Genomic DNA, 72,089 nt, shown 5'->3' with positions numbered 1-72,089 from the left:
GTGCTGGTAGTCCCGGCGCAGCAGCAGGCGAAGACCTTTGCAGAGAAACGTCCGCACTCAACGAGTACTCTCCACACACTCTTTTATTTACACGTCGCCTGGGTAAAACAGGAACGCCAGAGCGGCGCCCACAACCGGCAGCCTGAAGGCCGCCCACAACGCTGCTTTTTCATTTTTTAAATATTTTTTTTTCACCTTCTTGGCCTTCTCAAAACTAAAGTTTTTCAACACCAACCCATGGCATTCGTACAGTGCAATACAGAACCGAAACCGAAACACAACAATGAGCTCGTGCGAAGGGCACGGAGGAAGGCAAATTTCAGCGCAGTCGCATTTTCAGCATTGTTGAAACAGCGCTCACTAGACGACGACGAAGTAAAAGAAGGCACAGGACAGGCAGCGCCTGTCCTGTGCCTTCTTTTACTTCGTCGTCGTCTAGTGGGCGCTGTTTCAACAAAGATGAACGCATACCAACTCGCTCAAGCTTCCATTCTTATGCATTTTCAGCGCAGCTTAAGAAACTAGGGTCCTTAAAATTACGTATGTATGCATTTTCTATTAAAGGAACACGCCACCTAATACTTACCTAGTGATGTTGCACCTCACATATGCATGATATTTACTTTTTGATCGACAACGTTCACAAGTATGAACAGCCGTACCAGTTCAAGACGGCTGGCCCTTGGGCAAGTGGTTCAACTTTGGCCGAGTGGCTGAATCGAGGGACGTGCCGACAAACAGAAAGACAGACAGAAAGACAGACAGACCAAAATTTCTGCGTTTAAGTTCCCCAAGAAAGACTATCGTCTTTAAAAAAAAACTGTGAACATTGAAATGCGTTAGCTGAAGCCGAGTAGGTAAATTGTATGCTACTAAATTCAGCAAAATTTTCGTTACTTTGAAAGTAAACAGAAAATTAATACGAATTTGTAGCGTCACACTTGCTACAGAAGGTCAGGATATTAATCTTGTAGGTGATCGGAATAACAAACGAGAGAGAGAGTAAGTAGTCTAAGTAATGCATTATAGCATTACTTAGAGAGCAGAGCAGAGCAGAGCAGAGCAGAGCAGAGATTGTGTGACCTCAGCGCAGAAACGTATCAAGCACTGGTTTATAAGAAGGATACAAGCAGCGGTTAATAAGGGGATTTTCAGACGGTGTGTTGCTTGTGAGAGGTTCTCATGGACCTCTGTTCTCGCTGTGAAAGAACCAAGACAATCAAACAAGCACACACACACTCTCGAAATGGTGGCTGCGAGTCCCATGCACAGACAACTATATCAGATGCAAATATATTTAACTGCTGATTGCTATGCTAGCATTCCATGTTGGTGTCATGGTAGATAAATGACGCAAGCTGGCATAATTGTAGCACGGGTAGATGGCGAGTCACTTTCGGCATCTATCTTTACGACTCATTGTCGATTGCTTAAATTGCTAAAGTTTGAGCACTAAGCACCGTAGCTAGCAGTTGATAGACCGCAAAGCGATTATCACCGTCATTGTCCTTGATTGGACGAGGGGTCTCAAACTCACCTCAGCTGGCGGGCCGCAGTCACGAAATTTAATCCCGCAATCGCCGAGGCAGCGAAGGTTGGAGTGGAGAAGGGGGAGAGATTAGGGGGGGGGGGGGGGGGGGCAAATGCCAGCTAACGTTGCCATGTGAGAGGTCTTTCCCATAACCCATATATGGGTCATTTCTGAAGGGAATTTGACACCAGGATTAGAAATATAACGATACCGATCCCCAGAATGACTAAAATGAGGACGCAGATTCTGGAATATGGGAAACGTGCGGCACCTACAGGTGGCGCGACAATGCAGTGCGCCAGCGCGCCGTCAGCGCCGCGAGTGGCCATTCAGTTGTCAAGTGTCGTGCTACGAAATCTCGTCTCTCCTTCTGCTGCGCCCGCGTTTTGTGGACGTGCGTGCGCGCGACGGCGACTGGTGTTACAAAGCGCGCCGGCTTCAAGGGCGTAAATAGCGCAGGGTTTTTTAGAGCCTCCAACGAAGAGAAGGGACACAAATTATGCAGCAGCAGGCACGTTTTCGACGTGACGGAAGAGATCACGGTCAGATAGAGTAATCTGGAAGGGAGATGCGTGCGACAGGCCAACGTGAACCAGGAAGCATACGCCGTCATCATCGAAGTTTGTGCGCACGCTTTTTCATCATTTTACCTGCTCATTACTGAGTAAACGATTACATTAACGTCAAACATGTGCTGTAGCAAGATGTTGTCTTGAGGGTAACCGAGTGCGATCGGCGCAATTAGTACGCATGATCGCCTCCCGTGTTGCATTTAGTGATGCCGTAACAACTGTGCGAAGCTTTCTATGCTGCAGCTCCGTTTGTGGATGTTGCTCGGGCTGCATGAGTGCTTGGGTAAATCAGTTACCTGTCATCTTTGCAAGCGATATCTTAGCCGTCACGTAGCATAAAAACAGCGTGGCGCAGCACCTCTTGCATGCGCAGCGCTGTCAAGGGACAAATACAATACAGGTGTAATAAAGATTAAAATTCGCGCGGTCCCCGATGCATTGTGCCACGCATCAGGCTCTTGTTTCTCACTGTTCCCGTTTCCGAACTGCGCTATCTGCTTATACGTATGGGACGTACGAGTAACATTTTTCCCTGCAAATCAGTATGACTGAATGATGCTCGCCTTTATGTACCTATCAGATTGTCTGAACTACAACGCACGTATAGCTCGATGGCGTCAAGTAATTTGACAATATGGTCATCGCCGTGAACTGCGAGATAACTGTTGGCTGATGTACGTAACTTTAAGTGCTCGCGCTCTGTAGTATGCATGTGTACTTTTCAGCATTAATTACTTTAGACTATTAACACCAAAAAACGCGTCTTTTTCAATCGTACCGCCCGGAGGCCGGGTGTAACTTTTCAGCTTTATGCAACTAGGCTGATCACCAGAGCTCACTACAACTGTAGGGGAGGTGTGAAGACCACTGCAAGCATGCAGCAGCAGTTGTAACTTTTGTCAACAGTGAAGAGTCTGCTAAACTTCAGCTATCGCCGCAGTTTTGCGGTACGTCGGCGGAAAAACAGCAGGAGCGTACGAGGGAGAAGCTGTATCTGTCGATGACTTTCCGCACACAAAATGTACTCTGCAGACCCGAGACCACTTTGCCGGCTGCCGCTCGGTTCCGTTCGCACTGTAAAAATACCGGTTCACTTGCGTGAAGCGTGAATTCACAGCGAACTAGCTACAACATGTACTTCATAACCATGCGCAGGATCAATTACTTCACATGGCGTACGCTGCGAATCCACCGTTCCCGCTTGTCTAGGAGGCTTTCTCGCCCCGCAAAGCGAGAGAACTTTGTTCCAGGATGGCATTCCTTATATCTATTAGCGCAGTTGACGACCCAGCAACTCATGCGCGACATTGCAAAACTCCTCCAACGGCGTGACACGGCTCGGGCAGAGAACATCTGGCTCGGCTCGTGGAGCGGCTGCTGCAAGTAACACGCCAATTCGTTTCGTTCGCTCCCGCACAGCGGCGCCACCAGCTCAGTGCACGTTCCCTATAGAGTTTTTGTTCCATGGTTATGTTTCCACATATGGTGGCCGCACGCGGTGCCTCTCGAAAGAAATGATTGAGACCAGTCACGTCTGTGTAGCTTACTAGAACAAGGCGTTATTAATCGAAATAGGCGAGAAAATAATGCGAGTACCACCTAGCAAAGTTGAACGCTCATGAGCTTATTTATTTTAAAAAAGTTGAAACAACTATGGGACGAAGACAATCACGTGCAGGCCGCACCGCTAGCGAAAGGTCCGCGGGCCATGTGTTTGAGACCCCTGGCTTAGACGTTATACGACCTTGCTCATAGCCATGAAACCGTTTGTAGTCATAAGTTTAGGTGCATATGTGTACTCTTTGAGCTCTCCTTCTTACGTTTACTTAACAACTATTTTCTTGAATGTGAAGTAATGATCCTTTAAATTTAAATGTTAAGTAATGCACTTATCCTAGAACAATTCCTTACAGCTGAATTAGTTTTATTTCAATATACGCAAGGTGACAGAGAACGCACATAAAAGCGAATCCTCAGGGGAAAAAAAAACGCATATCATTCATGAGCAAGGGGAGTATTATGTTAGAGAACTAATACGCGGAGAATTAATAGTACAAAGTTTCCATTCCTAGGCCTAACAAGAGAATCGTTGCAAACAATTCTCTATAAATTCTAAACGATTCAAGATATAAATTTTCGCTTTTGGTGCGTGCCTGATATTTATTTATTTAGATTATTACTCAAAACTAGGAATATTGCTGCATGCGGGGATACGGACAAGCATTTTCAGTTTTTTTTCTCCTTTTTTTTTAACGCGTTCGTCCTCTGCTGGGGAACGACACCGTCACAAATTGGGCTACTGAACAATATCCCGCTATGCTGAAATGCGCTTTCCGCAACCAACTTTTGTGGTACGTCAACGCTATTTCCTTCCCTGCGCCATCAAGCTAACGCTAGGCTAAAACTGTCCACTAACTTAAAGGGACACTAAAGGCAAGTAACAATTTATGTCAGAGTGAAAGCCCAATGTATGACAACGTCTAAAACGGCAATATTATCAACAGCAGTGCCCTACTTACCGAGAAATTAAGCTAAATGTATCACACGATGAGCGCCACGAGCGGCACATTTTATAAATGATCCCAATGACGTGAGAGAGTTCGGCTACAATTAATCACTCGTAATCAAACTAGCTGCAATAAAAAAAGAACCTTCCGTGCATCAAGAGACGTAATAAAATGCTGCTTGTTCGTTTCTGTTTGATTCATGAAAAAAAAAAAAACCTCTTTGGCGTTGCCATGGGGAACGGCGCGCGTGGTTCAAAGGTTCCGTTTTCGCCGAACTGCGCTTCGCCCGGTGCTCTGCTTCGCTCACGCGGTCGCGTCTCAGTGGCAGTTTCGGTATCGCGTACTGCCGCGTGTGTTTTGCGCGCTCGTGAAAGTCGCTCTGACAGAAAGTTCGACAAAGTGCCGCATGCATGTGATATTGCCGGATGCCCGAATGGCGCACAACGCCAGTGCACGCCGCCACGCAGTAAAGGCGGGCTACGTTGGGCACGGCAGCAGTGACGTGAGAAACACCGCTTTCAGGAGGGTGATTTGAAGTGCGCTAACGTGATGCGGACCACTAAAACTTTATTTTATTTCAAAATAAGCACTTCCTTGGCACAAAAGTAGCACTACGAGGTTTCTGGACCATTATTTCAACAATCAACATCGACTTATTATTTGCCTTTAGTGTCCCTTTAAGCAGGTAAACAACGAAGCAGCTGAACGCGAAAGAACGCTCGGAATAAGTTAACGTGGGCGTGCACTGATGCATTCAGTTAGCGTACTGACGAGAACTGCAGTCACATAACGTGCTGCATGTATAGAAGAAGCGGACATAAACGGAGATGGAATGAACAAATGGAAGGAAGGCATACGGCTTTCTTCCATTTGCAGATTTGTAGTAGCAGATCCCCTAGTTTGTTTGTTTTTTCCCCGCTATCGTTTTGTTATCTAGCGCTTTGCTAATAACGCTCTCTTCGAGTAACATCATTCTTAACTCGTATCATAGGAAGCGTAAATCTTGTTGCCCGCAAAACCAAAATCGTCCATGCCTCTAACACGCCACAGTTCATCTGAAAATTCTTGTCGTGTCACACCTAAAACGTGCAGTGTCCGTTTTATTTTTTTTTAGCACGTCCGGAATACCGTACCTTCAACGGAATCTTCAAGGCCGCACCACGATTCATCCAAATTCTTTGCATTTTCGGGGTCATGACGAGAGACCCTTTGGTATTAGAATCCGGTTCGTTCAACTCGGTCTCTCCAGTCACCACCTGACCACGCTCGCTCTTTTCTTTCTCCGTATCGTGGTCGCTCACCTCTCATTGCATACTCCGCACGTGTACCCCGCTGCGACCGTCATCCACTTCAAGCCTCTGGCATACGTGCATGAACTGCTTAATCTTCGAGAGCGCTTGTATCGCATCGAATGTTCAGAAGGGAATGCTCTTTTTCATAGCGAGTTGTTGACGGCGTTAACAATATGCATGTGTAGAAAATGTTACTCTCCAGTTTTTAATCTCGAAGCTTGATGAGCTCATTGTTCTTTATTTTTTGTACGTTCTTGTCTTCTTGCGGAATGGGGACTATATGTGCTGACAAAAGCTCTAGCTGTACTGAGGTAAGCGATAGGATCCGTATAGAAGGAAGCAATGTTCACTTGGAGTTTACCGCGAAGCTCAAGCGAACCCTTGACACGAAAACTTGTCCAGATTATCATTTCTTAAACGTAAATGACTGAAAGCGTCTCTTAATCGACGTGAGTGCTAGGTCTTCTTCCGTTTTATAAAATTAGCAGTGCACTTTATTATTTCTTTAGCTTAATAGCATTAATGTTGTGTTGTTGTTTTTTCTTACTTGTTCATCCTCAGCCTATACTAGCTCGCTTGCATACCGTGTATCCACTGCAGGACGAAGGCCTCTGCCACTTATCTTCAATTTATCCTGTCCTATATGCGAGCTGATCCCATTTCATGCTTGCGAACTTCTTATTTCATGATCCCACCCAACCCTCTGCCGTCCTCGGCTGCGTTTAGCATCCCATGATATTCATTCTGTCACTCTAACTGACCATGGGTTATCTGTCCTTGTCATGACGTGGCCTGCCCAGGTCCATTTTTTTTTCTTAATATCTACTACGACATCGGCTACTACCCATGTTTGTTCGCTGATCGACTCTTTTATATTCCTATCTTTTAATGCCACGTCTTTCATATCCAATTCCATCGCACATTACGTGATCCTTAACTTCTCCTCAAGTTTCCTCGTTATATCCTCCAAGTTTGTGCGCCATCTGTTATAGTACTGGAAAAGTGCAGTTGTCGTACACTTTCCGCTTTAGAGACAGCGGTAAACACCCGGTCATGATTTGGGAATGTTTTCGGTATGCGTTCCAGCCCATCCTTTGACTTCAGGGAATATCCGTTACATGAGTAGGCTCCCATGTTAGTAAGTGCCCTATGATATACTCGTGTACAGATTGTAATCTGGTTGCCGATCGTAAACTCGTTCTCTGCCACCGTACGGTATCTTTATCTTCTCCATAGTTATCTTCAATCTTACATTAATACTTTCTCCGTTGAGATTTTCAATATTTTTTTTTCTTTTTTGTTATTCGTCATCGTCATTACTGAAAAGCCCAATGTACGGTAATCGTCTACAGAAACTTTTTCTGTAGAAACGTTTTCTACTCTAAGATCCATAGAAATTGGGCCACTTTTCGCATCTTTGTTCTTACGCTTTGACTTGGCCCATATGCATACTTTTTCCTTTTCACTGCCAGTGGAGTAACGAGGCTCCCTTAAGCTAAACAGTTTGGCTTGAATTATGGCTAGAACGAAGCAGCACGCGCATTACGGGACAAGCACGTGTTGTGTTATGCATGCCTACAATTTCCGTCCTCGTTAAACTCGCGCGGTTTCATTTTTCTGTAGTACGACAAGACGAACTGTGCTCTCCTTCGTCGAGACGATACCGTCGCCCTCGTTTGTGACCTCTCCCCGTGTCTCTTTTCTCAGAAATAAAACCGTCTTCTTTCTCCATTATGAGCGGACCAAAGCTCTACACCGCCGCTGCACTAAAGTGTTCCCAGCTGCACGGTGCTCGCTTGCACACCGTATTATGGTGCGCGAAGCGAGAGCAGCCATTCGCGAGGAGCGCGTCGGTTTCGTCGCGGCTGCGCCGTGCGCTGCATCGCCAAGAGCGTCGGGCTGCAGAGTCGCGCCCCGTGCGCGCATGCATGCATACAAGAGTGCGATTCTCGCTCGGAACCCAAAGAGCCGCTGAAAGCAACCCGAGCGTCTCTCGCGGCGCGCTTGTCTCGACGGGGACGCGTCACAAGTCGGGCAACGGGGACAGTGTGTCAACGCAGTTACGCGCGACAGAGCACGTAATGGGGCGGGCACGCTTGGTCTTATACCCGCTAGGGGCGGTCGGGAGGGAGTGCCCCATCCACGCGCTTCTTCTGTTTGCGTCACTCATTCGACGCGCTAGTGAGGCGGCGAGTTAACAAGTGAGAAGTGAGCGCGACGCCAGCGCTCTAATAAATAAGGCCTTCGCATAGCGTCTGCGGCACCTTGTGCCTCGCGGCCTACTAGTTTTTGGGGTTATTAGTGCCTTAATTTCTTCGGCGGCGCACTTTAATCACAGTGTAGTGATTATATACGCTGTGCGCATACACGTTCTCGCTGAGATTGAATACGGATGCTCCGTCTTAAGCAAAGTTGGAAAAAGCCATATTCACGAGTGGGTACAGAAACTTTTTATTTGAGTCCAGGTACTTCGAAGTCCCCACTAAACTTCGTATGGCGCAGTAATATTTTCATGCAGAAAACAACTTGCAACGGCGTGTATTACGGGTTGAAAACCATGCACCGCACCAGTGATGACTCGCGGAGACAGGTCGGTGGCTGCACTGATTCCCCAATAAACAGAGCCGACGAGATGCGAGCGTTTGGGAAAGTATTGAGGAATTGGTTGGCATCTCACAGGTAGCAAAAAGTCCGAATACATTTCTCTACATTTCGTACGCCTGTGGCGTACCCTACGCAGTGCGCAGGGCTTTGCGTCCATCAGACGTTATGGCTGTATTTAAGTGCATGCATACACTGGCAAACACGTTTCAGAGGGTCGCACGTCTCCGAAACAACAAACCAGCATCGCTTACAAAATGGACTGCTCGGGTCGCGACGCCAGCTACGTTGGTGAGACTGCGGACGCTGCAATCCTCTCAACGCGCTCGTTAAGAACGTATAACGGAGGTATCTCATGGCACGCATGGGAAGACCAAACTGGTCAATCACTGCTTAAAAGAAAGAAAGAAAGAAAGAAAGGAAGAAAGAAAGAAAGAAAGGTTACACGTTTTGATTCTAATAACGTGACCATATATATGCAGTAGAAGCTATGGGGCGCCGGGAATTTCGTCGAATCATGATCTATCAGTCGTAAACGGTCGTGATTTTCATTAATACGCGCTATTTTAGGACCTGCGTCTTCTACTGTCATTTCAAGAAGCCATGTATTTTTGTTCAAACCAGCATTATATGTAACATGGTTAGTATATTATTGTTATCTACTTAGTGTAACCCCCTTTCTTGCTTTGATCTCACACGAGATTGCAGTATTTCTAAATAGCTGAATTAATTATTAACGAATTCAGAGCTGTTTGTCCTTGACGTTCTGGTCAACAATTTTGCAATAGCGTACCTCTAAAAGTTCGGGAGCACCTTAAGTGACGCGCCAATGAGTTTATTGGCAAAATTTGGAGACATATGTCTGGAAAGTGTTGCTCGTCTTAGGATTGTACAGACACTGTATACAGTAGACGCGTTCCATACACGCAATTTGATTGTGAGTGTTTAGAAAGTTGGTTTATGTTGATCTCTTGGTGTCTTCCGAAGCTAATGATTTTGCTGAATGATTTTTACTGCATGTCTGTGTCTGTCAGGGTCGCTTCAATGCATTTGTACCATGAAGGTATGTTCTTTTGTGGGTGAACGCGATTGCGTGAATTTAGTGAGAAATTGTGGTGTTTTTTTCTCGCTTATGAGCCTTGATCTCTCCTTTTTTTATTAATACTCCTCTAGAAGACAAACTTGGCCGAGCTGATGGTAATTCATAATCGTGTCATGAGCTTCTTTTTCCAATGTCCTCGTCTCTTTAGGGCTGTAGCCTGTCAGCAGTCAGTACTGATTTTTTTTTTTTTTCGCCTAACGATGGCGGCGGACGGCATGCAGCGTGCGCTGAAAAGTGAAGCTGTAACTATGCCGGTGACTTTTTCATTTTTTTCCCTTCCTATAAAATAATATAAACTACACTGCTACTTATGCGATAAAACAGTCGGTGGAGGCGCATACGGGGGTGTCTTTTTGCCGTTATACGTCATACGCTGTAGTGAGTTTCATGGGTGCCACAAGAACAAGCTCAAGAGTGCAATTCTTCGAGCTCCTTCACAAGACCCCCTTCCCATATTAAATCAGAGTTCGTGTAGGTCTCGTACAATGTTCGTGCAAACGAGATTGCGGGAAGCCTGTATTTTGGTCTGGGTTACACCATATAGGAGCGATGTAAAAGAGCCGCATGTCCTCGACATCTGCGCCCTCTGCGGGGCGCCGTGCAATGATACACCACTGCTCCTTGCAAGAACTTATGACTGTCAAAAACCGTTTCATTCAGTGTTCACGAAAATATTTCTTAATATGCAGCGTTTAAGGCGCGAAAGTTCTTTTTTTATGCGCACATAAAAAAAAAAGAAAGGATAAGTGAACCGTTTCCTCAAACTTCCGAGCATAAAACAAGTGCCGCGGAGTAATGATGAACACCATAAAGAACGTTTCGTGTTGATCACACACAAAAACATATATTTCTTTTTCGTTACGAACGATGTCAAAGTTCATTATCTAGTTTAAAATATACAAGTTGTTGCTGCGATTTCTTCAATAAAAGGACGAGTAAGGTTTATGCATCGTGACTGTATCCTTACAGCTGCAGTTTAAGAACGGTACATCCATCATATCATCTAAAACCGGTTGCATGAACTACCGCGTGTTTTATCTTTTTTTTTTCTTCTATGCGCAGACAAGAGATAATAATCTTAAAACCAACGTGCAGGGATGAGGCAGAAGATGCCCTTAGTCCCGAAAAAAAAATCCTCGCCATGTTTTGTTTAGTTTGACATGATGCATTCTGACAATGAGATCACGCAAGCATCTTAATCGAGTTCTGGCGCATGCTGCCCTGGTTTGCTCCGTCTCGCAGACGCGAGTCGTTGCGGCGCCGCTGCAACCTGACTAATAAGAAAAAAGAGAACTGAAGACTCCGCTTGCTCGAACGCAGGTTGAAGCCATTCGAGTTTCTCGCCGGTATGAGCAAAATCGAGCCGTGGCAAGAGAAAGAGAGCCGCTGTCAGGCGCCGGATGTTTTGACGGCCTCGCGCATACACGAGCGCCCGTCTGCCCGTGCCGCAGGTAGTGTATACCGCAGGAAGCCCCGCTGTGCTCAAGCCCTCGCCTGCGCTTCGCTCCCTTCCGCTTCCTCGGCAGGGCTGCAGCGTGAAAGAAAGTACCACCGGGGCTGCCGACCGCTGGGGGTAATTGTCCCCGTGACCTTGTGCGCCTGGGAGCCTTCCGAGAGGCACAGGGCACGTCACAGGATCACCTGTAGTGCCGAGATGAGAGTGCCATAAAAGATTGCCGAGAATCTCGTTGGCCCATTCGACCGTTTGTGAGCTGAACAAAACAGGCCGGGATTCCTCGAGACGGAAAAGTGGCACAAGGCGGGACTGAAGTGTTCTCGTTGTAGAGGATATCAGCTGCGTGTTGATAGTTAGTTCTGATGGGTTCAAGATATTGTAACGCTACGGCTGCGACGAGATGAAGAAAGAGGGACGATGGATCTTTTGGTACCCTGTGCGGAAAGAACCCATTGCACGACTGTTTTGCTGGAGGCTCATCTTTGAATCATGTGTAATAAACACGCCTCATCCGTAGCAGTTTTGTGGTGTAGGTGCGGGGTACACCATTAAGCAGTTCTGTTCTGCAACCATGGCGCTACATTATTTCAAAGAATGCATAATTAATCACACAATAATGCCAATGGGCGGAGACGGATAACACTGTTTTTCCATAGAGCGTGTGGCGCTCTGGTAATATAACCAAGAAAGCTGGTGTAATTGTTAAACCATTTTTATTTCTTTCTGCTTTTATTGTGCATTAGTGATGAGATGATCCCAACTATACAGATGGGTTTAGACTGATAATCTATAGGTAGACAGTTGATGCTCTTAAGGTATGACGCCAATTTGAAGAGCAATGTTATTTTTAAAAAATCCGAATTTTTTTTCTCTCTCTCTTTTATTTTTGCCACATCAGAAGTAATGCTTATTGGAGACTCGAAAGCAAAAATGATGTTCTTGCTCCGTCGAAACGACAGCGAAATTTGCAACCTTACAAAAGTAAAAAATTCTCTCATTTAATTTTGCTGTGCTTTTGATTTGTTCCTAGATCCGCACGTCTTAAATCGTAGTTTGTATCAAATATGGCGTGCTCCTTGATTATTTTTCTCTGCTTTTCACGGTTGAGTCGCTTATAACGCTGCACCATTTTGTGTGCTTTGCCGGACAGTATACTCGGTGAGCTCCAATAAAAGAATCAATATATAGTGTTCGCAGACTCGGCTGTTCACGCGACCCATGGTTGGCGCTGTTTCGCCACAAGGAACGTGTACCAACTAGTCAAGCTCGAAACCTTTATTCTGCATTTTTACTCTTCTAAACAAAATCCGACGACCAATGTTAAATTAGCTCGTAAAGTCACCGACAAACGTTTCTGTTAGAAAATCTCCGTTAGAACGATAAAGTCGCACTGGAGACTATCACACAATGAAGGAACACACACGCACACGTACAGCTCTATGTGTGTGCGTGTGTGTTCCTTCGTTGTGTGATCGTCTCCGGTGCGCTTTTATACCGTTCATAAAAATGGACTACCAACTTGCCCAGATTACCACCTTGTTGAACTTCTGTTAGTAGCCACAGTCATGTTCCGTACTGTATCATGGAAAATGACAAAGTAGATTGAGATGCGGACAAGTACAACGGTCCGCAACGCCATTTCAGTATTTAGTGGTGGCTCGCTGCCGTTTGCTCGGAGTCTTTTTTTGTTGAGGCAGTGAAACAGTCAAACCTTAACTTGGCGAGCTTAACGTTTTTGAGAAAGGCGAGTTATCAGAGGGAAAAAAAAGGCCATTCTACTCCTGTCTGCTGTGAAGGCTGCCGACAGCAAGCAGCCAACGCACACGGCTTATTGAAAAGGAACGAAGCCCTCTCGCGGAAGAGCATGCCTCGTTCGCGCGTTGACATCTTCCGGCAACCGGCGCTGACGGAGCCGCGTTTTTGCGCGACAGGACCAGTTTTCTGAAGGCGGGCATAGAGCAAATGCTCGTTAGAAAGAAGTAATTAAATAAAACGGCCTAGCGCAGGAGAAGGGCTTGCGCGTCGTACGGCGAGGATTCACGGAATGTTTAATTAAGCGACATAGACAGATGCGGATAAAGGGCTTGCTTACGTCGCCTGTTTCTTAAGGTCGTTGGTGTTACAACTCACTTTGGAGATTCCTATGGCGGGAGTAACCTGTGGGTCTCACTGCTTATTATATAGCGTGGTATGGACTAAAAGTATGTACAGATATATGCACGATTACGACAAACTGTTGAGCCGGCTGAATAAAATAAAATTACGCTGCATTCATCCTTTGCAGCTGATTGGCGACGATAATGCGATTAGCACTTCATCTTGTGGTGGCTGTGTAATTGGCGATGCTTTATTACGTATTTTATGACGAACGTTATAAACAGTGGTGCGTACCCAGTGGCAAATATCCACTTGGCCCACGTTAATAATATTATCTGGGGTTTAACGTCCCAAAACCACGATATGATTATGAGGGACACCGAATAGTGGAGGGCTCCGGAATTTTCGACCACCTGGGGTTCTCTAACGTGCACCCAAATCTAAGTACACGGGCCTCAAACATTTTCGCCTCCATCAAAAATGCAGCCGCCGCGGCCGCGATTCGATCCCGCGACCTTCGGGTCAGCAGTCGAGCGCCATAACCCCTAGACCACAATGGCGGGGCACGTGGCCCAAGTGGACGCGCGTGGAAGGAAGAAGGTCAGATCCAGACACATATAGCTACTGGAAAGTGCTGAAGTTTTTTAAGAATGTCAACTACATGAATATGGAAAAGTTAGTGTTTGTTGATTTGGCGTACCTTTATCGCCCCCCCCCTCCCCTTTCCATTTTTTTCAGCGGATTTAAACTACAACGGCTCTCTCATGTATGCGAGACATCGCCACCCTTTTTACAACGTGGCTTTCCATTTTCTTAAATGTAGGCGTCTATTTATACCTTTATTGTAACTCGACAATTCTGCACCTAGTATCAGGATCCATTACCAAAAAACATCTTTTACGTACGTAAGACCATTTGCTGTGCACTATAAAAAAAAAAAAGGAGTAACTGACTCTTTTTAAACAAGTTAGGGGGGATTCACCAAAAAGAGTAAAACAAGTATTTTTTTAAGAGTGTAGGCCAGCGTTTGTGTTCCCTTTGAAAAATGATACCGCGGCATCGTCGAACTACTAGTTTTTTTTTTTTTGTGAATACGGGTCAGAAATACCGTCGCTATTTCACATCGCAGATGATTTCCTGCGCAACATTCTGTTGTACTTACGAGTTACTTCATATTCCAGAGGCATAAGAGAGAGAGAGAGAAAACTTGAGTGAAAGTCAGGGAGGTTAACCAGAAGAAAAGTATCCGGTTTGCTACCCTGCACTGGGGAACCAGAGGCATAAAAGAATATCGAAAGCAGTTGGCAAGAAGACGTGCACGCGTTGTGTTGTTGCACATTAGATTTGGCTACTGTGATAGTTATCTCATGATGTTTAAGGCGAAAACTGGAGCAACGTAAAGTTATACACGCGAAATATGACAGCGATACCAAAACAGTCTGCGACCAATATAATTGATTCCTCTCCACCCGTTGATTCGAACATGCGAAAACGCATTAAGCAATTTTCCTGGTAAATACTGGTTCTTCGTCGTAAATTTGTTTTGTTTACCTATACGTATAAGGACAATTCCGCGTCCCGCGTAGAAAACTCTGGTTTTTCTTTGTCGTATGTATTTGACATCGCAGTGCTAAACGGCCCTAGCAATGTGAACTTCGTGCGTGCGTGCAGACTCGCTTATACCCAAGCAGAAATTATCCTCCCGGGCTCGATATTCTTCTTTTATCGGTATCTTCCCGCAGGTCTGTGCAGTTGCCGCCACCGGCGGAACGCGAATCTGCTGGAGGCGTATTCGCGGTCACTTCCCAGCGTCCCGTTTATTGCGTTTGTGCACACAGCCAAGGCACACGCAACGTATGCCGCCGTCCCTCGGCCATTCTTTTTTCCGTATTTATTTTTCTCTCCGCGTACGTTTTCTTATCTAAGTGTGCGGGACGCTCGTCCCTTCCGAATGGCACGGCGCTTTCGTCATGGCAGCAACCGCGCGCGCCGAAGTGCCTTATTTCTGCTTCCTCTGGTCTCCGTCTGCAGGGCTGGCTAATCTGGCGAGGGGGTCCCGTACGCGACTGCTGCCAGGGTCGTGTCGTTCCTCGGGCGGTTCCCGGCTCACAACCAATCGGCCTGCCTCGGTCGCCGCTTTGGAATTCCATCGCTTCAACGTCTGTCCTCGTGTTGACCTCCTCCTCCTCTCTCTCGATATCCCTCCTTCGCGTTGATTGCTTACTGCACGCGGATCTGAGCGTACAGGTGCAGGCGTAACGGGAAGGGCGGGGAATCGCCGAAAAGCAAGGAATGCCGAGTGCGCCGAGAGGATAATACGGGAAACACAATGCTGTCGGATAAGCATTCGCGAAAACACAGACACCTCGTTTATTTTAGGTACAACGTATCCGCGTTTGCGTCCGACTGGAGTCTGTAATTTGGCACCACTTCGAGAAATCGCTCGAGAGTGAAGTTTGAAATCACGCAGCTGCCAAAACAGACGGCTTCCTGTCGCGCCAAAGGAAGCTGACACTGTGTCGATCTTTTGGTGTTTTTTTTTTTTTTTTTCGCTTGGCCTATTCGTTAAGCCACTGGTGGGTGCACTGCAACCATCATGAAGAAACTAGGATAAGAGAGACGCTGGCTCCGTTAAGCAAGACGGTTCCTCATAAAAATCTAAGCGGCTATTTCACAGAAATTGTACACGCAGTCAGTCAGTTAGTCTACAGAAAACTTGTAGACAGCTTGCACATTTTCTGCCGACTTCCTGTCACTTCCCTGTTACCAACTGGAACACGTTTTTCTGCAGTAATTATACATAACCTTTACTGTTTCTTTATTTTAAAAAGCCACAATTAGAGCAATTTGATCTCACTCCACTGATTCCCCGGCTTGGAGTTCAGTGGACTCTCAATAGAGTTAGAGTATGTGAGCATGGCTACACAGCCATGTAACCAATTTTGAAACAACTACATACGACGGGACGCACAGCCAAAGTCGCAAATATATATATATATATATATATATATATATATATATATATATATATATATATATATATATATATATATATATATATATATATATATATATATATATATATATATGTGTGTGTGTGTGTGTGTGTGTGTGTGTGTGTGTGTGTGTGTGTGTGGGTCGTTGTGTATACATACAATTCTATGTGCTTCGAAACGGTCCAGTGAGCAGCTGTATATTCCAAGAATTATGACCCATATGCTGACTCAAATGAGATCAGTTACTCGGAAACCAGCGTACTATGTATACGCAGATCAAAACCCAGCTGTTAATTCTGGGTAGCAAGAAAACCAAGTCAGTTGCACATTGTTTCAAAACTAACATTTGGTAACTACAGACAGTGTGCAGAATTTTTGTATACTCAGACCGCAGAAAGTCTGCAGTCCATATAAGGCAATTGCATAAAGTGAGTAGAATATCTTTATATTGAGGCCTCTGAAAGTCTGCAGGGTCAACTCTACAGGAAAGCCACATGATGTATGCACAAAACCTACGGACGCAGTGTACAGAATGGTCGAGTCTGCAAATGGGTGACAGGTGTGACAGGAAGTATTGGAGTTGTCTGTAGAAAGGTCCAGCTCATTTTTGTAAAGGGTGTTCTTGCTGCCTGCGTACGGGCGCCAAAGAAGGATTCAGAACACGCTCGACTGTGGGAGCAGTATAGGCAGTTTTGGCATTTGTACGCTCTTACATTGGAGCAAAAAGGAAAAGGGGGGGGGGGGGAGGGGGTCAGGGGGCAGGTGTAGTTCGAACAAAGTAGAAGAGGAAAACCGGAATGTTTACGAGTGCTTGTAGGTTTAAACATTAGTTAGAGATGCGCGCCTACGTAACAAAATTGCGGTGAGTGCCGATCGATGAATTGGAGAGGATTTTACTGGATTACAATGAACGCGGTTTGTTATTTCGTAGACCTGAACCGATTTATTATAGTGACTCCATGCATATATGCTCAGCACTTACGCGGTTTCTTAAATAACCATGTGGACCACGCTTGCGCGACCCCTGACATACCTTACGAGCAGACACGAGTGCTCCCCTTTTACTCTCCTTAACTGTACCGGCTCGAACACGGCCTTGCCGGTTCGGGGATCACAAAGGTTAAGAGTACGCGCGGGCGCACTGCATATACAGTCACTGACAGCACCGCTGCCGCACGATGCAAATGAAGCGGCCGAAAAAAAAAGTTTGTCGGCCTCGACCGCCCCCGTGGTACGTACAACATGGCCAGACGACCTACGTATAGCGCAAGCGGTCAGCTTTACCGCGCGTGATTGCGTGCTCTATACAGTGGGCGATTGCGCGCACGTGGAGAAATAAGTGAGCGCGCTCTCTCGCTCGCTCTCAGTGCGTAGTCGCTGCGGCAGCCACGGAAGCCTACGACGAATCCGCAGCCTATACGCTCAGCTTCAAACGGAAGTGTAGGTGAACAAACGTACGCCTGCAGCACCTTCAACGGTTTGGTGTCGCCAAAGAACAATGAAACCTCGAAAATTAATGGAATAAATTTATAAGTATAAAGTTCCAGTAGCGCAAGGAGCATATATCTACATCCGTAATTTATTTTTTTAAAGCTTCGTATGACACAAATGACACATTCCAATGATCTTGTATGATCTATATGAGAACACACAGGTACTATTTGGGTTCTGTGGGCTGTTATACCGCATACAACACACAACAATTCGACAGATACGTGAAATGTTGATGCGCAGGAATTGAGGAAATTCAATATTTCAAGCGACTGCGCCTGATGTGGCGTCAATGACGTTCACATGCGGCATTCACATTGCTCAGATGTGTCATTCCGTACCTATAAAAACGATAGCCCAATCACTGGTTACTGAAATGGACGTCATGAAATGCGTGAAGCGTGGTGAATGTTTCGCATTCTGAAAGTCCTCGTTGTCACTTTTAATGAAAAACGAAGAGGGGATACGCTGCCCGGAACGGCATAGTTTTGTAGGACAGGACACAGATGCTATACTTCGTAACATAGAACAAATGTAAAAGGTGCCGTTCATGTCATTCGAACCTGTGCAGCGCAGATTATCCCATCAGCTGTCCCAATTTGAAAGAGAAGCGCAGCACGTGTTGCATTCACAAAGGTAATTAATGGCTTACGTGCAAGAAAGGATATTCGAAGAAGCGAGCAATGACGTCACCAACAGTATTACCCGCAGTAACACTGCCATACACGATTTTCAAATACGACTGTGGTTGACAGTTGAGTCCTTTCGCTTAGAACAACATGTCGGAAAAACGGAACACTTTCTTCTAGCCCTCCTATTTGAATTTAAACGGATCTACACTGTATGCATCGACAGCATGACCACGTGCTAATCCTATACGTCAGTCGCATCTCTGAATTAAGACTGAATGTAATGCATTGACCAACCGCTTCTGTGCCATTTCGCCAATTATCGATTTCGTCGCCTGGCCAAGTGCCATGAGACCCCGTAAAATTTCGTTGCCGCAACGAAAGCTAAGGAACGATACCCTCACGATTCGCTTATCGCGTTATATTTACAAACAGCGGTTGATCTCGCGCAATATCCAACGTCCGTCAGATGCAACGAGACTATTGCGGCATACGTATAGAAGTGCCCGGAGCGACCCCTGGGTGGCGGCGGCAGCAGCAGTCGGTGGCGGCAGCGCCCCGCCAGCGAGGATCGGCTCCGTGAACCCGGAAGCTGCTGCGATCGACCTCCCGCCGAGGACACGGCCCGAGAAATGTTGATTTCTGGGCGAGCGATGAACTAGAGCCACGGATTACGCAAAGGGCATACGCGCTCCCGTGCGCGCGGTAAGGGGAGCTGCGGGTGAGAGAGGCGGCCCTGCTGGCCGCCGCAGTGGGCCGATTCGGCCGCCCGTTCCGCCGCCGAAACTTCGGGGAAACCCCCCGTGTGCGTGTCGTCCGAGCCTCATCTGCTATCGAGAGGCGGCCGTTACGCAGTCTGTGCCGAAACAATCGATGTCCGCGAGAGGAACGATAACCCAGATATGATCACGACGCCAAGAGACGCCCGGCTCCGCCACCGGAATTGTCTTCGGTGCGACGGTCCGATTGTTTCAAATGGGCTCTTTGCTGCGCCGCTGAACGGAATGTTAGCGCCGATGTCTCTTGTCTCGGATCGAAATGATCTCGTATACGGTACGAAAGGCTCGGCGATAGTGTGCCGTTATGGTGATTCGCCGAAGCTGGTCGTGAGTGGTATGAGGAGCGTTGATGACCGCCAGTTGATCTGCATGAAGGTGCATTTTTATGCGGTTGTTGGCACGCGTGACGAACTATAATCTGTCTTGGTTAACTGCATCAAATGCTCTCGTGGGAAGCTGAGAACTCCCAACAGGTCTTTGGACTAACCATACGTATATATGTAGCATACTTGCGCATTGTATCATACGTTCGTTCCAATGTCGTGTCCAGGGTTGCCCTTGGTTGGATTTGAAAAGGAGCCAGAACTAAAGCTAGAAGTAGCCAAAGTAGCCATGCCATTCAATTTTACCGCCAAATGTGTAGCCATATAGAACATAAGCAGTATTATGAATACAGTTTTATTATTGAACAATAAATAATATGCTCTTGAATAAGCGAGACTATAGGTACAATTTTTTCCCTCTTATTTGGTCTTCAAAGCACAGATAAGTTGCAAATAAATGAATAAATTATTATAATTTCATGACGCCTGCATATAGTGTATGTAGAATAGAGTTTTTGCCAGATACAGAGTAATTTAGAACATTTCAGCCAATAAGTCAGTAGGAACATTGAACGTTGACGCACTTGTGCACCGCGGTGGTGTAGCGGTTACGGTGCTCGACTGCTGATCCGAAGGTTGCGGGTTCGATCCCGGCCGCGGCGGTCGCATTTGGATGGAGGCGAAATGTTAGAGGCCCGTGTACTATGCGATGTCAGTGCACGGTTAAAGAACCCCAGGTGGTCGAAATTTCCGGAGCCCTCCGTTAAGGCGTCTCTCATAATCATATCGTGGTTTTGGTACGTTAAACCCCAGATATTATTATTAACGTTGAGGTACTTTTTCCTTGAAGCCGCAGGCCGAATTTGATTAGTAAAGTTTACATAATGCCAGTCCAGCTTCAGATAGTGAAATCTGATTGAAGATGAGCAGCCCGGCTTCACTTTGTTGCGGTTCTCTGTTTTCATCATGTAAATAGTTTCTGGACGTTCAAGGTTTTACTTCGTCGCCGCCTTCCTCCTCCTCATCATCAACACCTTCTCTCTCTTTCCCTCCCCTTTCCTAACGCTGAGTAGCGGGCCAGAAGATTGATTCAGGCCGACCTCTCAGCTCTTGTGCAACAATAAACCTTTCTCTCTCTGTTTTCATCAAGTTCAAACGAGAACATGCGCTGTGCATAAGAATTAATGGCATTCGTCAAATCGGTGCGCACCGAGGCGCCCAGGCGACTGGACGAAGCGGAGCACCAGGGCGCACCGGTGCGATTTGTCGAAGATGCTATTATAAACTACCACGTAGTATCATCATAGATGGCGGGCAGCGTGAGCAGCGTGCTAGCTCCGTATATGCAGGCGCGCCGCGCGTTGCGTTTGAGTGCGTCAATGCGCACCAGCCTGCTGATACGACAAGAAAGCTTGGAACATGTGTTTTTTTCTTAAAATAATAAGAAAAGTGGCTACTTAATGCGCCAAAATGGAAGTTCAAAAGTAGCCAAAAAGTAGCTATACGGAGCCAACCTGAAATTTTCGTCGCCAGATGGGGTCGTGTAGCCAATTTGGCGCAATGTAGCCACCAACGGCAAGCCTGGTTGTGTCTCTCAAACTCAGCTAACGTTGTTCCGCACTGAGGCTGTAGTATATATGCCGTACTCTAGAAGAACTGAGCGCTGGGCGAATTGATACGCCATTAAGACGAAACTGCGCGAAAAAACGGGGACAAATTCCGCCCGTTGCTGCGTCAAATCAAGGTGCTGGCATCAGGATAGGACAGCACGAGAAGTTTCAGAGGCGTTTTTTTATTATTAAGTATGGTGACATGTGCGTTGCTATAGGCCATCGGTTATGTTGCACGAACTTGAGATAGACTATCTAACCGCCAACCTGTAGTTCACGCGTTTCCTTGTACCACGTTGTTTGTATATGTGTTTCTGCCAATAAACTTTCAGTTGCCATTCTGCGTTCGTGCGTGTGCCTTCCTTGTCCCCGTCTTTTTTTTTTTTTTTTTTCGCGCGGTTTCGTCGTAAACCGTGCTGCAGTTCTGCCGCTCGTCTTTTACTATACCTCAAAACACCTGCGCTGATTCTCTTTTTTTCTTCTTCTTTTGGTCATCGTAATTAATTTCATTTGTGTTTACGCTCTTCCTCCGTGCTACACTGAGTCGCACATCGTTGGTGATGTCATGGCGGAGCGTATATATGGCTTATCTAGCGTACTTAATGTCGCCCTGCTCTTTTGACCCTTCTGCTACGAGTAATCGCATAAACTCAGCGCTGCACTAACGGTGCTTTCTGCATGCTGTCCCCCGGAAAGGCATTTTCCTCCCTCGGTGGTGCGTGTGCGGGCGTGATACTCCGCAGCAGATAGAGCATCTCGGCGACGTCAAGTGCCGCCCGCGCCGCTTGGTTGCCCCCGAAGGCCAGCCGTCGTGCATCGCTGGAAGGGAGAATGCAGCAAGGGAGAAATAAAGCCCGGCTCCGGTTCCCACGCAAAATAAGCGGGGCGCGCGTTCCTGATCTGCATCTCTCGGAAGACCGCGCGTCGCTCCAGCGTCCCACCACAGCAGCGCACTCTCGGCACAAGTCACTATTGTTTCCGCTGTCATGAAAAAAAAATTAAGATAAAATGGCGTGCTCTTCTTGGCAAATAGGCACACTATGCACAGCGTGTTTCGCTAAGCGCCCCTCACAAGCTATACCAGAAATCTACAGGAGGCGCCGAATGTTATTTATTTATTTATTTATTTATTTATTTATTTATTTATTTATTTATTTATTTATTTGGGGTACTTTGATACCATCATTGCAAAAGGTAATTTAATGCAAGGGGCTAAAATTCCCGTGACCTCTGCCGCGTGGAAGGAACGAAGGAAACAAACAGAGAGGCGGTTAAAGGCAAAAAAGCGCCTTGTTGGCTGCCCTATGTGATTGGGAAAGGTGAACAGAGAGATGAGAGAGACAGGAAGGAAGTAAATAATAATAACGGCGGACGTTTTACGTGCCAAGACTACGATATGATTATGAGACATGTCTGTAATAGAGCACTTGAGATTTCAAAAAGTGGCCACTAGTAAATACTGAGGAGTGGTGAAGTTCTACCGATTTCGCCGGCGAAATCGGTAGAATTAACCGAAACGCCGAAGAGCGCAATTGCTCTACACTCTTCCGTGACGTCCTAAATAAGCGAGAGCTGTTATAATCAGCCATCGGTGTACTTCGCTTCGTTAGTGTTCGGGCTGCGCTTGCCATGATAACACGCATGGCGAAGGTGTACAGGCTAACAAATGCGGTAGAACTGACACCACCGCAATCGTTGTCAGAAACAGTGACGTCATTCTGATAGTCTGCTAGGGTGGAAGTTGCGCTCTTGGGCTCGTCGGTTTAGGTTTCACCGGTGTCTTTTAGTTGAATTTCGTTATTCTGCAAAGATTATCAGTGGCCGCTATTTGGAAATTATGAAAGCGGCAATGGGCTCTTCGCAGGAAGGACTTTAACTCTCCCGTTTGACCCAAGCGCGTATCTCGATCGTCCAATTAAAAAGTTCATTATTTTAATTGCTATATAAGTATTACTGTGAATAATGTATCTTAAGATGTCTGTGGCTATCAAAAAAGTAGTTATAAAGGTTAGCGGTCAAATATCGCATTTCCGTTATTTTTAAGGATTTTCGGAAACACCCTGTGTATATAAAGGCAAAATAACAAAGTGCATCGTTGTACCAAGCCGATTGAAAAGAAATGTGCAAAGTGTGCAGCACCAAAGATACCAAAGACAATTACAAAAGCTGATAGCGTTTAGTGTTCATTTCGATACCTTGACTGTCCATATGTGCTAAGTGTGCTTGATAGTGTGTGTTTTCGCTTTTGTAGTCCGTAAATAGGACGTGATAGTAGAGCTTTTCAGGAGGGCAGGGGGGCGGGGGGTATATCGATGGAGGTAAATGCTACGAGTTTTTACAAGTTTAGCTGCAGTGTCCAAAATGTATCATGCTTCACGCGATTCACACTAATTTAGAGCCGCATAAACACGTAAGTGTTGCCGTAATAACCTTATGTCCCACAAACAAATAAATAAGAACAACAACTCAGCATATTCAGTGTCCAATGGGTGTTTTGCCATGGCTGCAAGGAGTATTCCTGCTCCCAAGGCTCATGTATTGTTAGTCGAGATTGAAAAATAGAGCGATGCTTGCTATTCGAACACGCCACGACTCTTCTCTACCGACATGCGCACATAACGCTGTCTGTCGTCGTGAGACCCTCCCCCTCCCTCGCCAGCTGCTGCCCCCGCTGCTGTTACACACGTGTCTGCATTGTTCCGCTCCGAGCTTCCTGGACTCTTTCCCTTCGCCAGGGCTATGCGCATATTTGGGCCAATTTCCTCCGTTCCGCCAGCAGCGACGCACTTCCTCGAGGCAGCGCTTATAGGAAAGGTCGCCTTCCTCACTCCTCCCCCTCACTTTGTACTCCACCCCGCTTCGTAACCAACGCGAGCAACGTTGCTTTGTTTCGCTTTGTGGGTCTCCGAGGATCCACCGGTACGCCGCCGTGGGATCGGCCGTGGTGGGTGGTACCTCCAGGGGATTTTTTTGATAAGGACTGCGTCACGCTGTTGCACATGAACTTCACCTCGAAGCAGACTCTATTTCTCGCGCTTTTTTTTTTTTTACTGCGGCGGCGACGTTGTCGGAAGCAGCCCGAGACCGTGACCTGGAGTACGAATAATTTCATGCGTCTCAATCTATGAAATGCTAATCGTACGTAGCGGTGAGGCGGGACCGAGTTTAGGCCACTTTGCTGCCGTCACACAATGTTACGTCGTCAGTGCCTGCGAGCCAGCTTTCCGAAACTGTTATTCGGAGTCATAGAGCGCAATTTTTGTTCAGCGCTGTTAATTATGTGCATAAAAAATAAAATAAAGTGATCAAAAGTGACTCCGCGGCTTTACCGATTGTGCAATCGCACTCGTATTTTTTTTTTCTGCCTGGTGCACAATCGCGCACTCGTTACGTACTGGATATTAGGCCTCGAAGTGCACAGCGCATTTACTAGAGGAATGCCAAGGAATTCAGGGCATATAATTCTAGGGTCGTGCATGCGAAGCGGCAGAATCACTCAGTGGAGAACGACATTCATGAAGGTCAGAGCGTCATGCGTTTAAACAATTTTATTGACGTATCTTGCTGGGCACATTACTTCAGAAACTTTTTCAGGTTCCGCAGCCACTTTTACGCAACCCCACTGAAACTTTTCAGCAGTGTGATTAAAAAGGTGGTACCAGACAAATGCACTTTAATCCACTGAAATAGTTTTTACTGGCGTAACTATCAGGTCTCACGGTCTCATTCTTGGTGCATTATGAGTTTATGACGACACGCGAAGTATGTAGCGATGCTTTCTAAACACGCCATTCCGGAGACGGTTAAGATAAGGCTGCCCATATCTTTGAGGCACCGCGGTGAAAATTTCTACTTTCAAGAAAAGGTTCAACCTAATAATAATATCTGGGGTTTTACGTCCCAAAACCACCATATGATTATGAGAGACGCCGGAGTGGAGGGCTCCGGAAATTTCGACCATGTGGTGTTCTTTAACGTGCACCTAAATCTAAGTACACGGGCCTCTACCATTTCGCCTCCATCGAAATGCGACCGCCGCGGCCGGGATCGAACCCGCGACTTTCGGGTCAGCAGCCGAGCACCGTAACCGCTATACCACCGCGGCGGACAAAAGGTTCAACCTAAAACGCCTGCGTCGAATATTGTGTTTGCACAGAAATCATTATATTCAAAGGTTCACGTGCTCTGTGCGATTAGTAGGATAGCGAAAAGTTGAAATAACCGAGACCTCGAAAAAAAATGCAATAAAGCACACTGAAGGCCTTTTCGCGGTTGAAGAAGAAAAAGTGCAGTTGCATTTATCCATAGTTGCAAAATTAAATATATCTATAGCGAGAAGGACCAAAATCCCGGTCATTTAAAGATAAACAATGCTGTGGAAGCAACAACATGTAGGTGCGGAATTTCCTCTCCTTCCTTCCTTTTTCATCTTCCCCTACCACCATCACAAAATGGCAGCACAGGTAAGACACAAGGACGACACAGAATATGAGAATGTGCAAACATCAGCGCTTATGTTTGCATATTCCTATCTTCTGTGTCGTCCCTTTTTCTGATGTGCGCTGCCATAAGCCATCATGACTAAGCAACAAGCCCACCAGTACGTGTTTACCATCATGAATGCTTCCCATTTCTTTTTCCACCGTAAAACGCAAAGGTGTACCGAAATGGCGCCTTTTTGATGAAGAGCCACTGGTCGTCATTAGCACTCATGGAAGAGGAGCTGTATGCAGTAATGCCTTCAGTATCTTACATTGTAACCGTGTAGAAACTTGGGCGTTAAAGGCGAACTTTGAAAAATTCCCCCGAGATCGTGCGTAAGCACAAACTTGTGTTGCGCCGCATTGTGTCAAGGTTTAGAAATAGTTGTAAATTGCAGTCCCTTCAGCATAATCTCCATTCCATAGTAAACAAGCACGAAAGCATCAGTAACTAAACTTATAAAAATGTGAAAAATGGCCTAACACGTATGCAGTAATTATTTATTTTTTGCTCGATTTACGTTCTGAGTGATTACCCTTTCTGCTGTTACGTAAAGTTACTCTAAATTAGCTCTACCTAAATTCATGCTGATATTTGCGGTATAAGACGGAATTAAGCTATTTGTATAGCTACAGTTTAGATATACAAATGTTGTCCCGTGAACTGGTGTATTATTCGTGTTTTTTATTTCTCTTCAGTGTACTGTGTAAATGTTACGAATACTCCTATAGTACAAATATTATTTGTCTGTTATTCTGACCCGAAGGTCGCGGGATCGAATCCCGGCCGCGGTGGCTGCATTTTCGATGGAGGCGAAAATGTTTGAGGCCCGTGTACTTAGATTTAGGTGCATGTTAAAGAACCCCAGGTGGGCGAAATTTCCGGAGCCCTCCACGACGGCGTCACTCACAATCATATCGCGGTTTTGGGACGTTAAACCCCAGATATTATTATTATTTGTCTGTTATTACTGATTCACTTGCTGATCATAAAGCACTCAGTACAGTGTTTCTCAGTTTTTTGTGTACGTTGTTTTCAGTGCGCGCATTCATTTATGTTTGCGGGCAACTGGTCTGTGGTGGTTTATAGTTCTAATCACGCTGAAGAGGCAGTTTTTATTACGAATTCCTTTCCAGAATGTATTTTGGAAGAATAAATCTGAAAGTGACTTGTATTCGCTCAATGCAATAAAAAAAAAATTGGGGCAGCTACGCATTAGGGGTGCGAAGACTGAGGAAACAGCGGAGCTGGTGGCCTTCACCTCCTCCTTTACCTCCTCACCCTTACTTCCCTTCCCCACCCCTTGCTATGCTATACTATGCATAGTTATGCTTTGCTTTACCCTCTCCACTCCCCTTTCTCTTCTCGCCACCCTCACTTCTCTTTCCACCCCTTGCTATACTATACATGGCTATGCTGTCATCTACCTTCTCTCATCCACTTTTCCCTCCTTCTCACCCTCACTTCCCTTTCCCACCCCTTGCTTTAATGTACTATACATGGCTATGCTATGTCTTACCCTCTCCCCTCCTCATTTCCCTCCTTCTCACTTTCACATCACTCCTGCTCGCCCTCAATTACCTTTCCCATCTTTGTTATACCATACTGTACATGGCTATGCTATGTTTCCCCCTCTCCTATCTTTTTTTCCATCCTTCTCGCCCTCACTACCCTACCGTTTCTCACCCCTTGCTATACTATCTACACCTGGCTATGCTTCCACTTCGCTTTGCACACGGTTGCACCGAGTTTTGAGCGGTCGCCGGCCACGCACACCTCTGTTAGAAACTGGGGAGCCATATTCCACTTTGTGAAGGGAGGAGGACCAGCGAAGCTGTGCAGCGCACGGCGCAGAGGTGACACAGAAGTTTTCGACAAATGCACGAACTTGTTTATTGTCTGAAATATTGAGCGTACTACTTTTAATGTACCCACAGGTCGGCAAAAAAAAAAAAAGTGGAGCTCACTCAGACTCACTCAGATAATGTATTTTTCCGCTTAGGCCTCACTCGGACTCAGACTCACCAAAGTTTTCCTCAACCAGACTCACTCGGACTCAGGCTCGCCAAAACTTTTTCTCAGTCGGACGCACTCGGACTCCGATCCTCCAAAATATTACTCAGCCGGACTCACTCAGACTCAGACTCACGGCTCGATCTGAGTCTGAGTGAGTCTGAGTGAATCGACTCATGAGTGAGTTTGCCGACCTATGAATTATGTGCCTCACAAAACATCGAGCTCCCTTTTCGCTAAAGTCTGCAGTCTCTCGGACGGAAGGCCTCTGGAGCCTGTAAAGGCATTTTTCCCACTAGTATACAGTATACGTTGTTTTAGTGGCATAGCGCAATAATAATAATAATAATAGTAGTAATAATAATAATAATAATAATAATAATAATAATAATAATAATAATAATAATAATAATAATAATAATAATAATAATAATAATAACATCTAGCGATGCATCTAGCGGTGATGCATCTAGCGTAAGGAGTGTAAAAAAAACAAAAAAAAGCAGTGACCTCAAGTTAGCAAGCAAATGCTGCAGCGAGGGTTGTTGATCAATCTTGCTGGCCTGTAAACTTAAAGCTCTCGAGGCTGCCACTTGCAGACGCGGCCTCTTGACCACGTAGAGCGTAGTGGTGATGTGAGATGAGCGAGATGATGCCCTCAGTTTTACCGCCCAGACACCTGTTATTATAATCTTCCTTTTGTTCTTTTCCCTAGAGATACATTCGTGGTGGCGCCCCGTCGACTCTCGCTTAGTTTTCGCAGTCGTCAAGTTTTGGGACGGCCGGAAGCTCGTGAGGTGCGCTGGCCGTTTCCCTCCTCGAGAGATGGCCGCGCGTGCACTCCGTGCGCGGTGCGCGCTTTAGATCCGCGAGGGGGTCGCTCCCTGGCTGAGCTGCATGGGCCGTGTTGCTCTTTTCTCCCGCCCGCCGTGACGTGAAGGCGTGCCGCCTGGATTCTCCGGCTCGTGACAACCAGGAAGATGCGCTGCTGTGCTGGTTGGTGTTGCGCTCTCTCCATCTCGCTTGCCCCCCGCACACACACCTCCCGACGTATGACATGCTGACTGGCGTGGCATGGCAGAGTATTCGCTCGTTCGCGGAGGCTGCCGATTTCTGCGTGCACACCGAGGGATACGGTAAAGAGCCCCGGGAACATGCAGCACGGGTCGCGCATAGTATCGCGGTCTGAGTGCGCTCAGTTTGGCACGCACATGTACCGACGTCGTGCGTACAAGTACACTCTCTACCACCTTCACAAACACGTGCACGCACGCACTGGCCCACGTAAACGGATCACACCTCAATATATCCCTTCATGACTTGAATTACGATGGACTACTGATGAGAAATGCGTCGTATTTACGTGCGCATGTTACGAGGTGTTGCATCCTTCACCGTTGCAACAAGACCGAGGTGGTAGAATTTTGCATTGTGCCAGTTGTAGTGAGTCATGATAAAAGCGGAATAACTACATGCATATTTATGGCATTAGCCATGTTGCGTTTCTGCGTGAAAACGATTGAAATAATGATGCAATGTTTGAGCACAAGTTATTTATTGGCAGTAAGCATTACGAGAAAGAAAAAAATATGTACGCCGATTCTGTCGTTTACGGATTGCCGGACATCCTATCAGGCATTGTAGTGACTTCGGCAGTGCGATTGTCTGTAGCAGTGCGGAGCACGATGCAAGGGAAATATGTACTGCATGTCGAGTATTGGGGAGAAGGGGGGGGGATAGAGGGGGAGGGGCGGTCTATTCTTGAGAACCTCCCGGTACATTGCTTTTTATTTTGCCACAGTGCCCTCGCTTCGGGTGGACGTGCAATCTCGAGCGCATGCTCTGGCGGTGCCCCTCGTTACGTGGGGACAAGGACTTCACAGAAGAAAAATGGGGCTCGGCCCTCAAGAGCTCGGAGTACCAACATCAACTTTGGGCTGTCCAGAGGACTTGCGATGCGGCGGTTAGGCTAGGTCTAACTGTCCCCGCGTGGGAGCTTCCCGCGGTGTCGCCCTAAGGGGTGGCACTTCTCAGGATGGTTTAAATAAAGTTCTTCGTACCGTACCGTACTATACTGCACATAACTGGCAAAAACAGATCGTCTACACAAATGTGTACACGGCGCCTCCAGGGTCTATAAACTCGCCCGCTCCTCAGTTCCATATCCCCCTTGCTGTTGTTCAAAACATGGGGCCTGTCAAGACTCCACTTGAAACGATCGTGATCTGTTTCGCTTTGTGTGTGTAAGGAGCACTCCCGTTGAGGAAAAAATTCAAGCTTCCGCAATTCTATAGCAACAGGCAGTTTCTATACATAGACGAGGAATCATATCTCAGTAACCTTTCGGTACGGCCTATGGAAGCTATCGCTCATGTTCGAATCTATTTCGGACGTCTCTGATAATGCCTAGCGAACCCAAGTCCTCGCTCAATGCTTCAAGCAGGGCGGTCTGCTGCGAGCTACAAGTTAACTCGTTTCTGACGCCTTGGACAATGGAGAAGGCTGCGGCAGTGCATGGATATCACCAAAAACGAAAAAGAGCTAGCACGTATTATTATGGTTATGGTTTCTGGGTTCCAGTCGAAATAGCTGTTGTCTATTCTACGTGTGGCGGTAGCTTAATGACTTTATCGTTCTGCTCTTGAGCTCCAGCGGGATCCGACTCCAGCGACTCCAGCGGGATTCGAAAACGTGTGTGCACCGAGCTTTGCTTGCATAATAATTAACCACAAGTGGCCAAAGTTAACTTGAAGAAGCCTTATTTATTGCAAACTGGCTGGCTGGAATGTAGACACTTCATCTATATCCAGTGCGCTCACTTTATAAACGCTGAAAACCGCTTGAAATACAGGGGAAAAAATTAAGGCTGCTTTTCACTAGTGGTGCCAAGCCTGAAGGAAGTGCGGAGCTTGGCGGCTTTGTTTGTCCTTATTTTTCCCATTATTTCATCCTTTCTTTCTTTCTTTTTCTCTCATCTCTCTGTTTTTCTGTCTTTTTGTCGCTGTTTGTTTCTCTTTCTTTCTCTATTTATGTATTATTTTCTATTTCTCCCTCTCTCTGTCTTTCTTTCTCTTTATTCCCTTTCTTTCTCTCTCTCTATTTCTCACTTCCCTTTTCTCTCTCTCTCTTTGATTCTGTCTCTGTCTTTCTTCCCTTTCTTTCTCTCTATTGCTGTCTTTGTCTTTCTTTATATGCTACGCTTTACTCTCTCCCCTCCACCTGTTCCTTTCTCCTCACCTTCACATCTCTCATCCTCACCCTCACTTCGCTGGCTGACACCAGAGTACATGGGATGTGCTTCTTTATACTGACTTCTTTGTGATATTGTGTACTTTGTGTGGTCCGTTTAATTAGTGCTGCTCTGTCAAACTTTGTCGTTAATTTTAGTATTGACTATGCTGTAAGAACCTAGGTGTTCTCATGGACTGGCACCCTGTATGAAATTTAATTAGTATCTGTGGCTTCAGTGTCCTCAGTTTTCGTGTTTGTGGCATGATTTACAGTTCTCATGTACTACTTTTTTGCTAAATTATGCAGGAAGAAATCAGCTGAATCCTTGCGTCGTCAGTGAATCTGATGGATGGTCCGTCGTGGATGGTTTCTGGCGACTACGCTTCCTTCGTTTGTTGTGCACTCTTTTGCAGCATTCTGGGCTTCATTTCGACACGCTGTGCTTAAAACTTGAGCGCTGTTGATTTCACGTGATCTGACTTCTGCTTTGTTTTTTGGTGGCTTTTTGCATTCTTTGTTTCTCGTATTGCTTTCCCAAATGCTGGATCATGAACCGAAAACTGCAGCTTATTGCGAATAAATGAAGTAATAAGAACTCAAGTGTTCTCTTGAATTTCATCTGCTAGAGCTCTGTGGAAAAAAAGTACAGTGTCTCTGCAGTGTTTTGATGAGAATTTCTTCGTGTAACCAACGCGTGACACGATCAGCGTAAAGTAAAGAAACTAAGCGGAGCAAAGAGAAAAATACTGCGATGCATCTCACTGAAATTCCGTCCGGACGGACTAGGGAAATTCGTAAAACACTCGGAGGTGACACGAAAAAACTCCGGATAGCCGGAGTGAAAAAACAGCGAAGAATACTCCGGAGGTGCCACGCAGTCACTCCGGCCAGCCGGAGTGAAAGAACAGCAAAAAATACTCCGGAGGTGCCGCGCAAAAACTCCGGGCAGCCGGAGTAAAAGAACAGTGAAAAATACTCCGAAGATGCCAGGCAATAACTCCGGCCAGCCGGAGTGAAAGAGCAGCAAAACACTCCGGAGGCGCCACGCAATAACTCCGGCCAGCCGGAGTAAATGCTTTACTCCGGAAGTCCGGGGTATAAAAGCTCCCAATGGGGGGGTCGCTAGAGGACAAGCATTTTACCCCCACCTGGGAGTAATTTTTTTTTACAGTGTATAATGTACAAGGCTATGTTATGCTGTGCTAGCGTGCCCGGATAGCCGAGTGGTTACTAAGCTCGCCTTGACACGTGGGTTCGCGGCTTCTAATCCCGCCTCGTCCAGAAATTTCTTTCACCAAGATTTTCTCTCTTTCTTTCTTTCTCTCTGTACTCGTTCTCTCGCCCATCAGAGTTATAGCAGGCCATGCCGGGCAAATCGGCGCACGTGTTCTGGGAGCGAAGCAGGAGAAGAAGAGGACGAAGAGAGCGCGTGCCGGTTCGTGATGACGATCATTTCTGTTCACCCGTCACGGACAAATGCACGGCTTAAACAGCTCCGCTCTTAAAACCTCACCGGGTCCCTTGTGCACTCGTCTAAGGGGACTCGAAGGCGAAAGCCATCCAGTGCGGCTAGCTTACCGTACACTTTATATTACGCGAACGGCGCGTTTTAATTTCTGTAGTCACGCGAACGCCGCAAAGACGAAGTGAGCGCGCACTTTGCGTGCCTCGATCCACGGGGCGCGCGGATGGTCATGGGTCTTTTTGTACACACACTATTTATTAATAAAACCCAAAACCCGGCTATTCGCTCAAGGTGACGTTCGCATGAGACATGTAAGGCTTTCGCCTTAATAACATGCATGCAGTCCAGCCCTGTGTCGTGTCACATCGCCCCTGTGTTGCTCTCGGACGGCAAAGCCCATCGGTGAATAATGAATCGGATTGCACGATATTCTCTTTGACTGCGAACGTTTTATAAACGGCATCGTTTGTATAAGTGCCGCTTTGTGTGGACACTTCTATGTTTACGGGGCTATAGGACCTTACTTAACTTCATACGCGCAACACTTATCGTGCGCTTACGTCACCGCCGCTTCACTATTTATTTTCCAATCCCAGAAAATAAATTAAAAGAGAGAAGGGTATAGGGTCCAGCTGTCTACTGGTGAGAACGGTCTCGAACGTATTTCTACTGATGCTCATCACCTTATTATTACAGCAGACCTGTTGTGGTCGAGGATTGCCTTGTGTCGTAGATAGAAAACTATCATCATCGTGAACCAACACGCACTCTCTTCGTCCTCTTCTTTATCGCCTTCCTCTTCTGCTTCGTTCCCAGAACACGTGCTCCAATTTGCCCGGCGTGGGATGCAATAACTCTGATGGTCGAGACAACGAGTACAGAGAGAGAGAAATACAGAGAAGAAATAGAGAAAGACAGAAATCCCTGGCGAGGCGAGATTCGAACCCGCTCGGCTATCCAGGTACGCTAGCAGAGCAGAGCATAGCCTTGTATAGTATAGTATAGTATAGTATAGTATAGTATAGTATAGTATAGTATAGCATGGTATATAGTATAGTATACTATAGTAAATTGCGGGAAATGGATGCGAGGGTGAAAAGGAGGCAAAGAAGGAGGGGAGAACGAGTGCTGAGAGGGAGAAAGAAATGGAGTCATACAAAGGGAAGAAAGAGTGAAAAAGATAGAAGGCGAGAGAATGACTACAGAGAGAGAGAGAAACAAAGAAAGAGAATAAAAAAGTGAGAAATAATGGGAAGAAAGACAGAAAAAGATAGAAAGACAGAGAAACAAAGTGACGTAGAGGGAAAGAGATAGACACAGACTAAAAAAAAGATGATAAAAAGAGAGCAAGCATTGTTATGTATAGTACAGCGTTGCAAGGAGTGGGAAAGAGACAGGTGAGAGGGTAAAAAATTACACCATCTCCCGCTAAAGGGGACCATGAGGCGATGCGAAGCCGTAGCACTTGCACGATCGCGTTCCGTTAGCGTTCGTTGGGCATGCTACCGACCTCGCGTCGTGGAACGCGAAGAGGGACGCTACGCGCGTCGTATCTTCCATCTAACCTGGCCGTTAATTCTCACAGGGCGAGCGGGGAACGCGGTCGACAGGCGGGCGAGAGGGGGGCAGCGTGGGAGAGGAGAGAGAAGCGGAGGGGACGCGCATGCGCTCGAGCTCATCGCGGCGTTGCGCAGGAGATAATTTCGGCATGTCTAGCCCGCGTTTCAGACGAAGAGTGGAAAGGGGGAAGGGGGAGGGGAGAGGGGAAGGGGATAGATAAAGTGGAGAGGGGAAGTAGAGAGGGGAAGGGGAGAGGGTGAGTGGAGAGGAGGTGTGTGGAGAGGGTATGCGCATGCGCAGTAAGGGTGGTCACGCCGCACACCACTACCACCACCGGATTGAGCTCCGCCTTAAATACTTCGCATCTAAAACTTAGCCAAGCCAGGACCAGCTATAAGTGCCCGCGAGCTCTGCTGGGACCCAGCCTTGCGCGACTTAGTGCAAGCTACGCTAATTATTATTATTATTATTATTATTATTATTATTATTAGTAGTAGTAGTAGTAGTAGTAGTAGTAGTAGTAGTAGTAGTAGTAGTAGTAGTAGTAGTAGTAGTAGTATTTTGCGTCTCATCTCTGATCCGTGTAAACCGCTGTTTAGTACGTAATAGCCATATGATGAGTAAGTACAGCGCTGTGTGTGTACGCAGTCACGACCTGTTTTCATAATAATTTCCTCTTTTGCCTGAATGTTTATGTGCACGTCAAAGTATCCCAGGTGGTCAAAATGAAACCAGAGACCTCTAATGGCGTCTTTTACGCAGCCAGACTCTAACTCTTGGCCTAGCGCTTGAACAAATTATTAGGTGGAATAAAGGTTGCGCATTGCATGCCGAATCGAGTTAATAGGAACGCGCACGCGCGGCGCTGAAAAGCCAGCCTGTTGGTTTTCGTGCTCAACTATCGACAAGGTGACCAGCTGGAGCTCGCCTTCTTCTTTTTTTTTTAGATATATATTGCAGTCACCAAAACTAACCACACTTTATACCTGCGCGAAAAATAGGCATTTCGTGAGCAAGATGATTCCTTCCACGAGAACCTCTTCAACGTTTGCATTTCGGCGAGCCGCGCATAGCCATGCGGTGAAAATAACTCATTCCGATCACCTTGCTTTCTCTGAACGAGCGTGCGTATTTCCGTGTCAAACGAGTAGCGTATTTACTTATCCGTACCTCCATTTATGACGCAAAGAAAGCGGAACCTCGTGCCGAAACGCTCCACGTGCACGGGTCGTGGAAATAACCCGAGCGGGAAACGTCCCGGATCGTGGTCCGGCGGTGTACGCCGCCTCATGCCTCTCAACGCAGCATCTGTGTAGCCGGGACACTGCGTCGGTCACCGAGTGAGCTCCGTAATCGCCGGGTATATCGTCGTCGAAAGAGGAAAAGAAAAAACGCGGCGGGAGGTTCGTTCTGGTGCCCGCTGCATGCGCGCGGCTAGGGCCATTTTTCCGGTCCACGGATTCCGTTCACGCATTCATGTATGCGAACCCGCCTCGTCTCTTCCGCGCGGTTCGAGGAGCAGAGAGCGAGATGCGAAAAATAACGCACAAGCACCAGAATGCACGCGATCGAGCTCGACCGACCGGCAACGGGCGTTTATTGATCTGAGGAAAGGTCCCCAAGAGGAAGTTGTACACGCGGAGATCCGTTCCGTGTGCTTGCCGAAACGAGGCGGTGTGCGACCGAGTTGTCTAGACCGAGCGGGCCGAGACCGTGTACATCGCCCTTTTGGTGACGCCTCGCGTATACGAGGCCTGCCCTCAGCCCGTAAATGACAGATGCACGGTCGCGCGCGTCACGCCGACGCGTCCCATAAGGTGTCACACCTGTTCTTAAGCTGCGTTTGCTCTGATTTCGTATTCCTGCGCACTTTCCGCAAGTATAGAAGGCAGTGCTTCTTGGTATTTATTTATTTATTTATTTATTTATGTGCTACGGTACTTTCCTCGAGTTCTAAGCAGTGAAGGAAGACGTATAGATTAAAAATGAGCGGAAAAGACGCCGACATGAAGATTACTCAGCGATAAATTTTTGTACAGTTATAACAGGAATGCGACCTGTTGCTGAAGAAAGTATGTAGGGTCCACTTTCCAGAAAAAAACGAAGAAAAGAAGTTTATTCGGGTGCTTAAATTCTCACTGCACTATTCTTGGGTGCGCGAAAGCATGGCGCGCGTCTCGCTCTGAGGCGCCTCGCGCAGTGATGTCTGCATTGAGCTACTTACTGCTATAAGATAAAGTCCTGGCCCGGCACAAGTACCTCACCCCCCTCCCGTTCCGTAATAACAGTGCATTTCCATTCGCCGATGGTTCGAGAATGGGGAGAATATGTCCTAGGAGAATAGCATCACGATATGTATTATCTACAAAGCATATGAAGGAATGGCGCGTGCATGGTGTAACGTCAATAACTCTCTGGTGGTGTGAAAAATTAGATTACGACAGCATAAAAAATGAAAGCGCTTAGCACTTTTCAAATATTCATGAGCAATGTGAAATCTCAGGGGACTATAGAATGATGCTTATAAATATGCGCACGTTGGCCTTTCTGTCGAACTTTTCTCCCCCGTTTCCTTCCTTGTTCGTGGCATTTGATACGTTAACACTAAGTATTCGTTCCACACCTACGTTTAGAATAGAAACTATGGCGCCTTTAATGCGAGTGAAACTTGGGCTATGTAGGTTGTTTCCAAGATGAAAGGCTGTTGCTTGGATTGCTGAGCTTCAACTCACAGAAGTTATGAGTCACTACGCAAGTCGCTAAACTAAGTAGGTAAATCACATAGGCCAGCACACAGCAACGTTTATGTCGCGAACATTGCGCAGAGCCGCATTTAAGCAGAAAGTTCGTGCTCAGTGCAAGGACTGAAACGCCCAGAAATTGAGACCTATAGTTCAACGGCTTGTGCTTTCGCTGTAGTCGCCTGGCAGCAAAGCTTAACAATATGACCATTAATAAGTGAGGCTATATCTTCTGTTGACTTGGAGAGGAATTACCGGTGTATGGTATATACTGTACATATTAAGGTTTTTTAGCAGTGGTGGTTTACCGCACGGTATGTACGTAATTACCGTATCGTCGTGGTCGGCACGTCGCTTTTTGAGTCCGTAAGACCGGTATGAGCCACTATAATAATCTCGTCATGCTACCGTACGCATCGAGCGACTCGTGCAGCTAAAAGTTTCTTGGATTGTTGTATATTTTAAACGGAACGGTAATACCGTAGCGTAAACGGTACGGTATTATACCGTCACTGCCGCCTTGTGATGTTGCATAGTAGACAACATTCTTTATGTCCCTGTGTTTAATTGACCTCATCCCTCTCTATGCAACCCCATGAGGCATAGTGAGGTGGATGTAAATCTAATCAACCTCACCTCAGTTTTTCGTGTCTTTTTCTCCTTTTCACACAATTTGACAGATATGCGTGTACGCATGCGCATTTACGCAGACATATATGCAAGTTTGATCATTTCGTGATCAGCGTTACTATTTACAGAATACCTCTGGTTGCTGAGTTAAGCTTGAGTCACGCAGAACTAAAACTGTAATGAACGGCTATCTTGTTAATTTTATTCTTACCGGCTACTTAACAACCGCTGAATAGCTACCGGTGTAAAGCCTTCGGAAACAGCTTAAACAATGACGCACATCGGCTCATTTCTTTTCCTTTGGCGAGAGCACAATAAAACACAAACGTTTCGGCAGTTTCTTGGTTGAGCAAGCCACCACAGTACATATTGACCGACAAAAGATCATACTTGAAATCTCTCCTCGTGCGAACGCAAGAATTGGCTCATCGCAGGTAAGTAGCTATATTCGAGACACGCATAGAGACCTTTCGAAGCCTGAGCATTATATCATCGTCATGTTTTCGTGTGATAAGCAACGTTACTCGTCGCGGTAGCGCAGTTTCTGTGACGTTGCGCTGTTGAGCTTGCTCTCGCCTGTTTCGCTTGCTGATGGCACGCGTGTGGCGTCGCGCCAACTTGTACGCCGTCTCCGTGTATTTCTAAAACACCGCCCGAGGAGCTCGAGCATAATGCTAAACTTTACTATCGCTTTCTACGCTTCAGCTTCGGGAAAAATTGACTCTCTTTCTTTCTGCATGTTCAGACGTATCAAACGTGAGCTCTGTAAAATAGATTTAACTTGCGTAGTGTTGTGGCACACTTTGTGTACTGAGTATTTCGCCTCCGTGTATCATCATACCCCGCCATGCCCATCGGGAGTATCACGCTAGCCTTGCCGCCAGTCAATGTTCTCGATTATTCGTTAAAAAGAATCTCTCTTCCGCTTTCACGACAGGCTTACAAAGTTGGTCACCAACTGCTGCTGTTTTGCCGGATCAAGAGAGATTCTCTTGATTCTCTCCGACATTCCACATTCTCTCCGACATTCTCACGCGAAAGGTTACAAAGTGTTTCCCTGGTATCGCTTGTTCTCTAGTTAATTGGCAGAAATGGTTGACACTCAGCAGTGCAGTGTATTCCAATCAAATATAAACGTGACCTGAACTGAGCAGCAGCACCTTCATCTTGCATGTCACGAAAATACCCAATTTTAGAGCCGATTACATTGCTCGCAATACCTACACGCAAGGTCCTCAGAAGTGCCAAGTGCGACAGGCTCAGCGCGCAAAAAGAGTCATCTAAGCTCAACAGATTTCATTTCGATTGTTTTGTTTCTCTGCTTGGTATGCTAGCCCGAAAATTGTGCAAACATACCGCAGATCTGGGCAAAGAGTGGCAGCTTTTACTGCTGCGGTATTGATTACAATTTTCTAACTTGCAACTCACATTTTTAGTCTAACCTTCTCAATCTTCCTTCTGTCTTCACCCTTTTTCTTTGGAACTCAATTTCCAGGCTTGTACGACTGCTTGGAGACGAACTGGCGCAGCATTGTTAAAGGGACCGACAACTGATTTTTCTCGACCCAGTTTTTTACGGCGCGACAGGAAGCTCACCCTTCGTAGCGTTTGTAGCTGCAGTGGTTTATCCGAAAAGCACGTAGTTATTTTATAACCAGTATTTTTCGATTTGAAAGGCTCCAAACACGCATGGAGGCTTGCTCCAGCAACGCTGATAATTGATAGCGATGCCGCTAGCCCTTGTGAAAGCTGTCGTTGTTCTACTTTCGCAGGAGTTACTGTAACTATGCTTAACCACCTTTATTTTTGAGCTTTCTAACCATTTTTGAAAATAGCAAGCTGTTACAATGAGATGTGTGGCTTTATACACCTTCCCGGTATTTGTACGGCGTTCTGTGCGCCTGCGCCCAACGTTGCCTGCGCCTGCGTCATGGATGGCTTGTCCCGGCGTCGTTACTCTTTCTATACACGAGCCAAGCCAAGTAATCGAAAACGTAAGTGTGCATATGCACGGCCGCACCGAATAGCAGCGCGCGTCATTTCTGAGAGAAAGTATAGGTAGCAAAACTATGTCGATCCAAAATCTTAGCAACCTGGAAACTGCGTGCACGGTTGCATGAGCACGCTGAAAAGTTGCTCAAGACGCGCTGACGAGCATGGGATCATTACGTCACGCGAAGGCAGCGCCACTTTAATGCATACTACTAACGCAGGCATATGTGTACATTTTTATGGAGTAGTACATTTTAATATAAAGAAATGAACAATATTTCAGTACTAACAGAAAAGTCATCGAACGCATACAACACTCAATGGTCACGTGGCCGCCTTCGTCGGATCGTTCATGCTTTAGCCGCCAGAGGCGCCACAGGTCATTTTTCGCGACTTTCATTTAAGAAATAAAAATATAAATCCATCTCTCACGAAAAAAACAGGGTTGGTTTGAGTCAGTGCGACGGACAATCTTTACATCAGTGGAGTCAACTCATTTCATATTCTGGGCAGTTGTCGGTCCCTTTAAAACATAAGCTGTATCTGTGTTTCTTACTAAAAAACCGAAACATGTCCACACGAAGACGTGCGTAATTTTCTTACGTTGGATAACCCGACTAGGAGAAGAAAAAAAGAGAAGAGAGGAAATGGGGAAGGTCTCGAGAAACAGTATGGCTCGACAAGGCATGAAGTTGCCCTGCAGATTTCTGGACCCACTTCCTGATCGTCCGCTAAAATTAATATTTTTTCTTCGTTTTCCTTTTCTTTTTTTTTCAGAGATGCGGTCTCGGACAACGCAAGGAGAGCGCCTCGTTTGAGCCCCTTCTGTAGAACAATGTTTCGTCTATTTCATCCTTCCTCAGTGTTGCAGCAGCGTGTCTCGCCTAGACAGGAAGAAATAAAAGAAAGGAAATCAACAGCCCTGCGCGCTGACCGTGACGTTCAGCCCCGGAGAGACCACGCTCTTCCTACAATCCCGCCACCGACGGTCAACGAAGTTGGGCGCGTACAGGCCCAACGCGGTAGCAAAATTCATAAGGTGCTGATAGGAAATCTAGAGCTTTTGCTAAGCATTCTTTACTATACTGCCTGTTAGCAATTGAGACTCCACCCGAAGTATTCGCACTGCGATCTCCTTTGGTGCCGCTCAGGTCTGATGCTTCAATTGGTACGCGGCCTACGGTATGCTATAACAGAGAACAGTAGAGACGACACAGGCTTATCTTCCACGATAATTCAGAGCGTTTGTTCTATATTCATCTAGCCAGCGGAGGTAATTTGGAGTGTCAAAATTATCTTTCGGAACGGGTGCTGACAGCGACGATGAACGATGAGCTGCTAACTCACGAGGAGCGAGTTGCACTTCACGTCCCCTCAGTGCGTTAATGTTCTTTCACGCTCGTAAGTCACTTTGATTGTATTTAATGTATCATATCCTTAAGCGAGATCAAAATAAAGGCATAGTTCCTCTTGTGCACTGCATGTATCACAATTATTGCGGATATTATGGAGCGCCGCATGCCGCCAACACGCTCGAGCTCGACCAGCGAAGCGAAATGGTTAGAGCGATGGGACGTGCAGTCACGGCCACCATCCACGCCTCTCGGCTAACTTCTTCGACGTTGCGAAAAGCATACGTGTGCATTCTTTTCGATATTAATGTTTTGATCGTGCTGATCGAACCTGCAACATGCGAGTGAAGTGAATTGCACACGGCTAGAGTCTCAGCATGGCTGTGACACAAGCGCTACTGAATGGGATGTTAAATGCTTGTGTTCCGTTGACCGTTGAAGACGTAACTCCGCGTTCCCTACTGCGCAAGTAATGGCGACGGCGTATTGTTTGCAAACCATCACCACGTTAAACGTGCGGTCCTGTGCAGCAGCGATGGCGCTACTCGCTGGCGGCCTACTACTGCGGCAAATCCGTCAGGCAGACTCGGTACGTATACTACCTCGGAGTGCCGTTCAGCTCATACATCAATTCTAGTTCATGCAGTTTTATGTAGCACACACAGGATTTCGCAAAGCATCGTTATGCACGGTAACGGAGCTGAAATATAACCTTTCGCACCAAAGCAAATAATTAGGTGGCGAGTACTTAGCCCTTTCCATGGTTTGGGAAAAGTATTTTAGTCTCATATCCATTTCAGCACAGCTCATGACTTCATCCGGTGAAAGTGGCACGGGCCGTACGTCCGCACGTCCTATCTGTTCCTATGCTAACAAACGGGTTGACCCTCCTCCTGGCGCCATCTTGAAAAGCACGGCGCGCCACCTATAGTTCGTGGGCATTGCGAATACTCTGTAGGACAAATTTCACTGCATCCTAAATTTTCTCAGCGCTCGTTTTTTTTTTTTTTTTTTTTTCATGTGTTTAGTCAGACTTTACTCTTTTGCGTTCTCTGCATGGTGCTTCTCTTTTAATTGACTGATCTCGCGGCTGTGTTACCGTATTTTAGTAAATGGAATGTGTTTTTGGTGCTGGTGCCCGTAGGGGTATTCTTTGGTCGCTTTTCTTCGTGTGTGCATAGTGGTTTAATGATCTAGGGTATATCGTTCTAGGTTTCTCGTTTTGTTGTTGCTTCTGTAGTGATATTCAGATTTTTGGAACTAGAAGGCCCTGTTAGAAGTGCCAGCCTGTTTCAGATCAAAAGAAAACGGGGATTCACCCCCCCTCCCTCCATGCCATCTCACTGCCATTATTTTGTACTGTGTATACCTTTTACGCTCGTGCTTTTAGGCCAGTTTACAGCCGTATTACATCCTATCATTGTAAATAATTGGTCACCGTTAACACTATACTGTCTGTTAATTATAGCACTCCTTGGTCACACCTGGCCCTTGCGTCATTAAAAGCAACATATCATCATCATCATCACTCCGCCCTATTGTCGACAAACATGTTTTCTAACTAACAGGGAGAGTTGGGTGAGTTGGTAAACGTGCATTATGAAATAAAGTGCGAGAAAAAAAAAGAACGACAACGGGGAGGAACGCCTTATCTTAGTTCCTCCGTGTTATCGTTTTTTTTTTTTTTCACGCTTTATTTCACAATGCAATGTTTTCGCTTCACTAATGAAGGTCAACGTACTGTTTCTCTTGCTTCTGTTATAGAAAGAAATGAGGCAGTTCTACATTGCTGTGGTTCCTGAGCTACTTGAAATTTCAGCTCACTCCAGTGGCTCCTATAAAAGATGGTATGTGGGCGTTACCGATAGGGCGATTACGGCTGTACTTACTCAACAGCGCCTGCTGTCCTTATGTGCCTTCATTGCCTAATCTCTAATTCTAGGTGCAAGACTGCGACCATACCGGACATTTTCCTGAAAACCTGGTACTATATATATGTAAGTCTATTTTTACGCCAGTTGCGATGGGATCTATAGCAAGCGCAAACGCTATCGAATTCCAGTGAAATGCTATCTTTTGATTCTTTCGCCCTCCTTCAATACGAGCTCTTCAAGCAGAGAAGCAAAGCACGAGAGCGTTCACCCTGAGAGCGAGCGGCTTTGCCTCCGCCGGTGTCTGATCTTGGATCTAACCTCAGGAAACAAGATCGGTGAAGCGCGGCCATTCTCGACCCAGAAAGTCGCTGAGAAAGCGGTCTTTTTTGCCGATAGGGACGCCGCTTTACGCTCTGCGAGTGTGTGATACGTCCCCATGTCGCATCGCGGGGTTCATGGCATGATCAGCAGATCTCTTGCGGTTCTGCGCCTCTCGTCTCGCCGATTTCGCACGGGTTTCAAGAGCTGCTCCTTGTTTTCCTTGCTGGCACGCCGCCACCGCGCAACGAAAGCGGTGTTTTCATCATGGAACATTTTAAATCTCCGGGGCGAGCGCGTTGTTCCGCAAACCAGGTGGTCGATCAAGGACTGGGGCTTGCCGCATGGACACCCACTTTAAAACGAAACCCAAATCCGCCCGTTTGAAACCGTTTATGTCGTTATATTAAAGTATCTCTGCTGTTACGAGGCTTGATAGTTTTTAGTAAACTATTGTAGGGTCTAAAACAAAATATATCATAAAATTATCCCGTCATTACCTCCTCAATAAACAAACATCTTACTAGCTATTACAGTGGTGAGCTTCGTGCAACGCCTCTCATGCGGTTATTTTCAGAAACAAGTATGAGCGGGTGAGGAACAGTATAGAAAAAAAAAACTAACAGAAGGTTGGAAGAATAATGTAAGAGCATAGAAAACAGGGCGAGTTTGTATGAATTCATTATAAGAAATGTTCTCAGAGCTGAGCTCACATGACAGAGAAGGACGTGAGGAAAGAAGACAAACAAGCGCGAACTCGCAACTCGCAAAAAGGAAGCACACACAGACGCACACACATGCACATATATATATATATATATATGTGAAATAATACAAAAGTTCACAAACATCATGAGAAAATATTTTGTGAAGAAAAAATATCTACAAATTATGCTGCATGTTTGTACTGCATGTTATGCCGCGTGTTGCATGTTGCATATGTGTACTTCCTTTTCACCAATAAACTGAGTTGTGAGTTCTCGCTTGTTTGTCTTCTTTCCTCGAATCCATGTCTGTTGTGTGAACGCTGAGAACATTTCCCATAATGAAGGTTGGAAGACGGAATCCGACTAGCCGCGAGAAAACATGAAGAGAAAAGACTAGGTATATATATATGAGGTAAACACGCATCTGTGAATGGCACCGCTGCGCAATTGAGCCGGTCCTCCGCCATATTTTTCTTTTCTTTTGTGGTGATGAGGAGAACTTGAAGGGCTGATCTGCTAATTGTTCCTTTTAGGACTTCGAAGGACGCAAGTATCCTCTGGACACCGGGGCATGAATCTCTAGCGGGGAACCGAGCGGCGCATGCCGCAGCCCGAGAGCACACACACCGGGCTACCCCGCAGCGATATTCGGACTCCGGAAACGCAGAGGAGCGAATACCGAGGAAATATTCAGAAATATTCGCGCACTACAGGAAGCAACGACGCCACTATCCACCTGCTCACAAAACGCTAACTAGAGAGCAAGCAGTGACTTGGAGAAGGCTCCAGGCAGGCACCTATCCGCACGGTACACTACTCCACGCAATGTACCCCGGCAACTTCAGTAGGAACTGCAGATACTGCCCGGAGAGTGCTAACACCCTTTACCACATGGTATGGGGATGCCGAAACAACCCAAACATCCCGCCCATAGACGAACAGAGCATCCAAGAAAATCCGGAAGACCAGTGGGAGGCGTTGCTGACGTCACTAAACCCTGAGGACCAGCTCCGACTGGTGGACAGGGCTCTGGCATCAGCTGCAAGCTATGGCTACCTGGAATAAGGAAGTCACCCACCTCTGGGCGAAGAGAACGCGCCTGGTCACATAATAAAGTTTAATTCTCTCTCTTGTGGTGATGAAAAGTGGCCTGTGCGTCAGAAGGACCGCCACCGGCATGCGCTCGTGGCTGCTGTGCTTAGCCACGCGCTTCTGACAAGTGCCCGTTCAGCCGCGTCACCTGCTAATAAGCCTCTTGGCACTTTTATTGTAAATTCTCGCGATTAGTTTGATTCTTGCTATAATAACGATGCATGTTTCACTGTCGCACGCTTTTCCATGTGATACACCGTCCGATACGAAGCAGATTTTCAATATCCTTCTTGGCGGATAGCTTCGAGGCAGGCGTAACCTCACAATCACCTGATGGTGGCGAAATGCTTACATGTCTATGTATACGTATCTTGACACTTCAGTGTAAGGTTAAGAAACCACCCACACTGCTCCATCTTTAAGTAAATCAAATTTCGGAGTCGCTTCGCAGCTAGTGCGCTAGGAATGCTGGCGCGGTCGCGCGCACCGTGCGCGACCATTATCTTTGTAGACACAGCGAGCCGCCTACACGCCTGAGGGCCATCGTCAAGCGCGCGACGTGTCGCGTGTGCTACGGACCACCCAGCACAGACCTAATACAGACCCGTGTTTCCGCCCTCGACCTAGAGAACAGCACGTCTCTCATCATTGTCGATGCGGCGCAACGCACCAGGCGCGAATACCGCTACAACCAGGCGCGTACTCTTCAACGCACGCCGAGCTGGGACTCCCAGTTTGCTCTCGGGGTGCGGCATCGTCCTACAGCGCGCGCTGATGGTTCTTTTCTTGCGCGCAGGCATTATTTCCCCCTCCAAGCGCTGGCGCCCAATTTCTTTCTTTTCCGGCACCGGCTTTCTCCGGCCGACCCATTCAAGATGCCTACAGGCGTATCGGGTGTGTAGCGCAAAACTCTGGTGGCAGGGGCCGAGTTGAGTGACGAAGCCTCGATTGTAAGATAGGCGACGACGCCTCGCTTTTTGTCTGTCAGGGGGGAAAATGTGAACAGAGAAGGTTGTGCGGCGCCGCTGTTGTTCCCTACATTCACGGTGGTGCTGCGCTTTGTTGATACTCGTGCCTTTGACGCCCATGGGTCTGTATATATAGAACGAACTGCGCTGGCAGGTGATCCACTTCGACCGTGGAGCTGTGTACATCAATCATAGGTGTATGCGAGGGGTTAGCGATTGTGTGCCATATTTCGTCGCAGATACCCGCGCACACACACAAAGAGAAAAGACGGGCCATTCTTTGTTCTACTCTAAAAAATAGAGAATGACAACTCTATCACTTTGCGAGGAATGATGCTCTCAGCCCTTATCGTTTGTCTACTACGGTCATTTATAAATCTAGCAAAATTTGCCGCATCACCATGAATGACACTTTTTCGTGTTCCGCCATATTCAACAGCAACTTCTAACAGATTTTAGAATTTCACTAGGAAACTTGCGTGATGTCCTACTTCAGGTTTTCTAAGATTTCTTGAATTTTCGCTTGATATAGATATCTTTTTGTTTGTCCAGTAATGACTTCTTGAACTCCTTCATGTTGTTAGAGAGCCTAGTCACGTCGGGTGCCATCACACATGACCTTTGAGACATGGAAAACTCTGTAAGAGAAAAAGAAAAAGAGAAATCCGCGAGATAAAAAAAAAATGACGAGAAGCTATCATACAAGGCCTATGCACCCACACAATCTGAGAATCACTGCTATACGAATGATTTTGCAGCTATAGCTCGCTAGTAAGTCTCGTTCGGGATTCGGCAAATTATTGCTGAATGATGCGTCGTCTCCAGTTAAAGCGAGCAATAGCGTGCGTTACAACGGCACGACTACAGGGTGGTGATGGCTGACAACAACGGGGACGATGATATCAGGCGACAACGATGACATTAACATGTCCACAAATATGTGAATACTGATGGCTAAACGACGGATTGATCTGGTCATCAAAGAAAAAAAAAGCACAACAACAATAACAAAGAAACTGCACTACCTAGGTGTTCTGCCACAACAGCGCCAATCTTAAAGCATATATAGAGCAATGCATATACAGGGCCAGCCCCGAAAACGGTGCAGTGCCACATACCATTTCAAATGTCTAGCTTTAATTTCAGAAGGATAAGGGAAACTGGCGTGCTCTCGTTATTATAGGCAAGTCGTCTCAAATCGGGGTGGTGGCGACGAGGGCAGGGGAATAGTATAGGCTCCGCCGGTTCCATGCCTGCTTTCATTACATAATGGAAACAATTATTTCCGAATTCGGATTTTCAGTTCTTTCTTAATTGATCAGGTTTCTTGACTTCAGTCAAATGACTCTGCAGAGAGCTTTTTTATGATCGAACTTTAAACTGTACAGCTATTCTCTGTTGATGAGGCCTTTAAGTTTCACTGCCTTTTCTGTTTGTAGCTTTGAATGCCATGGCTGCATGAGAGGAAGAAGGGTTTGCATTATTAGTTTTCCGCTAAAGTGCTTGTAGGAGCGACAGTTCCTGTTTTGGCTATACTATACGTATATGACAGAACGAATGAGACCTGCATTTCAAGCAAGACGAATATTTCTACTGTATAGCCCTATACAACGACTTCATGAAACGTTTCCCGGTAAGATTACCTGATTTTCCGATGTTAGTTTTACGACAGTTATCACTGAAGCGACAAAGCCTTGTCTTTTTTCAAAGAGATAAAGCACATGTCGGGATGTTTCTCTAAAATGCAGAGGCGGGTGCTCGCTGCTAGGGGCGTATTTTCGTGCCATCAAACAGCCCTTTTAGGAGACGCATTCTTCCTCTCGGCCTGCTGAACCGTACATATACGCAGTTGACTCACCGCAAACATAAACCACTATCAGGTGGCTGAGCGGCATTTTCCGGACCAGAACGTTACGTGCAAGGAAACGTAATTGCTGCACGCACGGTGCAGTCGTGCAATTTGACTGCGTTTCTGAACGCGCTCAGCCAGCCTGTCCCGCTGCATCGGCGACTGCACTGCTGTAGAGGCGCTAATCCGGAAAAGACGCGTTTCGCAACCTTCCGCGCCGCGTTGCTTTCGGGCGCAACGGCACGAGCGAAGTAGCGTGCGCAATCCCTGCTTTTACAGCAGCTGCGAGGACTCCACGCACACAGCGCTCCTGCGAAATCACGTCGATCGGGTGGCAATCGGCCCGTGTCAGCCGCGCGTAAAGAAGTAATAGCATTAAAAAAAATTTAGAGAATAAAGAAAAAAAAAAACGACAGTCGTCGTCGTCAGGGAGGGCGGGAAGACGGCGCTACAGTTCGTGGCCGCCGCGCTGGTCCCCTGAGCGAGTTGCAGCTATCAATGAAAAATAAGGAAGCGCCGCTGCGGCGAAGCCGAAAAGACCCGCTCTGAAGAGGAGTGTGCGCCCGCTAGCCTTCCTCGTGCACCGAGACCTGACCCAGCGAAAGCGGCTGAAGCGGCTCTTGCAGCCGGGGTGAACCTGCCTGGCTGTACCACGAAGTTTCCTAAGAGGCTGTGTAGCGGTGGCCAACCGATATACTAGCGAGCAGGGCCTGCCACCTTCTCGCCCTTCTTCTGGCTTCTTCTTCTTCTTCCTTCTCTCTCGGGAGTCGTCGCTAACTCTCCACCCGAGGCTCCTCTCGAACGGGTCTTGTGGAGGAACCGTATCGACGGTTGCTGCAACAGCCCACTTGGCCGGCTTCGTCGTAACCGAGAAAGCCAGGCAGCTTAGTATGCGTGGCGGTGACGCCGTATAACTGTGCACGACAACGACGCCTCTCTCATAACTCTCGAACCCTTGCCCGAATCTTCTCGCCCCAGGGAGTCCGTCAGCAGGTGTACCCTTCGCGGAGCGAGATCATTTTCTTTCTTTCTTTCTTTCTTTCTTTCTTTCTTTCTTTCTTTCTTTCTTTCTTTCTTTCTTTCTTTCTTTCTTTCTTTCTTTCTTTCTTTCTTTCTTTCTTTGTCTTGACCTGGCAAGTAAGAGCTCTTTATGAGTTGATGCGGTCATCAGCCAGGCTCCATCACGTTGTTCCGATTGTGCTATCCGCAAGCTACGAGAACGGATCATTTGCGTCGTCATGGTGGAAAAGTGATTTTTGAACGAAGAAACAGCGCTATATAGAACGGGACGAAGACGAGAGGACACAAACACATCGCTGTCTAACAACCATATTTTATTGCGTTTGCACGTCAATATATACAGGGGAAAAATACAATCAGTATGCACATAGGGGAACAAGATATCGCTGTAACATTGCCAAATCAGCGTTTTGAAAGATACAACATTTCATTTTTGCGAAGCGATAGCGAAGCTGCGCTGACACAACAGTGTCCACTTATCTGGATGCAAAAAGCCTCAAAGATTTCACGTTGGCGTTTAACGTCACAATCTTTAAAAACTGGTTCGCACTCACATTTCCTACAGTGACCTACCAGATGACTGCTCACGGACCCTTTTAGCGAGTACGCATGTTCTCGTAACCTCTCATTGATGCATCGGCCGGTTTGGCCGATGTAGCACCATCCGCAAGTGAGGGGGATCTTATAAACTACGTTCCCTCGGCATCCAGCCTCTGCAAGAGGATTAATGGTGAACAAGTACAAACTCTTTGCAAAAAGAAGCACGCGCAACAATTTGCAATTTGTTGAATGCCTATCCTAGGGAACGTAGTTTATAAGATCCCCCTCACTTGCGGACGGTGCTACATCGCCAAACCGGCCGATGTATCAATGAGAGGTTACGAGAACATGCGTACTCGCTAAAAGGACCGCGGCAACAACAGCATCAAGCCACAAAGGCAATCCTACTGCGTTTCAAGGGAAAGACAACGAAAAGATAATGTGTAACTACGAATGTTGGACAAGAGGAAGGCAGAGGGGAGGGTACTGAGGGGCCTGGCTTATGTTAATCGCACTCTTATGATGAACGCAGAAAAGGAAGCGGAGAAAAGCATAGGGGTAATCATTTGTTGCTTAAATGCAGTGTAAAAATGATAAGCTACCGGGGACTGAAAGTGGATCCCCCCCCCCCCAAAAAAAAAAATAAATAAAAACATATTGCCACCGGTCGAAGCCGAACCAGCATCTTCCTCATTACGCGTGCTATATATGATCTGCCATTCGCCATGGCGGCAGCTGTTCCCCCCTTGTCCACAAACTTTGGGGAAGGGTAGGCGCGCGGGAGAGGGCGGGGAGGGGGGGGGGGGTGGCTCAGCTACGATAACACAGGTCAGTAAGTGTCCACGTAGGAACTAGCTTTGAGTCAGACGTGTTGCTTTCCAATGGGGTTGGGCGAAGGGGCATTTAGCATTTTGAGAGGGGAGGGCACTCCTGCATAAAAGAGTTTGATAGTCCATTTAACGTCCGTCATAGGCTATGGTGGAGGTGCTCATTTTCTCAATCTGCGCGACAGAAAACGTTTTTAACCCCGTTGTATGTGCGCAAAGTGTCACTAGATGTCGCCTCCAGTCTGCCCATATTAGAGTCACTGGAAAATCAGAGTACCGCAAAGGTAGGCTGCACGCGGGCAACATTGGGTGGCGGCGGCCATGTCCCTTCCAGACCGTCCGGCGCGTTGCTAGCGTGTGTTGAGAAGTGACCGATCTTTTAGCCTCAGTGCCGTGTTACGCTCGGCAGAACATCATTGTGTGTGTGTGTTTCTTCAAAAGGATATTAGAAGTGATTTCCAGTCATCGACAGGTCTCGATCGACTGCGCGGTTAGCGGTGTAACTACGTGTAACTAATGAAACGTACGGCGAATGTTGCCATGTGCTCGCGAACTCTCTTCATGGCTTCATCGGTCTCTTTTCGTGTCACGCCCGGGCGTGTTCGCTAGGTCCGGATCTGTAAACATAGTTGCATTAGCGCAGTGACATCGTGCGAGATGCCATTTACTTCGACATTTGGTGAATCTTGACTGTTTGCGCTAGCTTTGCAGTCGGTATTCAGGTGCACTGCACTTGAGAACGTTATCGAACAACATCGAGAACATTCGACATTGTGTCCTTCGACTGATTGCTGACGCATAGCTTGCTTGCGCACCGTGCTTGCTGTTCAACTGGTTGATATGTGTAATAGAAGTTGTGTGTGTACGGTAATTGGAAGTTGTGCGCGACGTCTTGATTCGGAACGCCAGCAGCCGAACGCACGGGCGAATCGGCGTGCGGTAGGTAAGGTGCATCTTATCTTACGATACGTAGAAAATAGGCCGTCAAAACTTATTGACATCGCGACTTAATTGTTTCATTTCATATTTCTTGTCTCCTTAATATTCCCAACGTTGCAATGAATTTGCAAATATTTTGCTGTTTTCCGACAAACAGTTCTTTTTTTGGCGTTGCCAGCGCGTAAACAGCTGGTGTTCGGTTTCTGCACTGCTGCACTTTTTTTTTTCATAATGCACTCTTATTAAAACTTCCTCGGCATGGTGCTTTATGTTCTTTTGATCCGAAATAGCACATCCCGGAATTTTTAAAGCGCATGCTACTGCAACACAGTATGTATATAGACCTAGGACGCGCATAAAATCTACTCCCTCAATGCGTGGGATCCGCTTTTTTTTTTTTTTTTTTTTTTTGCTGTGACCATCTCTCACCAACTATACAGTATTTTAAGGGTACGCTCGGTGCAATGCAGCATTAGCAGCATTTTTTTTGCAACAAATGTAAAATACGCTTCATAACATTGCCTTATACCAAGTTTATCAACAGAGTTCCACGCTTCTGTTTTGTGCAACGCCAAAGATCATGCCACAATTGCCTTCAAGGTATACCAGTAAACAGTTATTATTTTAATAAATCTTCGATTTTGCTCTCGTGCGTGGCACGCTTATAACTCGGATAGCATACGTAATCTGTTCAACAGATCGAAATATAAACAGCCGAGCAAATAGAAAGGTATGTAGTTTTCAATATCGCTGACCATAGCGAACCGAAAAGGTGAAGTATCCTGTCACATAAGATCTTTTCCAGCAAAGTTAGTGTAGTTCACTGCAGGAAGGAGTGTTATTCGAGGGGGGGCGAATTCTTTCAGGCCAACTATGCAGCCACGTAGAGCGGCGCTCTTTGACATTATTTTTCCCACACGGCAAACGAGATTCCCAGAGTAGCTCACCAGAAACGTTCGAGTGATGGTGAGCTACTCTCTTCTGCAACCTGCATGCAGTGGCACACCGGGCCCGTGCCCCCCCCCCCCCCCCCCCCCCCCCCCCCCCGAAAAAAATGTCTGCTTACAGCCCTGTCTGCATGACGCGTTTAAAAAAGCGACGAAGTACTCCTGGGACCGTGGTACTGCTAAATGTCTGGCCACGCTCTGCATTGAACGCGCCTGCAGCCAAAGCGCTTGGAAGGGATATGGCGGCGAGAGGTCACGTGATGCGAGTAACCCAATCGCGTCGGAGGCGGCGCGCGGAAAACAGATGCGATACTCTGAAAATTTTCCAGTGACTCTAGCCCATATATTCCGTGCTCGGCTTCCGCAACCCGACTTGTACTCCGTGCGTGATAATAAGCTTACGAACAACCACTTACAAAAAGCTTTAGTAAATCAAAATAATAAAAGAAATAGCGCGACAAAATCAAGATATATCTGTCAGAAGTGGGATTCGAACCCACGCCCGGAAGACCGGACTGCGACCTGAACGCAGCGCCTTGGACCGCTCGGCCATCCTGACACGCTCACCTTACGAGCTTAACTTCCATTACAGAGCGTTTGCAGAGCGTTTCCATTACAGACCTTCTCTTGGGAAACACCTAAATTTTTCACGTCAAAAGGAACAACAAAATCCCATGGCAACTTCCATATACAGTGTAACGCGCGCGCTTCGAAATTCGTGTCGCAAACAAAGAAACAAAAAAAAGAGAACCCAGTCAGTCGATTGAGCACTTTATTGATTAAGAGCAGTCGCAGGAAAGCAGCGGATGCAAAAAAAAAAGAAAAAAAAGTTCTCCGTCCGCGACAGGACTCGAACCTGCAATCTTCTGATCCGAAGTCAGACGCCTTATCCATTAGGCCACGCGGACGAGCACGCGTTAGGGTTGTTATTCTACAGTGACCTGATTTATATCTACAGTGTAAAACGCAGTGATTATGCAGAAATCTCTGGTGCATTTGATGTATTAGCAATGTAATAATGCGACAATTAATTCACTTATTAACACATAATATGAATGCATAAACACTAATTCATTTAATTATTTGACCCCCCTCTCTTGCCCCCTCCTCTCGTGCACCGCCACTAGCTGAAGAGCGCTAGGCGCAAGTATTGTAGGGTTTTTCAACATCGCCTGTGTTTCACCGAAAGCTTTAAGTAGCTCGCAAAAGCAGTTGCAGCAGCGACGAATTGGCTATTTTACTTTATTCTTTATGGGATGCATTCCATGGGAATTTCTGCTCAAGGTCGGGTCGAGGTCTCGAGTCGAGGTCATTCAAATTTTCTTAGCTTCTTTTCTTTCTTTTTTTCCTTTTTTCGATGTCTTTTAAGACGTGCTTTATGTTGCCCTTATTTCCCTTCTTTCCGCGAAGAATACGAAGAATAGCGCGCCGGTTAGGAAAAAGAAAAAAAAAACAGCCTTTCCGTTTTTAGTCAACTCCTGAAAATCTTCCGCGAAACACTATGATATAGCAAGCAGTGTTCAAAAATGGCCCATCAAAACTTGAAGGAAAAGAACATCGGTACTCTTATGCTGAACAAAAAGAAAAGCATCATATTTGCTTCTGAAGGGGCCTGATTGTAGAATGCGGACTCTGAATGGCTTGACATTTCACGTAGGAGGCGAACGAAAGGCCCCGAGTTCCCGGAATTCCCGCCCATGACGCGGGACGAGCAAACAAAGGCGGCGCGCATTCGGCGAGGCAGGTGAACGCTCGTTGCGCAACGCGATGCGCTGATTCCTCTCGACGACTCGCTCCCGCCGAGTTCGTTCATTTGGTGCGGCCGCCTTGTATTGTTGCGTAATTTACGCACGCGAATACGTTCGTCGCTTCTTTTTCCCCGTTGCTGGGCGTCGTTCCGACTCGTTTGCTTCGAGCGCGCACATACGGGCATACTACGGCCACGTGATAACGCCTGCATGTCTTCTGACTTTGCTTTGCCCGCTGCATACACGCGTTTGTTTCGCATTTGGTGACCCCCCCCCCTTTTTTTTTCATTCGTCAATTTAATATTGCATGGCTGTCGTTTCGAGCCTTTTCTCAGAACGCGTGCCTATTTTACCCGCGTGTTGCTCGAAAGGGCGGCACAAACTTTGGTAACGGCCGCTACGCCCGTATATGCTGCTAAGCCGAGGAGCTTAATTGACCGTGCTTGATTGTCAGTTTACAGGGGAGGCAGCAGTTGCGCGAGTGCGCTTCTTTCTTTCTTTCTTTCTTTCTTTCTTTCTTTCTTTCTTTCTTTCTTTCTTTCTTTCTTTCTTTCTTTCTTTCTTTCTTTCTTCCTTTCTTCTTTCTTTCTTTCTTTCTCTTTTCGGCCTGAATATGGTGCGAGCAGACCAAGGTCAGATTCGGGGAAGCACTATACGGTAATAGAGCAGACTTGTCCCTGCATTGGCATGGCTCTTCGACATCACGTTTGCGATGCATTCAGTGCTGTCGCTCCCACAGAAGCAACCCTGATTTTTGCTTTGCCTGAACAAGTATACTACGCTAAAAAAGAAAAAAAGAAAAAGAAAGAGTATTTAGTAACGGCTCTTCATATCGCTTTTATTTACACTTATACCTTTGTCCACTTGACAGAACTATTGAGGACTAATCCGCAAACCTGCGAGAAATTAAGAATTTCTGTGATCTTATATAGGCCATACACAGGGGCGTAGCCAGGGGAGGGATTGGGGGTTTGAAACACTCCCCCCCCCCTCCCCCCGAAATTTTTCGATTTTGCATGTGTATATATACAGGCACACATACAAACGCACGCACGAACATAAAAAAGGATGGTTGAACCCCCCCCCCCCCCTGAAAAAAACTTATGGCTACGCCACTGCATACGACGTGGAATATTGACTCGAGCCCGCGTCACTTCTCTTGAGTTGACGATTTGCATATTCGTGTGGGTGCACTTATAGCGCACTGCATCGTTTAGGACCTTTGGTACACTATGTTAATGTTCGAGTTTCCTGCTCGTAAAGTTGTCTTCAAGAAAATTACCTTGCACTCATGTAACTTGTCACACGTGAGAATAACGAAAACTGATCGAGCCTGAGGCTCATTTTTGTTTTACCCAACCGCGTTTATGAGGTAGCAGATAATGAAGCTGAGGACTATGTATATTTACTTATACAGTTTCGTTCGGCTCCTCCTTCGTGCTCCACTTTCGTTCATTGCATCGGGCAAACCGCCAATTTTTTACGTAAATTTAATGTGTTCGCAACAGGCGCATCAACTCGGAAAAGTCGTCCGTTGAGTCGATCTAAAGACGGCGGCGTGTGCTTCAACCACTATACGCCACACGCGTATATACATCATCAGGCGGTGCACCTAGAAGAATGTCCCACGCGCATATAAGTGCGTTCAGACCCTTAGCGCGTTTTCCACAATGCTGGTTTGCCGCCGTACCCCAAGAATTTCTCTATGTGCAAGCCAGCGTGCTTTCACAAAGCCGATTCTTCGCCGTCAGTATCTTGTGCATAGATAGTTTCCCGAGCCTGACGGTGCCCCATAGCTTGATGTAATGCTATGCTTCCATATTGCTGTCGCGTTTACTGCTAAATCGACACTGCCTGTTTATTTTAACATGAAACTTTCTCCGGTTTGGTCAGCATAGGGGATCGCTTGATATATGTGATATACAGGTGTTATTTTTTTAGACAATACAGATTTTTCATTAAAAAGCAATGACAGTAAGGTCCTTGTCGTCTTCGCAAACGAACTGTACGTCGAGGCGGAAAAACTGCCGCAGATAAAGAGACCTTCAAATGAGTAATTAACAAAAACTCTTTAATTAATTTTTAAGCTATTAACTTTAGGGCCGTTGTTTATATGTTGTAAGGTGTGACAATTTATGACACGCCCATTTTTAAAAAAAATAGCGAGAAACGCACGTAATTTGAGATAATAATTACCGAACTTCAAGGCCCCGACCTAGGCGAAACCGAAATTGAACGCACCGGGAGCGCAGGAAATCCGTCATTTTTGTTGTGAAACATCTGAAGCTCACGTGACAATTTTTGAACGAAAAGCTCGTCGCAGCAGAACATGGTCAGGAAAAATGGCAAGCCGTCTCAAATACTCAAGTGCACCGCTTATTCTTTGCGTTTGGTGTGTAGTGCCTATCCGTTTCTTCGGTAAACTTGAAATAAGTGCAAAGAACTCGTTCGTTTGTCTGCGAGAAGCAGCGCCGCAGTGGCTGCCGCCTAGATTTAAAATGTACAGTGAAAGACAAAGTGGAAATTGCGGTTTTCTTGGGTGCAGCGGGAAAGAAGCAGATTTTAGTTTAGCTAAAATACTCAGTGGCTTCCTTTCCTTGTGTTCCACGTCCAGTGAACTTCTCCTTGACATATTTTTCTGGTCTCTGTCAGGACAACGAGGGTTGTTTATTATTGATGGTGAATAATAGAGGATGTGCGCAGGAAACATGAGGTTTAGAAGAAAACTTTAAAATAAATCAAGGGCTTTGAATAGAAGTAAAATATGAAAGAGCAGTTTGCGAAAAGAAAAAGAGGAAGAAAAGGCGTGAGGGGCGGAAACACGAGGGGGGGGGGGGGGGAGGGGCGGCGGCCCTTCATCGTGTCCACGTGGGTGCCAGCCTGCAGAGGCCCCGCGGCGCCGTGCGTTTCCGTTTTATCTCCGACCGAGGAACGACGGGCAGCCGGCCGCGCAGCACACCGCGCTGCTCGGGGCAGGTGAGAGTTCAATGCTCGCCGACAGCGGAGGAGGCCGCTGCTGGCACCGAGAGCCCTTCGGGCGCCCGCGCGGGTTTCCTCAGCTGAGCGCCTCTTTCCCGCAAGGATGATAAAGAACACTCAGCGGGAAAGACATGTATACATTGGCATATACTTCATGACATTGCTTGCTTTCGCCGTTTTGCTCTCCTTTAATGCATCGTGTTGTTCACTAAAAAAGATAAGCAGACGATCATGACCTTTTCTTATCAGGACCTTAGAATTGCCCGTGAAGTGTTCCCCCCCACTTCACTGACGTCTTCATTCGTCAGCTTTGCGCGCCCCAACCTCCCAACTTCTTTATTCGGAGCGCTATATATTATCTGCCGTAAATGCAGGCGTGGATGCTTCAACACGCACTCGCCTTGCTTATCAGCGAGGCGATCACCATTGTACTACCCTTTTGGCCACAATCAACGTTGATTTGGTCGAAATTCTGCCACTGTTCAAAGGGTTCCGGCACCAGAAGTACTGCACTGTGTCTAGTCTCTTTTTCGCCTTTATTCGTGCATTTCGCTCAGCCTCGGCACCTTTTTCCTTCGCTTCCTGTACGTCAACTGTAAATTGCCTACCTATTTATGTATTCGCTTCAAGCCACTTCTTTAAGGCACATTACTGCATCAATCATTACTATACCACAGCTGCTCTGGAGCACCCGCCTCGAAATCGCGGTTGTATAGTTGTGACCGACTGCTGACGAGTATTCGAAGCGGTTCTCTTGTGAAAGCTTACGCATCTTCTTGGCACGGCTCCGGAAATTTTGACCACCTGGGGTTCTTTTAACGTGCGCCTAAATCTAAGTACACTTCACACGTATGGGTAATGGCATGCCAATCTTAATCCAACGCTCTTGTCGTGAAGTTTCACGGCCATTTAAACGCTTCACTCATAACCTCCGCATCCTGGGAGCAATAGGCCACCAGTCTATACTAGTAATATTTCTGGGCTTGCGGTCTCGTATCATGGAAGACGTCGAATGTGCGCCTTATCGCGTTTGTTGCACATCTTTTCTTCTACCAGATTAAGTAGCCTTTGCAGATTTCACAGACTCGTCGAACTGCATTATCGATTCTACCTTAGCAGATGATGTCGCCAACATCTCCTTCGAGTCACCATTACCTGATCACGCCATTTTAAATAAACGTGAACGCACCGCGATTCATGTGGGCACTCACGCCCTTCTATGTGTATTTATTCTGCGTAGTTATCGTGCGCTTCACGCGCAAATAGTGCTTTGCCCTTGCTCATTTCACATGGTGCAAACTCCACGCGATGCATTGTGACGTGGTCATCACTGTTGTTTCCACCACGTGGCACCAGTCGCCAGCAAGAAAAAAACGCCGCCACATCACCATCGGGCGGGAGCACTGCAGCCGCCGCTCAGCTTTGCTATGACATGACGATGGCGACATACTACACGCATCAGTGCTCGTGACGCAGTCGTTATCGCCGACTGTCTGGATCTTGTGCTTTTGAGAGCTACCACGGAAAACATTTCGACTCCTTTACAAATTGCGATACGCCGTTATCGCACCGTGGTCTTTTAGTTCGCTATCAGGGTAGGCCCTTTTCATAAGCCATAACCTGCGCACACGAATGCCTGGAGTTTGAAAAACTGTGGGCCATTCGCAGGCGAGCTGAAAGGAAAGTATTGCGCACAAAGTGTCTTGAAGACCTTCGAGCTTGCCGACGGACACAGCGTCATATCTGACGTTACCTGGATAAACGTAGCTGGCAAAGATGGCGTAACTTTTGCTCCACGCTGGATGTTCGTCAACCGGTAGCCAAAATTTGGAGAGTCTTTAGAGGCATGCACACGCCACTCCAACAGCTTCACCCTTTCGCCGCACTCCTTTGCACGAACGAAAATCCCTCAAAGAACTCTCAGAAGGATACTGCGCACTGCTATCAGAAGCAACTTCAATGCCTTGGACCTCTTCCGCAGCCAATCAGCCTGATAACTCACGAGCGGCAGTGCCAGCATTGGACTTGCCTTTCACAATTGAAGAACTGAACACTGCTATCAGTAAATCGAACAGGCACACATCACCTGGCCATGACGAAATAAGCTACGAAGCCATCGCAAAACTACCCCACACCTCCCGCCTACGACTCCTGGAATATTAGAATTCTTCATGGCTGTCTGGCGAGGTCCCTGCAGAATGGAAACTCGCGAAAATAGTGCCCATTTTGAAACCTGGTAAACAGCCAACAAGCTACGTCTGTTTCCGGCCCGTCGCCCTGCTGAGTTGTGTTGGCAAGCTTATGGAGCGAATGATTCATAAACGACTGACATGGTTCCTAGAAAGTCACGACAACTTTCCTCAAGAAATGAACGGGTTCCGCCAAGGCAGGGCAGCTATCGACAATGTCATCACCCTCGTCTCTTCACTCGAAGAGGACCTCTTTGCTGGACGCATACCGATAGCTATCTCCCTTGACATCAAAGCAGCTTTTGACTCAGTCTTTCACCATGCCATTCTCGCAGCCATGGACAGTCTTGGCCTTGGAGGAAGGTTGTACAAATGGATTGAGAGCTACCTAAAAGAACGGAAGATATATATGAGCACTCCAAATGGTCCCACACAGTTCTACGCAGTAGAGAAGGGCGTACCCCAGGGTGCTGTGCTCAGTCCGCTACTTTTCAACCTCACCCTGATACATATAACAAGGACATTGCCGCGAGGAGTGCATATCACGATTTACGCCGATGATATCTGTATCTGGAGCGCTTCAACTTCGCTTTACATCACCAAACAACGCCTTCAAATAGCATTACAGAACCTCTCCACGTATTTGGCTCCCCGAGGTCTACACTTTTCTCCGGAAAAGAGCACAGCCATCGCTTTCACGAGAAATAAAATGAGCAAGTATCCGCACCTCCTCGGTAGACGGCCGCTCACCTATGTACGTTCTCAGCGATTTCTTGGAATCAGGGGCGTAGCCACGTTAGGGCACACCGGGCCCGTGCCCCCCCCCCCCCCCCGAAATTTTTTGCCATAGCATACAGAGCAGAAAATGACACTCGACCCCATCTGCCTGCTCGTCCCCACTACAGATCAAGGAGGTGCCCCCCCCCCCCCCCCCGAAAAAAATTTCTGCCTACGCCCCTGCTTGGAATACTCATCTATAGAGATCTTTCCTGGTCTCCTCAGGCGAAGAAACTTCGAGCGAGGATAGTTGCAGCATCGCAACTCTTCAAATTCATGGCGGGGACACTATGGGGATGCAAATGCCGCTCAATGGTACTACTTGAGAAAGCGTATATTGAAGGTACCTTGCGCTATTGCCTACCGGTGCTTCACCGATTATCACCAGCAAACAAGAGAACTTTAGAAGCCGCACAAAACAATTGCCTACGAATCTGTCTAGGCCTCCCGAAGAGCTCATCAACCTCGGGAACTGTAGCGGAAGCAGGATGTCTACCGCTAGAAGTTATCCCTACTCAAGAAACCATGCGCACTCATTTTCGACATCTCGTACAAGGGAAGAATAATTTTCTGTACCGCGCACATCTTACCCACAGCAACTCTGCATTCGGACAAGCCTGCAAATGCTGCAACTTACTGCTATTCGACAGCCACTGCAAACAATGCCTCCGAGATTTCCTCCTTGGACACTTTCGCCTCTTGATATAAAACCATTTGTACCAGGTATCAATGGAGCAAAGAGACGCATCTCACAGATCGCACTGCTGCAGACTGCTCTCCTGTACTTAGCCGAGCACTATACCCAGCACACTCATATTTACACTGACGCCTCCACCACTCAGGAGACTTCATCCTATGGCCTCTATGTCCCCTCCACAAGACAAATGCTATCTTATCGGCTACAGAGGAGGACATCCTTGACGACAGCAGAACTTCATGGCATCAAAGAAGCTGTCCTCTATATTCTACGTCAAACGCCAAACCGATGGGTGGTCCTCACCCACTCCAAGGCAGCTCTCCAGATACTGTTCAACCTCTTAAAGAAAACAAATCATCATCCGATTTCATTTGATATAGCGTACTTCCACCACTTGGCTGTTACCACAGGTAACTTTATCACATTTCAGTGGATACCAGCTCATTGCGGTATTCTGGCCAACGAAAAAGCGGATGAAGCGGCACGCAAAGGACTTCAAAACCGAAATTATAGACGAACCTATTTCACTAAATCTGATGCTTCCCAGCTGGCTAAGAGACTTGCTTCCGAAGAAAACAAGAGGCTCTGGAACCTTTCGACACATCATCATGCTTTCCTCTACTCTACCGACCCACATCTAAGAACAAAACTTCCATACAGAATTCCTCGACATCTCGAAACTCTGTATCATCGTCTTCGACCAAAAAAGTGCTTATGGAAACAGTTTACGGTACCGCTTCGGTCAAACCGAAAGTCCGTACTGTAATAACTGTGGCTCTATAGAAACTGTCGAGCATATTTTGTTTGAGTGCCGAGCGTATGCCGAAGAGCGTGCGCTCTATGAACATTGCATGCAAATGCTGACCAAAAGAACTTTATCAATTGACTGTGTCTTGGGCCCTTTACCCTGCGCCACGCAACAGAGGCAAGCGATGTAAGTACTATTCCGGTATTTAGAGAGCATCTGTCAGCTCGACAAACTTTAAAGGCACCTTGAGAGCACGTAATAAGTCACTGTCAGCACCTGTCCCCGCCCAAGATACAAAAAAACTCAGTTTGTGTTTTTACCTCTTTTTTATTCTATTTGAACTTTTTATATTTTTTTCTCTCTCTCTTTTTGTGTCTTTCAGTCCCCAGTCCCCTTCCCCACGCAGAGTAGCAAGTTAGCGAATTTACACACGCCGACCAAATTATCTGCCTTTCAATAAAGAGCTCTCTCTCTCTCCTGGCTATCAATGGCCACCAGTATTGTCTCGTGATAGAACCAAGGTGGGGCTCGAGGACTGTCAGCTGTGGTGACAGTACTGCAGTAACTCGTTGCGCACAGGTCCCAGGACACGTTAGCTGCCCCATCCGGCAAACCGTCTTATGGAAAACAAAAAGCGTGAGTTGGTTCTGTAACAGTAACGATCCTGGTGCGGAACACAAAACCCATGCCTATCGTTCACGTAGTTTTTTTAATCGACCATCCAAAGTGAAATGCTTGGAACGCGTGCGCGTAATCGCTGTTTGGCGCCTTCGAACATGCACCGTCGACGACTGCGCCCCGGCTTGCACAGAGTGGCTGCTCTCTCCCACTGTTTCTGGGGGCGTAGCACCAGCTCTCACGTGACCTCTAAATAGGCACGTACATTGTCGCGAGATAACCTGTGATTTTCGACTCGTAGCAATTACGCACCACATGTCGCCAGTTTGACGTGACCTGCTTCGTCAAATTTGTATTTTTCTGCGCGCAATTATTCTGTGCCGGTTTTTGCGTGATCGGCTACGCTAAGCGAAGCCGCCACGAGCTCTGCGTCTTTCTCGGCGACTCGTATAGTGGCGTCGACACCGCAGGAAGTAGTCACCCCGGCTACATATCGGGGAAGTCACGCGTGGATGCGGCGGCAAAAGAAAACATTAACAGAACGTTCAAACGCTCCGTGTTGATGTTCGTCTTTTCCTTTCCGGGGAGGGTTTCATCCAAAATCACTAAAGCGGTCGAAAGTGCCTCGAGGGACCGTTTCTCGCGCTCCGTTATTCATGTGCAGAATAGGCAGGGAGGGGAGAAACGTTATCCACCCTCTCGCTTCCTGGTGATCGCAAGTAAAAATTAGAGCCGCCACGATATATAGACGGGGGGCGCGCAGCCTGCGTTCCTGCGAGTGTTTGACGCGGGTGTTTTCCCGAGTCGGGCCGCGGCGCTGCCTTGCATGAGCGCGGCCACACTTGGCCGGATATTCTAGCACTGGAGAGACGCGTGGGCTCTGAGGCGTGAACGGCCGCGCACAGGACTGCGACGGGCACGCTACGCCCCTCGCGCAGGCACTCGCTGTATACTTGCGTCGCCTTGTACGGGCCGATTCTAAACAGCCTTGATTTGAGGCGAATTTCACCTGAACCGGAGTAAATGGTAACCGCGTACAGCAGGTGGTTACGGCAGGTCAGGAAACTGAGACTGCATTCGCAGAGCTGTTCGCGACGTACTCGAAAGAACATTTTTACGCTACATCTGTTCGTAAAAGTGATGTCAACACCAATCGTGGTGTTGGTCGTATTGTTAACGAAGATGACCACAAAATACCAATATTATTTTACAAGCAAGCGGCCATATTTACAAAGCCGTATTTACAAAGTTTACGAAGTACGTATAAGTAGTACGTTCGTATAAGTACGCCATTAGCCAACTGCTTTCGTTAATGATATGCGCAGCATTTTGATAGATAGATAGATAGATAGATAGATAGATAGATAGATAGATAGATAGATAGATAGATAGATAGATAGATAGATAGATAGATAGATAGATAGATAGATAGATAGATAGATAGATAGATAGATACTCAGTAGTGCGAAAATTGATGGTACAAACGAAAACTAACTACCACATTCGCAATAACAGCTTAAAAAAACATTTACCTGGAGTCAGAATGGGCGAGAACTAAAGAAGCACTCCCACCTCTCCTTCCTTTCTCCCCAAAGAAAAACTTGATATTAAAAAAAGAGAACTGTCGTCTTTCGACCTTATACTAAATAGAGCGAAATGTAAGCATCAGGGCGCCACCTCCTTATTTCTTTTTCTCCCTAAAGTTCTTACTCTAACTGGAATGCGGTCATCTCCATCGGCAATCGAAGCTCTTGCATTGAGGTCGCAACGGCCTGACCACGAGGAATTTGTTGGCGCACATTTTGGATCTGGCGAACGCCCGCGCTTCGCGTGATGCTCGCGGATGTGCACACGCGTCCGTCGCCTGCCTCTTTCTGCCAGAATAATCGTTCTCGACGGGACTAAAGTTTCGGGGCTGGTTTCGTAGTGCCCGTGCGCAATAGCGGCGTTACACGCCAATAACGTGCACCCTTCGCAACCGAAGGATTAAAGTGTGCCGAAGGGGTGTCTGCTCAATGAAACAAGTCCCGGAGCTGAAGAGACAAAAAAACAAAAACAACAATAGAGCACCAATACAAAACGAAGGAACGCGAGAAAAAAAGGAGGAACAAAATCACGAAGACGGGTCTGACCAGCTAATCCTTGACCGGCTTCTCACGTTACCCGCCGGCGCTTCGCTGCATGGAAACCCGGCGCGCAGTTCTTCACGCACGCGCGCTTACGTATAAATGAGAGAAGGCGGCCGCGCCGCAGGGTTCTACAGAAGCGCCGCGTTCCCCGCCAATCGCGCAATTTGGCGCGAAGCGAGGATTCGTTTGCGCTGCATACGTGAAGCGCTGTCGGGCAAAACGAAGCCTTCTTGCCGCCGTTATACAGCGGCGTTTTTACATCGCCAGCTCGGCCGGCGTTCTTTCGTAACGAGTCGCGTAACAGCCGCGGGCTACGCGTTTCGGGGCGCGCGCAAGCGTGAAACGGGCCTACTGAGTCCATCAGCGCTAACACTCGACGCTTTATTTGACTTCTCGCTTATGGGAGTCTTGGTAATACATAACGCGCGCACAAATGATCAGAGATGTCATCAGGCTCGGGTGAAAAACAAAAAAGAAAACGCGTTATTAAACAGCATTTTAAGGCTCCAATTTTGACATGTATTAGGGAAACGATTTGGTTTTCCATATTTCCTCAGCCTTTTTTACCACTGCGCATCAGTCAAAGGCACCAGGGGATGATCTCAGTCACTGGTCACGCCTCCCGTGTCGTGTGCTCGTTGAAGCAGTCTAAAATGTTGCTGCCCGTGTACATACAGGTGACCACAAAAGTGTTGGGGTCCCGAAATGCGCAGAAACTGTTCAATTTTTGTCCAACTGCCTGGAATGTCGATCAAGAAATCGTTAGAGGAAGTATGCATGTGAACCTTTCAATCGAGGGCGTATGCGATCGCATCCTTTCTATGGATCTCAAGCTCGAGAAAGCTTTTTGCTGTTTCGCCCTCACGAACCTCTATATATACCGCGCGACCTGCAGGTATACTTTGAGAACCAGGCGAATTATACTCTGTAAGAATTCTTTCCCGTGTCAACTTTTATCGGGTGTGGTCGCTCAATGACTATGTGATGTTCTTCTGCTGAACACGATATCCTTCTGCATTTAGGTTTAGGTGCATGCTACTGCCTCTCTCCCCCATACCCCTTCCTTTCCTGACAATCGAAGTTTTTCCGAAGACTCTACTTTTATGTCGTTCTCATATCCGCTCGCTTGATCTGGGACATTAAACCCCAACATTAGATTTGATCCATTTACTTTCATCCGTTCATACAAGTGGTCAACACCTGCAGCTACAGAGGGAGCCCTCAGTTCGTATGCGTATGAGTTCCTGACGAATGGCAAGGATGGAAGAATAAGCGTTATCCATCAACATATGGCCTCGGCCGGTCGATTAATAATTTGTGCGCTGTCATGGAACGAACCTACGAAGCGGGGGTGCCAGCAGTACTACAACAACAACAACAACAACAACAACAACAACAACATCTACTACTACTACTACTACTACTACTACTACTACTACTAATAATAATAATAATAATAATAATAATAATAATAATAATAATAATAATAATAATAATAATAGAAGAAGAAGAAGAAGAAGAAGAACTTGGAGGACGCTTGAGCATCGCCTTCTCAATTGCTATCCTCGCTTCGGTTCTCGGTGCATGTCTGAATCGTGCCGCAAGGAAACGAACGACTGTTCGCGTAACATTGGCCGTTTCTAACTATCCTAGAATGTCTGCTGCAAGTGCAGTTGCGAAGTGCCCACTACGCGTCCGTAAGGTAACACGCGAACCTACGCAGCTGCTCACTTTTTGATGTTTTGCTGCTGCTGATGATGATTAAACATGCCTCAGCGCTTTTTAATGGGTGGGTCTTTAAAACACCCCCTCGTTGCGCAGTTCACGTGTTTTGACGCCTGGCGCGATTTTACGTTTCTGCCACGCAATATTACATGCGTTAAGGATACTGCTCATACTGCATGACATTCATATAGCGTTTTTTTTTCCCCCGAACGCTTTCAAACAATGGCGTGGCTCTGTGGTAGAACACCTGCTTGCCCGGCCGCGCAGATGGTCTGAGTTCGATTCTCACTCCAACCGAAAATATTTATTGTTCATTTTATTTGCATTTTTCTCATTTTTTCGCTCGCGGACAGCGCTGATTTTTCGCTCACAATTAACGACGTCGACATCGGAATTTCTGCGAAACGAGCTCTTCAACGCCATCGCGTTATAATAATAATAATAATAATAATAATAATAATAATAATAATAATAATAATAATAATAATAATAATAATAATAATAATAATAATAATAATAATAATAGCTGAGGATAAGATGGTAAGCACTCAGACCTTGTCAGTAGCCTCGACGAAGGCACGCATGCATCACGCTGATTTAACTGTTGTCGGGAAGCACTGCGGATAAATCCGCTGCCAAGGTAACGAGAGCGCCGCGTAGTATTCAGCAGTCGCGTAATACGATATGGGCGGAGCCCCTCTGTAGCGGACTCGCGGGACAAACCGTCGTTTGACGTGGTAGAGTACAACACAATGGGCACTAGACTAACTTTGAGAAACTTGTCGCGTTTGGTCGGTGTAAATAAAGAAAAGAAAAGGTGTAGCGTAACAGTCGCACCAGTGCACGATAGCAGCCTGGTTACTCCGAAGGCCACGCAAACGCGGTGGTTACGCTCGGCGAATACAAAGAGGGCGTATATATACTCCGAGCTGTGTGTCGCACTCGGAGTGCGTTGGCAGCAGCGCGTGCACTTGTACTAGAAGGCGCGCGAGGTTTTGTTTCCTGATATTTTCCCTTCGCATACACGCGATATTCGTCGCCGACTGAAGGCAGAGCTGCGCACTGCCAGGTTACCATTGGGAAAGAGACTATTTTGCATGGGCTCAGTTCATATGCTAATGTCGCGATACGAGCGTCGCGCGAACGATGCCGCCGGCGATGCGCGGTCCGGCCGTCTCCGCAGATAGCGTACCGAGGAGACGCGGTCGGTGCTATTGAGAGCTGCTGGCTGCCTCGACGCCCGCAGCAGAAAACGTGCTCGCAAGCGTTCGCGTGTGCGCGCGCGCAGCCGTTTCGCACTGAGCCAACGCGACATACAAACGAGGTCACATTTTCGTCCCTGGTCGCAGACCTCGTGTAGCTGAAATGCGCGCTATGGGTGGTTTGCGCGTCTAGCTACGTGAGTAGGTTTGGGGCGTTCACTTCTCGCTAAGAGACGTTAGACTTTGTTTCTCTTCTTTGGTTCATTTTTTTTTCTTTTCCCTGGCAAGCCATCACCGCACACGGAGGATCGTCCAACTTTACAGTTGTTTACAATAAGTTGCAGAGTCTGTGGCGTCGCGAACGCTGTCACGAAAACTAACTCGCCGCGGGCTTTGTTTAGTGCATGTTAAAATCAAAGAATAAGAGGCAGACATTTCCATCGCGAAGTCAAAAACATTTATAGTCGGGTACAACTTAAGAAGTCTGCGGCACTTCCTTCTCACAGGCGGACGCACACAAGCCCGCATGCACCAGAGGGCGCACACTCCAGACTGACGTCATGAGCCATACGGCCGATGACCCCGCCTTCGGATGGCGAGTGCATGAGCGTGACTACTTCTTTAGTCGAGGAGGCGATCGACTGCCGCGCTGGGCGGGGCCTCAGTGACATTTTAAGTTGTACCCTACTGTAGGTTCGTAGGTCTACATAGAGTGCTTGTCACGATAGTTGAACAGTGATCGGACGTTGCTGTCGAGCCGACTGAAAACAAAAGTTTGCAGGTCATAACAGGGGGCGGATACAGGGTAGCATCATTGAAGAGAATGGGTTACAGAAAGCGAGGCATTATAGACGAGGGAAGTGACGAGGGGCGGGAAGTTCGAATGAGTGGCCATAGATACCGCACTTCTGTCTATGATCCTTCCTGTATTGGTCAGTCGGTGACAGTCTGTATGTCATTTCGCTATATTGCTGGTGCAACGCATCTTTGTGGCAGCTCATGAGTGAAACGGTGCCACGGCACCTATAGTACATCAACGACAGCTCTCACACGAGCAAGACAAAAGCGTCCGGTCCAGGACGCCTACAGACGTCCAGACATATATTTATATTCAACTTAGTCTACAATCTATTCACCTAATTGACGATGTATATATTACACTCTCTAAGAAAGTAAAAGGTGTCCTTTGACTCTTCTTTGCGACACATGTGACTCTCGTATGTATAACTCTTTTTAGAGAGGCATTTTGACTCTCTTTAAGAGAGTCGTGGGATGTATAACTCTCTTTAGAGAGTGACGTTCACTCTCTAAAGAGAGCTCTACATTGACTCTCTAAAGAGAGTTATACATGTAAGAGTCCCATGTCTGGTAAAGAAGAGTCAAAGGACACCTTTTTTTTCTTAAAGTGTACGTAGCCCGAAGTTTCTTCCACCGCTGAAAAGAGGGTCCCTGTTTAGTAGGAATTATTTTCATAAAATCCCATTAAATTGTTATCATTGATTCCGCTGCGACTGGGTAGCTAATCTCGGTGACAGCGGCGGCGGCGAAGCTGTGTGCGAGTCGCTACACAAGAAAGAAAACCAAGAGAATTGTTATAAAACGGGGCGACATTTATCGTTTGACACCTAAGAAGCCGCTTAAGTAGAAATACCATGTACTTTAAACTTCTGAGAGGGCAGATTGTCATCAGCTGCAAAGGAAATTCAAATTTTTGGAGTATACACAACTGATGAAACCGACAGACAATTAAGCCAAGGAAAGCATAGGGGACATTATTTGTGGTTTCTTTAATTCTATTGTAACGATTCTTACTTAAATTGAAAGAAAAAAAATGGACGAAAAATCACCCTTTCCGTCGGTGGGATCCAAACTCACAGCCTTCGAATTTTCTTCCACTTTAATTTCTTTCAATTTAAGTGAGAATCATTACAGTTAAGAAGCCACAAATTATGTCCCCTATGCTTCCCTCTGTCGGTTTCATTAGTTGTGTATAATACAGAACACGAGCCCCTCGGACAATTCCCCTGCTTTCGGAAATTTTTGGAGTGTGGTTTAGTCTGTTGTACGCAGATACGTCGCGTCTGCGTTATTGCAATCGTCTAAAAAAAAAAAAAAAACTATGAGCTTTCGTAAGTGCATGTATTTGTAGTTTTTTCAGTGCTTTGGCTTATTCAGAAAATCGCCGTGTCTTGATGCCGCATGAATAAGCATCTTTCTTCTGGTGAAGGAACGGACGTATGAGAACACGGTGTCCCAGCATGGCGCCGTTAACGTGGCGGGCATGCACATGGGCAGTATCGGTTTTCGCGTGATCTCTTTCTGGGACGCTTCAACTTTTTCGTGAGGCTCGCCGTCTGAAACAGCGCACTATAGTGGAACGACGAGCACTGCCTGATATAGCATGCGAGTCGATGAATACGTGCAGAAAATGGCAAACTTTAAAAGGGGGCGACCGAGCATATGCTGCGTCGCAACCACTTTCGCATGGTTCCTTGCGAATGTGAAAGGGAACACGCGGGGTTATAAAAATGTCATTAGATCGAAAGTGTGACGGAAAAACATAACGCTAGATTAAGAAAAGTAATGCTTTCTGCACGAAAAAATTTGCAGCATTTATAGGCGAACTGATTTCTTTGGCTCCGTCGTACTTTTAGCGGTCGAAGGTTGAACTATATGCGCCGATTCAAAGAGCGCCTGCACTCGCGCAATTAACTTGCAGGCGCGTCAGTTGCCGAATTTTCAACTGTTAAAACGGTTTGAGAAGCACGTACTCTCCATCTGTGTACCACCGTTATTCAGATGTGCTGGTGCATGGGCCGGTTCTCTATGGAATTACGCAAGTAAACAACAAAAGCTATGCCTAAATGTCCTCGCTAACAAATAAATACACGCCGTCAAGCGCACCTCCCTTTTAAATTATTTTCTAAGTCAACAGCTTTTTTGAACATTTGCTTATTCGCTTTCTTACTGACTGTCATTGTCGATGGTGTCTGTAAGCGTTTTTTTATGTCTATCAGATTAAACATTTTAGAAAACTGAAATCTATTCGCTTTCGTATCGATGCACTGTGGTTTTGCCGAGTCAGAGGTGACCTTGCTCTTTTGCTCAACAAGAGAGTTCGAACCCCATGTATGCGCGGCTGATCCCGCGTGCTGCAGTGTGTGCGTTACGGTAAAGGCGTTCCGTGTTTTGTGCTCTGTATTGCGTTAAAAGAAAAGAACGAAAAAAAAAAAAACAACCAGCTATAAATATGGCCCTGTGTTTTCTGGAACATTAAGCCCAAAATTTCACGTTAAACTTGATGTTTATTTGCCAAGTTATTTATGTACTTTCAACAAGTCACAGTGCCGTGCGGATGAAAATACAAGAGAAGAAAATCTAGCGAGGTAAACAAAAGTTTGTAACAGGCCCATTACAGTTTCGAAATAACGTGTATGGGACTCCCATGCATCGGTCCTAATCGCGGCGAACGTCGGCGCCATCATTCGTGAAATGCGCGGCAATCGAGATGCGCGTCACCGTCTTTGCTATACTCGGCAATGAAGAACTGAAGTTTCGATAGTTAAGCTGACTCACGTTGTTGAATGCGATTGTGGTCTCGTATTCACATAAGGCACGCACTCGCAATGGTCATTAAAGATGGGCGTATACGTTCCTTTTTTGTTATGAGCATCTCTAAACTCGCACATGTATAAGCACGCTTCGTAAGCGTCTCTTGTGATTATGTCGTTGTCCCCAACCTTTTCATTGTGGGTGGAGGGGGAGGGGGGGCTTTTTTTATTACTTCCAATCAAATTTATGAGAAAATTTGTCAAAGCTCTCTGCTAATCATTTGCATTAACAAAGTAACGCAGCTCTTTTTTTCCATGTTAATTTACTCTTGCTCGTATCCAAGCAAGTGCAGAGATTTCGTGAGCATTGAGCACTGACTTCTTTGCAGGGCGATCTCAATGTTAGTGAGCTTTCCACACTATCTGATCAATGGGGTTCTGCGCAGTTGTGAATGCCAAGATTCACGCCCAAGTAGATTATAAAAACAACTCCTGTAGTGGCAACCTCCGCATTCGACTTCAAGGACAGGTTAAGCTGCTGGGTCAACCGCATTTGTATGCAAGAGAGAAAGCCGCACTATATGCTGACGTCCGCACCCAGCGCGATTTCTTTTGCGCTTATCAAACACAACATGTAAAAGAAGAAAAATAAGGAATGACAATTGCAGATGGAGTCACTTGAAGTAAAGCCATAATTAAGTGCTATCCAGATTCCAGAGCGGTGATGTCTTGCGCGACAACGACGACGGCACGGTGGTTTGCATGTTGTGACCCTACTGAGCGTGTCGTGGTTGGCGAGTATGCTTTGCTTTATTTTAAGCCAGCGGTCTTTAGCGATGACGTTCAATATTGCACCCCGCGATTTCAAACAAAGATAGGCAAATATAACAGCTACCATTCTGAAGCTCGCTGTTCAAACATGCACTGCCTCTGGTTTTCTCGTCGTCAATAAAATTTCTTCAGATGCTAAAATTATCTCTAGAAACCTATGATAAAAAGGCGGATGTTTAGCGAGTTTTAAACGGCCTTGGCTGCAAATCAAAACTGACACATAGCGCTACGGAGAGAAGTTTCCGTCTGTCGCAATGTCATGTCGCATTTTTTTTTTTCTTTCTTTCATACTTCTGGAAAGATGATTTCAGGCCTTCTTTCCTTTAAGGACGTGCCTTCGACTCGAGTAAAAAAATGGCCCCGTATAATGTACGAGCCTTCGTATACTACTTGCACGGCCGCTGGATGAAAGTTTCATCCAGCGGCCGTGCTACTTGTATTGACGCCAGGGGCGTAGCCAAGGGGGGGGGGGGGTTCAAACCCCCCCCGAAATTTTTCAGTTTTGCTTGCGTATATAGGCACGCACACATACAAACGCACGCACGAACATACATAAAGTATGGTTGAAACCCCCCCCCCCCCGAAAAAAATTTCTGGCTACGCCCCTGATTGACGCCCCTCCAGTCTACGCCACTTCGTGAGGAGCAGCATGACACACGAAGATGCAGGTTTTTGCCGATAATGGGTGCCGAAGGCCCCTGTATTTGCGTTCCAAGAGATGTTTACATTTTTATTCCCGGAAAGCCAAGGACCAAAGGCAGGCCATTGTGAAAAAAAAAAAAAAAACGTCATCACTTCACTTGCATTTTTCATCCATTGTTAATCATCATGTTGTCTTTTGGGCTCGACCACCGGCGTGGGGGTGGGGGGGGGGGGGGGGGACGTTGTGAGGAGACGAAGCTTTTGCCTGCACACCCCCCCCCCCCCTCTTGCGGGGAAACCTGCGCACGCCTATGAGTGGTCTGGCGTGATTGAAACGATACACAGCGAATTCTCATTGCTACATAGCACGCGTAGCGTACTATATGTAGATTTAAAGGCTAACTGGCCGATAACCGTTCTGCTATTTTCACTAGGACAACTAGCGCCGTCTTCTGACGGCGGGTGAATACCACAACCAGCTCTAGTGTGGCGGCAGTCTTTGAATGAAGAGCCACGTGATCTCGATCATGAAAATCCACTAACACATCATCGTTTGCCTATGTAAAGACACTAGCTGGATACAGCGCGGGTAAATTTCGTAGGACAAGCTGTCAACGTTGCCATGGCGCTGTTTCTTACGTAATGCCATGAAGTCGAATTAGATAAACAGCAAATGGCAAAGTTGAGCATGCTGCTGGGATTGTTCGATGCTTGCGACAA

General features: G+C 46.8%; 2 non-coding genes across 2 annotated transcripts; both read right to left on the bottom strand.

Annotated features, from left to right (window-relative positions):
• Window positions 1–52,008: 52,008 nt before the first annotated feature.
• On the bottom strand, window positions 52,009–52,092 carry Trnal-cag (transfer RNA leucine (anticodon CAG)). Its single transcript has one exon. It is a non-coding gene; the product is annotated as a tRNA-Leu (tRNA).
• Window positions 52,093–52,368: 276 nt separating this feature from the next.
• Window positions 52,369–52,441, bottom strand: Trnar-ucg (transfer RNA arginine (anticodon UCG)). Its single transcript has one exon. It is a non-coding gene; the product is annotated as a tRNA-Arg (tRNA).
• Window positions 52,442–72,089: the final 19,648 nt, after the last annotated feature.

The sequence above is a fragment of the Rhipicephalus sanguineus genome, chromosome 1, assembly GCF_013339695.2.
Source record: "Rhipicephalus sanguineus isolate Rsan-2018 chromosome 1, BIME_Rsan_1.4, whole genome shotgun sequence".
Taxonomy (NCBI): domain Eukaryota; kingdom Metazoa; phylum Arthropoda; class Arachnida; order Ixodida; family Ixodidae; genus Rhipicephalus; species Rhipicephalus sanguineus.
Note: the sequence above shows the minus strand (reverse complement) of the source record. Positions and strands in the feature narration are given on the sequence as shown.